This window comes from Bos grunniens, chromosome 10 (genome assembly GCF_055505025.1).
Source record: "Bos grunniens cultivar Pamir isolate PY7600 chromosome 10, Bosgru_T2T1.0, whole genome shotgun sequence".
NCBI classification, from domain to species: Eukaryota; Metazoa; Chordata; class Mammalia; order Artiodactyla; family Bovidae; genus Bos; species Bos grunniens.
Genome location: NC_141174.1, coordinates 40,931,988 through 41,004,076, shown reverse-complemented (window position 1 = coordinate 41,004,076; position 72,089 = coordinate 40,931,988). Strand labels below are relative to the sequence as shown.

The 72,089-nt window shown below is 40.5% G+C and overlaps 3 long non-coding RNA genes across 4 annotated transcripts; 1 reads left to right on the top strand and 2 right to left on the bottom strand.

Moving 5' to 3' along the window:
- Window positions 1-12,530: 12,530 nt before the first annotated feature.
- LOC147364391 (uncharacterized) lies at window positions 12,531-15,255 on the bottom strand. 2 transcript variants are annotated; one of them, XR_015133652.1, is made up of 4 exons: window positions 15,118-15,255; window positions 14,609-14,713; window positions 13,469-13,549; window positions 12,531-13,037 (listed from the first exon to the last, which is right to left on the bottom strand). It is a non-coding gene; the product is annotated as an uncharacterized LOC147364391 (long non-coding RNA). The 2 variants fall into 2 exon arrangements; XR_015133651.1 differs by having other exon boundaries at window positions 12,534-13,037; window positions 13,469-13,552.
- Window positions 15,256-19,420: 4,165 nt separating this feature from the next.
- On the top strand, window positions 19,421-30,014 carry LOC147364390 (uncharacterized). The gene is made up of 4 exons (XR_015133554.1): window positions 19,421-19,559; window positions 27,729-27,875; window positions 28,605-28,706; window positions 29,889-30,014. It is a non-coding gene; the product is annotated as an uncharacterized LOC147364390 (long non-coding RNA).
- A 37,947-nt stretch (window positions 30,015-67,961) lies between these two features.
- On the bottom strand, window positions 67,962-70,585 carry LOC147364389 (uncharacterized). Its single transcript, XR_015133650.1, has 4 exons — window positions 70,339-70,585; window positions 69,986-70,032; window positions 68,363-68,500; window positions 67,962-68,094 (listed from the first exon to the last, which is right to left on the bottom strand). It is a non-coding gene; the product is annotated as an uncharacterized LOC147364389 (long non-coding RNA).
- Between the last annotated feature and the right edge of the window lie 1,504 nt (window positions 70,586-72,089).

Sequence of the window (72,089 nt, the reverse complement as noted above, 5' to 3'; positions counted from 1 at the left end):
TATTTTTTGGGGCTCCAAAATCGCTGCAGATGGTGACTGCAGCCATGAAATTAAAAGATGCTTACTCTTTGGAAGGAAAGTTATGACCAGCCTAGATAGCATATTCAAAAGCAGAGACATTACTTTGCCAACAAAGGTCCGTCTAGTCAAGGCTATGGTTTTTCCTGTGGTCATGTATGGATGTGAGAGTTGGACTGTGAAGAAGGCTGAGCGCCGAAGAATTGATGCTTTTGAGCTGTGGTGTTGGAGAAGACTCTTGAGAGTCCCTTGGACTGCAAGGAGATCCAACCAGTCCATTCTGAAAGAGATCAGCCCTGGGATTTCTTTGGAAGGAATGATGCTAAAGCTGAAACTCCAGAACTTTGGCCACCTCATGCGAAGAGTTGACTCATTGGAAAAGACTCTGATGCTGGGAGGGATTGGGGGCAAGAGGAGAAGGGGATGACAGAGGATGAGATGGCTGGATGGCATCACTGACTCAATGGACGTGAGTCTGAGTAAACTCTGGGAGTTGGTGATGGGCAGGGAGGCCTGGTGTGCTGCGATTCATGGGGTCGCAAAGAGTCAGACACGACTGAGCGACTGATCTGATCTGAATCTCTTCTTTGGTGAGGTGTCTATTAAGGTCTTTTGGCCCATTTTTTTTTTTTTTAATTCAGAATGTTTGTTTTCTTATTGTTGAATTTTAAAGGCTTTTTGTATATTTTGGATAACAGTCCTTTCACAGATATATGTTTTTCCAAATATTTTCCAGCAGTCTGTGGCTTTTTTTTTTTTTCTCAGTTTCTTCACAGTGCCTTTTGCAGAGCCAACATTTTTAATTTTAATGAAGTCCAGCTATTGATTTTTTTTCATGGATTGTCCCTTTGATGCCATATCTAAAATGTCATTACCATAATCATGGTTATCTAAGCTTTTCTCCTATCTTATTAATCTTCTAGGAGTTTTGTAGTTTTGCATTTTACATTTAGGTCTATGATACTTTTGAACTAGTTTTGTGAAGAGTTCATTTTATCTATATCTAGATTGATTTTTTTTGCAATTACTCCAACACCACTTGTTAAAAACACTCTTTGCTCCATTGTGTTGCCTTTGCTCCTTTGTCAAAGATCGGTTAATTGATTATATGTATGTAAGTCTATTTCTGGGTTCTCTATTCAGTTCCATTCATCAATGTTTTCACCAATACCACCGTGTCTTGATTATTATAGCTTTATAGTAAATCTCAGCATCAAGTAGTGTCAGCCCTCCAACTTTGTTCTCTCTTGAATATTGTCTTGGTTATTCAAGGTCTGTTGCCTTTCCACAAAAACTTTAGAATCATTTTGTCAATATTCACAAAATAATTTTCTCGGATTTTTGTTGGGATTGCACTGAATCTCTTGATCAAGTTGGAAAGAACTGATATCACGACAACGTTTTCTTCTTATCCATAAAGATGAAATATCTCTCCATTTATTTAGTTCTCCTTTGATTTTGTCAGGGTTTTATAGATTCTCTTATAGATCTATTAATCTTCCACATATCATATTAGGTTTATAGCTAAGTATTTAATTTGGGATGCCAATGTAAATGGTATTGAATTTTGAATTTCAAACTTCACTTGTTTATTTGTGGAATTAAAAATGTTTATAACCAGTTCATTATTACTGTTGCTCAGTTCAACTATGCCCTTACTAATTTTCTGCCTGCTGGATTTATCCATTTCTGGTAGAGGGGTGTTGAAGTCTTCAACTATGGTAGTAGATTTATCCATTTCTCCTTGCACATTTAGTGGTTTTTGCCTCATATAGTTTGATACTCTTTTATTAGGTACATACATGTTTAGGATTGTTATGTCTTCTTGGAGAATTGACCCCTTTATGATTATGTGATGTCCTGCTTTATCTTTGATAACTTTTTTTTGCTTTGATGTTTGCTCTGTCTGAAATGAATGAAGTAGCTACTCCCACATTCTTTTGATTAGCCATTAGCATGGTATATTTTTTTCCATCCATTTATTTTCAATCTATATATGTCTTTATATTTAAAGTGGGTTTCCTGTAGATAACATACAGTTGGGTCTTTCTTTTTTGATACACTGTACAAAAAAGATCTTCATGACCCAGATAATCATGATGGTATGATAACTCACCTAAAGTCAGACATCCTGGAATGCAAAGTCAAATGGGCCTTAGGAAGCATCACTATGAACAAAGGTGGTGGGGGTGATGAAATTCCAGTTGAGCTATTTCAAATCCTAAGAGATGATGCTGTGAAAGTGCTGCACTCAATATGCCAGCAAATTTGGAAAACTCAGCAGTGGCCACAGGACTGGAAAAGGTCAGTTTTCATGCCAATCCCAAAGAAAGGCAATGCCAAGGAATGCTCCAACTACTCACAATTGCACTCATCTCACACGCTAGTAAAGTAATGCTCAAAATTCTCCAAGCCAGGCTTCAGCAATACATGGACCGTGAACTTCCTAATGTTCAAGCTGGTTTTAGAAAAGGCAGAGGAACCAGAGATCAAATTGCCAACATCTGCTGGATCATGGAAAAAGCAAGAGAGTTCCAGAAAAACATCTATTTCTGCTTTATTGACTATGCCAAGGCCTTTGCCTGTGTGGATCACAATAAACTGTGGAAAATTATGAAAGAGATGGGAATACCAGACCACCTTACCTGTCTCCTGAGAAACCTATATACAGGTCAGGAAGCAACAGTTAGAACTGCACATGGAACAACAGACTGGTTCCAAATAGGAGAAGGAGTTCATCAAGGCTGTATATTGTCACCCTGTTTATTTAACTTCTATGCAGAGTACATCATGAGAAATGCTGGGCTGGAGGAAGCACAAACTGGAATCAATATTGCCGGGAGAAATACCAATAACCTCAGATATGCAGATGATACCACCCTTATGGCAGAAAGTGAAGAGGCACTAAAAAGCCTCTTGTTGAAAGTGAAAGTGGAGAGTGAAAAAGTTGGCTTAAAGCTCAATATTCAGAAAACGAAGATCATGGCATCCAGTCCCATCACTTCATGGGAAATAGATGGGGAAATAGTGGAAACAGTAAGAGACTTTATTTTGGGGGGCTCCAAAATCACTGCAGATGGTGATTGTAGCCATGAAATTCAAAGACGCTTACTCCTTGGAAGGAAAGTTATGACTAACCTGGACAGCATATTAAAAAGCAGAGATATTACTATGTCAACAAAAGTCCGTCTAGTCAAGGCTATGGTTTTTCCAGTGGTCATGTATGGATGTGAGAGTTGGACTATAAAGAAAGCTGAGCAATGAAGAATTGATGCTTTTGAACTGTGGTGTTGGAGAAGACTCTTGAGAGTCCCTTGGATGGCAAGGAGATCCAACCAGTCCATCCTAAAGGAGATCAGTTCTGGGTGTTCATTGGAAGGACTGATATTGAAGCTGAAACTCCAATACTTTGGCCACCTGATGTGAAGAACTGACTCATTTGAAAAGACCCTGATGCTGGGAAAGATTGAGGGCAGGAGGAGAAGGGGATGACAGAGGAGGAGATGGTTGGATGGCATCACTGACTCAATGGACAAGAGTTTGGGTAAAACTCTGGGAGTTGGTGATGAACAGGGAAGCCTGGCATGCTGTGGTCCATGGGGTCGCAAAGAGCTGGACATGACTGAGCAACTGAAGTGAACTGAACTCATGACAATATCTGTCTTTTAACTGGTGCATTTCAATGGCACCCCACTCCAGTACTCTTGCCTGGCAAATCCCATGGATGGAGGAGCCTGGTAGGCTGCAGTCCATGGGGTCGCTAGGAGTCGGACACGACTGAGCGACTTCACTTTCACTTTTCACTTTCATGCATTGGAGAAGGTAATGGCAACCCACTCCAGTATTCTTGCCTGGAGAATCCCAGGGACGGTGGAGCCTGGTGGGCTGCCGTCTCTGGGGTCTCACGGAGTTGGACTCGACTGAAGCGACTTGGCAGCAGACCATTAACATTCACGATGATTATTGATATAGTTGGATTATGGCTACCATATTTGTTAGTGTTTGCTACTTGTTGCCATTGTTCTTTATTGCTATTTTTTCCATTATTTTTCTGCCATTTGTGGCTTTAATTGTGGCTTGTTTTAATTTAATGTTATATGATTCCGCTTTCTCTCTTAGTGTAGACTTTTTTTTAAGTAATTTTCCTAGAATTTGCAATATCCTTTTACAGCTAGTCCAAGTCCACTTTCAAATAATACTATACCTCTTCACATGTGGTATACTTTATAATAACCAAATAATCCTAATTCCTTCCATTTCTTGTATCACTGCTGTCATTCATTTCACCTGTGTATAAGCATACATAATGATGTACATATATATCAACTGCTGCTGCTGCTAAGTCGCTTCAGTCGTGTCCGACTCTGTGTGACCTCATAGATGGCAGCCCAACAGGCTCCCCCGTCCCTGGGATTCTCCAGGCAAGAACACTGGAGTGGGTTGCCATTTCCTTCTCCAATGCATGAAAGTGAAAAGTGAAAGTCAAGCCGCTCAGTCGTGTCCGACTCTTAGCGACCCTATGGACTGTACCCCACCAGGCTCCTCCATCCATGGGATTTTCCAGGCAAGAGTACTGGAGTGGGGTGCCATTGCCTTCTCAGATATATCAACTACATTGTTGCTATTGTTATTTTAACCAACTCTTATGTATTATATTAATTAAGAATAAGAAAAATAAATGTTTCTATTTTACCTTCACTTATTCGTTCTTGGTACTTCTCCTTTCTTTATGTAGATCCAAGTTTCTGACTTATACAATATTTTCCCCTTCTCTATAAATGTTAAACGTCTTTTAACATTTCTTTCAAGACCAGTCTACTGATAGAATTTTCTTCAAGTTTTGTTTGTTTGAGAAATTCCTTATTTCTCCTTCACTTGTAAGGAATAATTTAATAGGGTACAAAATTCTGTGTTAGTGGGTTTTTTTCTCTAACACCTTAAATATTTTACTTCTCTATCTTCCTGCTTGCGTGTTTTCTGAGGAAAAGTCATTTTCCGTAGTTTGAAAATGATATGCTAATGTGTAATTTGGAGGGGGGTATTTTTTCTGCTTGGTGTTCTTTGAGCTTTCCGATGTCTGGTGGTTCGTGTCTGACATTATTGGTGGATATTCTTAGTCATTATTGTTTCAAATATTGTCCCTTTCTCTGTTTCTTCTTCTTGTGTTCCCATTAAATATGTAGTTTTCCCACAATCCTTGGGTGTTCTGTCATAATTTTTTTTTCAGTCCTTGTTCTCTTTGCTTTTCAGTTTTGGAGGTTTCTGTTGCTATACCCTCACAAGCAGCGATTCTTTCCTCAGCTGTTTCTTGTCTACTAACAAGCTCATCAAAGGCATTCTTCATTTGTGCTATACTGTTTTTGATCTCTCTAGCATTCCTTTTTGATTCTTTCTAAGATTTCCACCTCTCCACTTATATTGCTCATCTGTTTTTGCATGCTGTCTACTTTAGCCATTTACAGCCCTTAGCATATTAATCACACTTGTTTTAAATTCACAGTCTGACAATTCTAGTATCCATGCCATGTCTGGTTCTGATGTTTCCTCTGTCTCTTCAAATTGTGTATACGACTTTTTAGTATGCCTTGTAATTTCGTAGCCAGACATGATGAACCCATAAAAGAACCTGCCGTACACAGACCTTCAATATTGTGCTGGTCAGTGGGAGAATAGTGGAGAAAAGTTTTATTGTCTATGATTAGGTCTAATTCTTTGTGTGAGCCTTTGGACTATGAACTTCATAAGCACTACTCAGTTGCTTTTTTTAAATTCTCCTCCTTAGGTGGGAAAGGATGGTTAGAGTGGACCACGGTTGATTATTTCACTTCACTCACATGGTAGACTAGCTGACTAGAGATAGGTGCTTTCATTCCCTCAGGTCAGTTAAGCTCCCAAAGCACCCCAGCAGGTTAGGCTCTAGTTAACAAGTGTCTCCTGAGGGCAGATCTCCCTAAGATCAGTGTGCTCTAGCGTATTTCAAAATCCTTCCTTTTCCTCTTGCCCTTCCTAAAACAGGAGGGAGTGTTTCTGCAATATTTATTGCGACAAACCGCTTGGGCTCCTGGACATAAAACCCACAAGAGACTGGGTCTCTTTGGAGCTTTGAATTCTCAGAGTTGTTCATGCTGGGTCTCCAGCCATCAGTCAATTACTGATACAGTTCAGGCTTTCCCACCCAGGCCTGGTTCCTGTGGCGGTTTCTGCTCCTGAGTCTCTGCTCTGGTAAACGTGGACTCCTAGTATTTGCCTGTCTGTCAGTCCAGTCTTGGGGATGATGGTTTGCTCTGTGTCCTCCTCTCTGTTACAGATTCAGGAAGAGTTGTTAAATTTTCAGGCTGTCTAGGCTCTTATTTATTGTTAGAATGGATTGGTGACTTCTAAACTCCTTACATGTGGAACTGGATACTAGAAATTCCTGGAGATATTTTTTTAGATGCTTTGCATCCTTCCAGCAAGTCATTGTAGGCCCTGATAAAGTACTGGCTCCAGTGTAAGATAATGACACCAGATATATGAGCATAGTGACCACATGGATATTCAGAGACATCTCAAATATACAGTATTCCTTCCTATTATTTTCAGACATGAACTTGTACTTGTAGACCCATATGATTTGAATTTTAATTTGGAAACAAGATCTTCATCAGGTTTTGTGACTTACAGGGTTATTTATCCTGCCTTTGCAGAGTTACTGATTCAGAGAAATGAGATGATCACATGTGAAACAAAGGACAATATGAAACATTAAGTAATACCCTGAATTATTCCCCCAAAGGATTTGAGATGATGAATAAGGCCATTTTTTATTGTTTATTCGTGAGTAGTGTATTATGAGTGTTGACATGGCTTAGAAAAATGAACGATCAGGACAGAGTAGAGACCATGGAACTGGAGGCTGTGCTTGAGTGGAGGTGAGAAGAAGGCTGGTTTTGGCTTTCGGAATTGCTGGGACAATGGTAGTTGCTGATGAAGAAGCTGGAGGTTTGAAAAGAAGGGCTTCTTATCTCTTCCCAGAAGTGCTGGCACCTGGGAGCAGAGAGGCTTGGAGTCAGTAGGTTCCTACATGTGGTCTGTTACAAGTTCAAGGTGGCTCAAGCAATAAAGAATCCGCCTGCAATGCAGGAGACTTCCCTGAGTTGGGAAGATTCCCTGGAGAAGGGAGTGGCAACCCACCCCAGTATTCTTGCCTGGGAAATCCCATGGACAGAGGAGCCTGGCGAGCTACAGTCCATAAGGTCACAAAGAGTCAGACACGACTGAGTGACTAACACTTCAAGGGTTCCTTGAGTGGGCAATTCACTAAAGAAAGGAGGCCATCCAATTCCACCTCCATTTAGTCTCACAAAGGTCTCTTCCTACATGGTTAGCACCCTTTTGACTTTCAGCTCTTATTCTGGAGAATACATTCAAGGGCTCCATCCCGCTCAGTTGTCCTTCATCTCTTTTATAGACTGGTTTTGTGAGGTGCCAGGGCAGTTTTGTTAGTCACTAACCTTTCTTTAGGGAGAAAGTCACTTTATGGGAGTGGAGTCACTCTCAAGTAATAATTGGCTACTTAGATGAGTGTGAAGAAAGGAGCAGTCAGTAACAAAATGGAATATCTGCAGTAATAGTAGACAAACACATTTTCTACCTCTTAGCAGGCTGTTTCCAAACAAAATAGGGAAATAGGTGGCATATGTTCTAGGAGGTCTCATCTCTGGGCTTTCCCCTGACTAAAGGACTTCCTTCCCCCTGCCACTTAAGTACCGCTTGCCTTTTTGTCTCTGGAACAGAAGAAGTATTTTTAGTAGAAAATTCATATGTATTGGTGAATTATCATCACAACTTCAAGAGTAAGTTTCTTAGGGTACCTTGTGTTTTAATAGAAATCAAAATCTTACAGAAGGAAGGGAAGTATGAGACTACCGTCTTCATTGTGTTGGCCTGGCCATGATTTCAGGCAAGGAAAGAGTCAAGGTCAGAAGTCCTAATTAGATTCGGTACCTGGCATAAGCACAGAGAGGAGGAAGGGGTTCCTCCTTTCAGTACATGGATTTCTTGGTCATGCTTACTTGGGCAGCCCTGCCAGTGAACATATATTTCTCCTTTTTAATCCCCTCCTCAGTAACTAGGCTCTTGGCAGAGGACACTGCTGCTCCCAGCATTTGGATAATAGAATAAACCTAATGGAAGCAGAATGGCCTCCCTCTGAGTATGAGTGCGGTCTGGAATCACGCTTGTGCCCATTGTTCACTGCTGTTCATAGCCATGGGGAGAAGGCTTTGTCAAATGTCAGACTGATGGGAGACTTGAAGTGACACAAGAACCCCCAACCTATCTCTACTTGATCCTCTTTGAGGAACCCTAAAAATGACTCTGACTGCTTGCGTGTTCAGATAAACCAGTTTAAAAAATACTACATTGAGGGGAGGGTGACTCCTCTCCACATCTTGTCTGCATCAGAATGCCCTAGTTGTGATATGTATTTTTGTTTTGTGTATTTGTTCCCTGTCCTCATAGCTGTTAAGTCTTTCAGAGAAGGAGCAGAGTAGACTCTGTCTTATTCATAATGCCTAAACATCTTGTCTGTACATAAAAGGAGCATTAGTAACTGAAGGACAGATGGATGAATTGATAGAGCATCTTGTTTAATCAGGCTTCCCTGATAGCTCAGTTGGTAAAGAATTCGTCTGCAATGCAGGAGACCCTGGTTTGGTCCCTGGGTTGGGAAGATCCCCTGGAGAAGGGAAAGGCTACCCACTTCCCTATTCTGGCTTGAAGAACTCCATGGACTGTAGAGTCCATGGGGTTGCAAAGAGTCGGACATGACTGAGAGACTTTCACTTTCCCTTGTTTTAGAGCCATTATATTTTCATGAAAGAGCAATATTTTAAAAATGCAATTCTTCTACAAAATAACACAATTTCTGAAAAAGTTATGGATGGAACTTTTGAAGTTTGTGAAAGAAAGTTCTGGGTAGGATTACGTAAGATTTGCTTGCCTTATGAAATACTGCGGATTTTCTTGTTTCTGAGAAAAGAATTACTCCCCACATTATCTTTAGACAGCCTACTGATATTAACATCTTTGACTCAAAGTGACGGTGCTGTCTCTGAGAACATTTCTGTGGGTTGGTTTCTTGGGTGGAACTAAGTGGTATTGACAATAATGTGGGATCCTGTTTTGAAAGATACACTGTGAGGGAGAAAGAACAGAGGGATGGAGAGGGCTCTCAAGTAGCCCACAAGTCATTCAAATGCCTCAGCAGTCATGGACCACAATTCCTGTGGACCCCACTCTCCACTACACATACATAAGTACACAGATAGGCCTGGTCCCTCATCTCTACTTGCTACTTATTGGAGCATGACAGAAAAGAATGATGCAATGACAGAAAAGTGAAAAAAAAAAAAGAACAAAAGAAAGATTATAATGTATGGAATTTGAGGTGCCAATGTAATGACCCCTTAAGGGACACTTACTGAATTAAGAAAGAGAATAGAGGGTCACAGCTAGCTGAGACTTGACCAGGAAAGGTGGGATGCAAGGCAACAGATGAAAAGGTGATGTAGGAGAGAGAGGAGTGGCAGAGGGGGCTGGACATGGGTGCAGCTGAGCACGAAGCAGAGCACACCTGGGAAATGCGGGGGTGAAGGGGGCCGTCCAGACAGCGGAGAGGCAGAACTGACGATGCTACTATGATAGACGGGGACCACTAAAAAGTGTAGAGGGACATCCCTGTCCCCCAGTAATGAAAGTGCACGTCTCTTCAGCACAGAGCAACGCTATGAAGTGAGGACACTGAGTTGAGAATTCCAAGACAAAGACAAATCTCATGGAGCACGTCCTAAGTAGCCATTCAAACGGCAAAAAGACTATAGATAGCACAAAGCAAGGAATTACCCAAAGTACGTTTTTAAAATAATTTTACAAATTTTACCCCATAAATACATTTTTCCATTCCATTATAAACAAAAATCCCCATTATAATCTTTTTTGTTCTCCTTTTTTCCAATTTAGAATAGTAAACGTATCTTTAAGGGTTAGAAAAAACAGTAAGAATTTGGGCTTCGGGAATTATGGAGCTCTAAAAAATTGTTTCTATCTCTGCCACTTTTTAGTGGTATGACTTCGGGCAAATTAATGTCTATCTCTAAGCTCTAGTTTTCTTATCTATGAAATGGGAACAACAAAAGCCCCCCATGATTGTGAAGAATAAAGTGGAAATGTACTCAGTGCATCACAGAGGGTTTGATCTTCAGGAAGGACTCAAGCTCAATCAGTGGTAGCTTTCACTACCCACAATCAGTGCACTGCCAGGAGCAGGTTGATGCTGGGGAACGTACTTGTCAGAGACTGAGGAAGGAGGCTGAAAGACGATGTAGCTTCCTATTAACTTTGTCACTGATTGTTGGATAACTTTGGACCAAATGCTATTCTTTAATGAACTGGGGCGCAAAACATATTATGATTAATGGCTGTCACAACTGGTGGCCAGACGTTTACATAATTCCCTCTGTTTTAGAGCAAACATATTAGATGAAAGGGGTTGAATGATAGAATTAGGCAAATAAGAACAGTATTTTGGGAATGTATTTTGATTAGGCTAATATTAAAAATTAGCATCCTTAAACCAGTAATCTAAATGAGTCAGTTTTTGGACACAGTGACTGGTGGAGGGAGCCCAGCATAGGAGTGCATGTTTCCAGCAAAACCTCCATCAATTAAATCTTCCCCTTAGAACAGAAAGTTAAATCTGTCCTTAATAGTCTCTAGGATAAAAGGGCAAATCGTTTCTTTTAATTGAGAAAGGATAAAATGTGTTTGTTCTACACATGCACTTATGTTCTATTTTAGCATCATAATAATTTTTGCAGCTGTCAGAATTTCACACAACCTAATAGGAAAATAAATCTGAGTCCAGATGGGCTCAATACTTTTCAGAGGAGTCCAGTAAAGAAAAACTCCACAGTGACTGACTGACCTCATTCAAGTCAGAACTCCTAAGCCCAAACCCTGGAGTGAATGGGAAAGGGGTTGATTAGTTAGAAAAAATTAATGGGATTTTTTTTTTTTTAAATCATCCTGAATTGAGGTGATTAAAAAAAAATCAAACAGATAAAGGGTATTGCTGTAAAAGAGCAAAGTTTGCATAATTGAGTATCTTGATTATGTGGGGGAAGATGGGAAAAAAAACCTTGCCTCTTCTGGTCTCAAATGACTAAATCCTGAAAAGGCCAAGAGACAGAGTCACCAAAGTCAGAAGTGAAGCTGGAAGCTTGGCTAAGCTGCCCACAGATGGAGCGCATGGTCCCTGAAGGGTTTTTATTAGTTGCGAGGGTGAAAGATTCTATTAATTACATTTATTTTTAGAATTTATAGTTAAGTCAGGAAGCTGAATTCATTCATTTGACATATATATATATATATTTCCATTTATCTTTTCCCTTTATTTTTTAATCGAAGGATCATTGATTCACAATGTTGCTTGTTTCAGGTGTACAGAAAAGTGACTCAGTTACATATATATATTTAAATCTATTCTTTTTCAGGTTCTTTTCCATTTTAGGTTATCACAAGATACTGAATACAGTTCCCCAGGCTATACAGTAGGCCCTCATTGTTTATCTGTTTTGTATATAGCAGTGTGTATATGTTAATCCCAAACTTCTGATTCATCCCTACCCCATGCCCCATTTCTATTTTGTTTACACAAGCATATATGTAATATTTGTTTCTCTTGGAGGGAGTTTAAGCAACATAGCTAAGAGATATACAAATGAGCATGAATTCAATCCTGATGGCAAGTATATATATAATATTTGTGGACACTTGTTGGCACTACATGTGCCCTCCATGAGCTGCTAACCAGGAGCCACAAAGGTGATCAGATAGAGAAGCTGTGGTAGAGTCATGGCTCCTCCAAACACGTCTACATCTTAATCCTCAGAAGCTACGTGGATACATTATGTTGCATGGCAAGGGGGAGGTTAAGATCTACATATGGAAGTTAGGTGGCTGATCAGGTGCCCTTAAAATAGGCATATTATCCTAGATTGTCTGTGTGGGCTTAATGTACTCACAGTGGTTCCTAAAAGATAGAATAGGTAGGCAGAAGAGCCAATGTCAGAGTGATGCCAAATGAGAAAGGCTCAACAGGCCACTGCTGGCTTTGAAGATAAAAGGGAGCTTGAACCCAAGAAAACAAGTGTCCTCTGGAACAGGGAAAAGGCAAAAAACCAGATTCTTCCATAGATCTTCTAGAAGGAATATAGCACTTTCGACACTGTGATTTCAGCCCAGTGAGATCCATGCTGGACTTCTGAACTCCAGAACCACAAAATAATAGATCTGTGTTATTTTGAGCCACTTAGCTTGTAGCAGTATGTTATGGAAGCCATGGGAAACTAATACAGACAGCAAGGCAGTGGGATAGGAAGGCACCCAGAGTCACAGCAATAGAGGAACAGAAAATATCCTAGGAAAAGTCAATGCTTCTTTTGAAAAGGAAAGTTCACTGGCAACTTCCATTTGAATTTCATAAGAAATTCTTTATTTGTAGTCATCAGTCCTAAGGTGGCAGATTCTAGAGCTGATAGCTTATATAACCTTTCTTTTTTAAAAGGAGGCTAGGGTCATTTTCTTGACCCTGATTTAAGGGGTAAGATTATGCATAGGAAACAATGTGAAGTGTAGAAGAACAAATGTTCCCCTATGTAACCCTGTCAGAATGTCTCCAAACTTGCTCACCTTTCTGCTCTTTCCAAACCAGTGCTTTCATACCTACAGGGTTCATGGGGGTTAGACTGGACCAAGAGTTGTGCTACAGACCACTGTTTCCATGATCGCTGTGCCCCGCAGAGTCCTCCCTACTTCCCCATTGTCCAGAACCACCCGCTGGGCAGATTCTCCACATCCAGACAGGAAATTCCCCATGCCGGTCTTCCGGGTGAAGTGCTGCCAATACTGACCGTGGGAATGCCATTTCTTCCCGGCCTTTTCAATATTCTTATTCCACTCCTGCTATCACTGCCAGTCTGTAGAAAATTACAGGATAAATGTTGGTGAAGGACTGAATTTACAGAACTTGCTTTTTGTTGCTTGCTGTTGCAGGGGAGGTGGGAGGAGGGATTCTGCTTTTTGTATACAATTTGTGTGCATTTTATTGGAGGTTATTGGGTTAGAGTCATCCCAATCATTCACTATCCTGGCATTGCTATGCATGTGCTGTCGGGGCTTAGCATTCAACGATTTTCTTTGTTCAGATTTGGATTGCTGTCTCTGCTTGCAAATTATTTTTCGCAACAACGCCTCTCCTCCCCTCTCCTCCCCTCCCCTTCCTTCCCCTCCTCTTCTCTCTCTCTCTCTCATACACACACACACACACACACACACACACACAGATGCACACGCACACATATGAGAGCAAACACAGTATTCCATTGCCAAATTCAGGACCCATTAATACCTTTCTCAAGTTCAAGGCCTGGAAAGTTCAGGGATAAGTCATCTTCTCTGTGGTTCCTGATCATCACCCAGCCACTGTGTTCTGCTAAACAAAGCAAAGCAAATTTGCTAGAGGTGGAGCCCAGGTCTGTGTTTTAATAGAGCATGATTTCTCCAATTTAGTTCTATTGACACTTTGGACTGAGTAATTATTTGTTATGCAGGGGGCTGTCTTGAGCAGTATAGGATGTTTAGTAGCATCCCTAGCCTCTACCCTCTAGGTGCCAATAGCAACACCTCCACAAGTCATGGCAATAAAAAATGTCTTCAGACATCCCCTAAGAGGCAAAAATCACTCCAGGGTGAGAACCATGTACAGTAGAGAGATCAGCACACCCAACTTCAAGCAACTTGTTAAGACAGCCTCATAAATAGTGAACAGGCTCAGCTGTTCACCCAGCTGTGTGGACCACCTGTGGCCAATTACTTTGACAAGATTATTGAGTTACAGGCTTGGGCGTGTGGCCTCAGCTCCGGGCAACTGTATGCGCTCTGTGGGTTGGCGCCAGTGGTGGCATTGGGTTACACACAGTCCCCATTCGCTCTGCTCTTCAGCTGCTGCAAGGCAGCTTAGTGACTTGCTAACTGATGGTGATGACAGTTCAAACCAATCACATGATCCCAACGCAGTTGAATGTGTAAGGTACAAATAATCATAGTCACTTTTTTGTGCAAACTATTATTGTTGGTGGTGAAGTTATCGTTCATATTTACAAAAGAAAAAAGTTCCCAAACTTGGGGAATGACATAGATTTCATTAACGTTTCCCTTAGCAACTATAGATCTGCATTTTCCCTGACTGCTACGTGTCCCAACAGCACATTCAATAGAACACGTTCAAATCCAAGTTCGTCATCATTCACCTCCCACACAACATTTTTAAAATCTTTCCAATGTTTATCGTTCTTTCTGTTACCTCACCTTGCAACAGCACACACAGAAGATACCTAATTCACTTATCTTATCTTCCAACATGCAATTACCAAATTGCTTTTCCTAAATAAAGATTGGATTAAGAACTCTATTAAAAAACATAAAATGGCTTCATTAACTGTTAATTTCAAGTTTTGTAGCCCAACATTTAGGGTTGTCCGGCATTCACCTTCATAGCCTGTATTTTTTTCCTCTTTCTTTGTCTTTCCTTCCACTTATTTGTCCAATGTTATTGCCCAACCAAACGTTTCTCAAAATGTGGTCCATGGTCAACCTGAAAAATAATCAACAAAGATACTTTTTAAAATGCAGATTTCTAGGCCTAGTCTCAGAATTTCTAGGGATAGGAACTGATTACCTCAAAAAACTCAAATATCTTAAAACCCAGATAAGAATTTCTCTTTTTAAAATACTTAGTGCTTTGCTTCTGGTATGTATTCTAAATTGGAAAATAAGAAAGAGGAGGGGAAGGAGATGAGGATAGAGGGTGGGTATAATTTTTATGCCAGGGATTGTGTTAAACACTTTACAGTGATTATTTCATTAAATATTTTCAATATTATTATTCAGTTTATAGGTGCAAAAACTGCAGCTTGGAAAGGTTTATTTACTTGCCCATTATTACACTTACTACGTAGGGGAGATTTTCACTCCGAAGTTCATGGAATCAATACTGACCTTGCTCAGACTTCATTCTGTTCTTTACACACGTGTCTTATGTCTTTTACTGAGTAAACTTTTGTGAATAAGGCCTTGAAAAAATGGCTCAGTGGAAAGAGCATGGACTTAGAGTCAAACCAGTTATCTGCCTGAATCCTGGCCTGGGTATTTTGGGGTTTCTTCTAGCTGGCCTTAAAGTACAGCCATCTGCCTCTTGTTCAGAACATGGCCAGACAATGAAGGAGGGGTGGACCTGCGAGGTGCACAGAGCAAGCCTCTGCTGTCTTTTAAGGAAGACACCTGGGAGCTTCTATATATCTTCTCTGACCACACTTTCTTGTAGGAGTCACACATGTGAAAAAAATAGGCCAGATGGCCTGAGATGTTTTTTAGAGCTCTTCTCAAGACCTTGAGAAGAAACCAAATAGGCTAGATCTTTCCAGTTCCAGTCAGGCTGCATCCATATGTGAGAGTTGAACCATTCCCAAATAATTCCCAACTAAAATTTTATTTTCACTAATCATCTGTTGTCTGTCTTGCTGGAGATGAAATGCAGGCAGGGCACCATTTCATTGTCACCAGATGGTGTCATCATGTAGATGGACAGTTCCTGCTCAGGGCCACTGGAAGGGGACAGGGGAAACATTTCTGCAACAGGTCCTTCAGTGGAGCAAAATCTGAAATTAATTCAAGCATTTGTTACTTATACCCATTTTGGTTCCAAAACAGATTTGAGTAAGCTTTCATTAAAAGACGCAAGTACAATAGATCTGTTAGAACCAAGAGAAAGGAACAAGCGCCATAGAGTGAAGGGTGATTGTATCTATTCATTACAAACATTTTAAATAATACCTACATTTATGGATGCATATCATGCATGTGGTTAAGTGCCCTGTTAAGTACTTGTGTCATTTCATTTAATTCTCACAACTCTGTGATGATAGCTCCTATTATTATTTGTAGTTTATGGTAAAAAACTGAGTAAAAAAATGTTTAGTGATCCACTCATAGTCATATACGAATATATACACATAGCATCCCTGAGTCAGGATTTGAACAGTCTAATCCAGGACATGGGTTAGGCAGAGAAGTCTATCAGGCAGCGTTTGAATCTCTGTTCTTCCACTTACTAGCCCATAACCTTGGCAAGTCACTTCACTTTGTTAAGCTTCAGTCTGTTCATCTGTAAAATGGGGACAGTGATATTTGCCTGTTGGGTTAGTGGTGAAGACTTAGAGACAATGTGTAAAGATGTATAGTAATGTGACTGGCACAATAAGTGTGAGAGCCACTCAGGCTACCTTACGCTCTACCTGTGAACTTTTGTTATCTCATTTGCATAACACTCTAATAATGTTCCAGTAATCTTATAATAAAAAATTGAATAGTGCTTCCTTGGTGGCTCAGACAGTAAAGAATCCGCCTTCAATGCAGGAGACTCAGGTTCTATCTCTGGGTGGGGAAGACCCCCTGGAGAAGGGAATGGCTACCCACTCTAATATTCTTGCCTGGAGAATTCCACGGACAGAGCTGCCTAATGGGTTACAATCCATGGGGTCACAAAGAATCGGATACGACAGAGTGACTAAAATTTTCACTTCACTTTTTTCAAGCAAATATTTAGGTTACTAGCTATGTAATATTTATGAATTTATCCTTCTTTTCAGATATCATTTGCAAAGGACTTCATGTTTCTCCCCATTTCATCCTGGCAACATAATGCTAAGATTGTATCCTTGCAGGAAAGACAAAACTTTACAAACTAAGAGGAATATTCCAGGGGTTCAAACTGGACAAAAGAGAGGCACTGATAGGGTGTGAAATAATAACATGGAGCCGACTGAGTGACTGTCAATTTTCCTTACTGAGTATGCAAATCCTCAATAAAGCTCATCAAATACAAAAGTAGGATTTAGCTGGTATGGCCCATCGCCTCTTCACTGTGTGCTTTTGAAATGAGCTCTTCTTTTTGTTAAACAAATAAATGACAGACTCCCTGAGTGTCCTCAGGACCGTAAGAAAGAGTGACATTGTCATTCAGGGCTGCTGACACGGAGAAAGAATGGGGCACCAAAGCCAGCCAGCTAGTGATTGTGTGGTGGGCTGGTCTTGTTACAGAAATCCTTGAGCAGATGTCACCACTGGCTTGAAAACACTGGTATCTTATTGTGCTACAGAAAGACACAATGATGGGTAACATGTCCCTGCTTAATTATCTGAAAAGCCTTAAATCCAAGCATTTTGTTTACATATATGTATGTGCCTATACACATGTGCGTGTGTTTACATCAAATAGACAAAACTCAGTGGGCAAAATATACTCTACTCCTTCCAGATTAAATTCTGTTTCTGTAAACCTCAGTTGTGAGCTGTCCACTTGGTGCTGTTCTGAGAGTTGCTGAACGGGCCAAGGGTCACGCAGGAGCAGATGGGCTTAGGATACAGAGCACCCTTCCCCTTACTTGTTAGGAACTAGATCTTAATTAGACCAGTACAGGCAGGCTCCACGCTCAAATGGCTAGTTAATCTAATAGAGTACTTTCTCTTAGGAAAAAAAAAAAAAGTAAAAATAATTTGCAATAAAACCCTTAATTTGGTGCTTCCACCAAAGGGACATTGCAATATCACTGGGAACCTCCTTGAGCCTTGTGGGAACCTGCTCAGTTCAGAGTGTTAAATGGGCATTTCACCTCCCTTTTTTCATCTCCTGCTACTCTCATCTACTTTTTTGCCCTCTTTCATACTTCTCTTTCTTCATTTCATCTTTCCTTCTCTTTCTTCCTTCTCATCTTTATCCTTCCTTCCTGTCTATATTCCATTTTTCTTTCTCCTTTTCCTGACTTTTGAAAGATTCTCTTTTTTGTACCATGCATCCAGGGGAAGCAGTTAAGAAGTTGGGGAAGTAACCTAAGTGCTATGATCTGATTGCTTGTGTGCCGCCACGCCAAAATCCGTATGTTAAAAACCTAATGCCCAAAGTGATGGTGTTAGGAGGTGGCACCTTTGGGAAGGTGACAAGATCACGAGAGTAGACCCCTCATGAATGGGATTAGGGTTCTTACAAAAGAGACTCCAGAAAGTTAACCCATGCCTATTCCCTGATGCGAAGATACAAAGAATAAGACGTCTGCAACCCTGAACAGGGCCCTCACCCAACTATGCTGGCACCCTGACCTTGAACTTCCGGCCTTCAAAACTATGAGAAATAAACTTACGTTGTTTATAAGCTGTCCTGTTTGTAATATTTTTTACTAGTACCCTGAATAGACTAGGACATCAAGCCAATTTGAGATCCAGGCCATTCTAACAATTTACTGGGTTTGCATTAAAAAAAAAGTAGACTCTCTTCAAGTTAATTCCATTACTTAGGCACATCATGCCATATCCCTCAAGGTCAGCATTCTTCATGACAAAATAAAAACACAATTTGGTATGATTTTATTACGTCCGGTGACACACTTGAATGACTGGGAGAAAACCAAACATCTTTCTTTAAAAGCTTCCCATTTCCTAGAATTAATACAAATTTCTTACAGCTGGTGGGTGGGACCCCTTGGTTTTACAGTTGCTATAATTCAAAACATCTAAAGTTAAGTGTATTTGTTAGCAGAGGTAGACTTAACAGCGAGCCAAAGGCAGAAAAATCATGTCAAAAATTATGTTTGACTGAAGGCCCAGATGGAACTTGCTCCGTTGTCACGTGATCTCAATTCACAAGAAAACAAAACTTATAGAAAGAACATGGTGTTTTCACTAGCTGCAATCACTCTGAAAATCTCCCCAAGTCTCCTGGATATCATCGGCCTCTGCTTCAGGCCTGACATGGCTCTGTTAGGCCGAGGTAGTCCCCTGGGACTGCCTACAGCTGAGTGAGTGATATTTCCCCCACCATGGCAGTTTACTAGAAAGGGCTGCTTAGCCACTGTCAGGGTGTGGAGAGTATTTTGGGAGAACGCAAAGGTTTTTTTCTCTTTTCTTTAAGGGTTGAATAGTCTTCTGAAATAGCATTGGCTACTCTGAAAGCTGCACCATTTCATCTGTCAGGGGAAAGTCTTCAAGAATAGGTGACTGCCTGCTGGCTTGAACTGAAAGCTGGACCTGGGCATTTGAAGGCTCCTCACCCGTTCCCCTGTTTTTGGAGTGTGTGCTTGTTTACCTTCCCAGCTCCTTGCTGCCAGAACTTCCCAAGGATACAACCTTGGGTTAATAATGTGGTGATGAGACTATCTGGACTGTGGACGTGACTGAACTCAGGCAAATCTTCCTAATAGATTTGTAAACTCCTGAGGAAGCTTGAGAAATAACATCATCTTAAAAATAATATTTTGACCCCAGACCATACCATGTTTCTGGCTACCCAAATTGACAAGCTTTACCCAAATTACCATACACAGTCACATACTGTTTGCAACTGACTCCATTTTTAGCAATGTCAAAGGGAAGAAGGAATTCTCAGGACGGTGAGTACATTTGATATGCCTAATACTGTTCTCAGAAGGTCAACTCCATGCATGTCCTTCCCACAGGCCAGCATTCCCCAGCACTCTTCATACAGCTCCCTCCCGCATGAAAAACCCCTAGGCTCTGCCAAGTTCCCCACCAGTGCCTCAGCCCTCTTCTCCTTCAGGTGTAGAAGGAAATCTAGATGGTCGGCATTTTGACTGGCTTTGGTCTCCGTGATGCCCGCTTCCATCCAAGATAAGGGCCTGCTAATTTGCCAGTCTCAGCAATGGAGCTCGAAAGGGGAAAGAGGGTGACAACTGTGGTTGCCATCTGTGTGTGTGAGTGTCTTTCAGACTTGTGTCAGAGTGTATGTTCCCAGCCACAGGCTTTGTGGAATTACTTTTGCATAAAGCCACAAGATATGGAAATTCTAGGCTTGGGAAAGTTATGGAGCCTGAGCATCAGCTTATACTGGAAACCTTTTATATGCCAACTGAAAGTTTCACTTTTTTCTTTCATTGTTTGCAGTTTTACCATGAAATAATACACACAAAAGAATGTGAATACAAATATGATAATGAACATAACATATGTATATATACATTCTGTGTGTCTATATATGTATATACTACAGAGCAAAAAGAAAAATAAAACCCATGTACATAGCACATAGCTTAAGAAATAAAAGTTTTTTAAAAAGTTCTATATTAATATGTCCCTAGTTGAATTCTTCCTGCTTCTATCTACTGTTTATAATTCTCTTTCATTTTGGGCTTCGTTACATATGTAACTATCCCTAAACAAGCATTGTTACGTTTATGGTTTCAGAATTTGCATGAATAGGATATGTAATGTGGTTGTCTGCTACTGCTACTGCTAAGTCACTTCAGTCGTGTCCGACTCTGTGTGACCCCATAGACGGCAGCCCACCAGGCTCCCCCGTCCCTGGGATTCTCCAGGCAAGAACACTGGAGTGGGTTGCCATTTCCTTCTCCAATGCATGAAAATGAAAAGTGAAAGTGAAGTCGCTCAGTCGTGTCCGACCCTCAGCAACCCCATGGACTGAAGCCTTCCAGGCTCCTCTGTCCATGGGATTTTCCAGGCAAGAGTACTGGAGTGGGGTGCCATTGCCTTCTCCGAATGTGGTTGTCTACAACTTGCTTTTTCCACTCAATCTGATTTTTGAGATTCATCCGTGTTAATCTATGTAGTGTATATTATGAATGTAGTTGAATGCAGTATGAATGAATGAATGAATGTGGTTCAAGACACTGTAGGGGATTTTATGTTATGCCTGCCTCCCAGTGTATTACCTATTTTGCTTCACTATGGGCATTGTGCTCTTTCTGGTTCATTTGCTAATGAGAGCAGTGCTTCTGGGAACATTCTCTTGCCTGACTCCTGGTGTACACATGCAAACTTTTCTCTAGGGCACAAAATATGCGCAAAAGAGCAGGACCATGGGGTAGGTTCACCATTAGTTTGCTCCCTAATGCCAAATTGCTTTGGTGTTTTACAAATGTACATCCCCACCAGCCAAATATGAAAGCTAGGGTGTCTTAGCTCCTCAGCAACATTCAGCGTTATCAGACTTTAGAAAATGTACCACTCTGATGTGTATGAAATAGTACATCCTTAGGATTTTAATTTATGCCTCTCTGAATACTAACAAGCCTGAGTACCTTTTCAAATGTTTATCTGCCATTCATACCTCCTATTTTGAATTCATGTCTTTTGGCTATTTTTCTTCTGTTTTTTTTTCTTTTTTTTTCTTTTTAGTTTTGTTGATATATAATACTTTGTAAAAAACCTATACTCCAGATATTTCAATTTTACATGTGATAAATGCCCTTTTACTTTCTTTATGAAGCCCGTTGATGAACAGGAGTTCTAAATTTTAACTGTCAAAATTTACCAATATTTTATTATAGCTACATCTTTAATCTTGTTTAAGGAGTCATGTCTGACATCAAGATCATAAAGATATTCTATTTTGTCTCCTAAATAGACTATCTTCAAGTTTTGTTTTCACACTATACATGTAACTGGTTTATATACATGGAATAGGAATGAATCCATTTTCTTTCTTCACATGTATAACCAAGTACCTCGCCATGTTACTATTTATTGCATAGTCTATATACTAGCCCCCTATCATGTATCAGGTTTCCATGAATGTGGGTTCTATATTATATTCATGGGTCTGTCTGCTACACATTACAAGATCATATTCTTAACTGTGAAAGCTTTGCAGTAAGTCTTGATTTTTGCAGTCTCCTTGTCTTGTTATTCTTCCTGAAGAGTACAGTAACCATTCTAACCTTTTGTTCTTCTACATAAATTTTAGAATCAACTTGTCAGGTTTCACTTAGAATCGTATAGGAATTTATGTTAGGATTTTATTGAGTTTATAAATCAATTTGGAGAGAATTGATGTATTTACAATATTCAGTGTTTAGATCCTTCAACATTCTTCCTTCATTCTTCAGCCCTTCCTTCCATCCTCCTTCCCTTCCTCCCTCCCTTCTTGCTCCATCCCTCTTTCCCAGCCTTCCTCCCCCTTGCCCATCATTGGCAAAATTCTAATTAATTTGATGTGAATCTTTTAGTCAGTGTTTTTGTAACATATGCTTTTGTGTGTATTTTAATTTCTGTAAATGCTTTTCTGTAATATCATTTATTACTCTTCTCAGTCCTGTTTTTCAGATACATTTAAGTGCTTGTATGTCTATCTAGATGGTTCTTGCTAATGGCTGCATAGAATGCCAACATGTGAAGCTGCTTTATTTCATTTATTCATTCCCCCAGTTAACTTCAACTCACCCTGCCGTGCTCACATACACACAAATAATAGTTCCACGAAGAACCTGGTTCAGTTGCATGGAGGTAAATTTCTTTGGGGGTTATTCACTTAGAGAAGGGCTTTGTCATAGGTGATGAATATGGATAGAGCACTACATTTTGACAGCTTTCTCTCAGAATGGTTTCAGTGTGTAGTTTCCACTCCCTGTATTCCTGTTGCATTATCCAACTTTCTAATCTTGTAGGTATAAGAGAATATAACTTTATTTAACATTTATTTTCTTGATTACTAATGACTTTAGAATCTCTTGACATGATTTTTTCCCTTTTGGATTTCCTTTGCTGTCGTTTTCCTGTGATGTGATGAGATGAATATTTTTCCATTAGGACTGCTGGATAAGGCATTCTTATATATTCTAGGTATTAATCCCTTATCTATTTTAGGCCATACCGTCTTTTAAATTTTATACCCATTAACTTTTTCTACAATATTTTTTGCTGAAGAGAAGTTCTTTATTTTTAAAATTTAATCCCTTGGATGGCAAGGATATGAAAGCAGTCAATCTTAAGGGAGATCAACCCCGAATATTCACTGGAAGGACTGATATTGAAGCTGAAGCTCCAATACTTTGGCCACCTTATGTGAAGAGCCGACTCATTGGAAAAGACCCTGATGCTGTGAAAGATTGAGGGCAGAAGGAGAAGAGGGTGTCAGAGGATGAGATGTCTGGATATAATAAATATGAACCTGGGCAAACTCCAGGAGATGGTGAGGGATAGCGAGGCCTGGTGTGCTGTAGTCCATGGGGTTGCAAAGAGTTGGACAAGACTGGGCGACTGAACAAAAACAACAATAGAAATATAATTGACATAAAACATTGTATTAGTTTAAGATATACAAGAAAATGATTTAACATACGTATATATTGTGAAATAATGACAAGTTTAGTTAACATTCATCACCTCATATAATTACAATTTTTATTCTTATAATGAGAACTTTTAAGATCTACTCTCCTGTAGTTGTTCAGTTGCCAAGTCCTATCTGACTGTGAACCCATGGACTTCGGCACGTCAGGCTCTTCTATCCTCCATTATCTCTGGAATTGCTCAAATTCATGTCCGTTGAGTCACGGATGCTATTTAACCATCTCATCCTCTGACCCCCCTTCCTTTCCTTTTGCTTTCAATCTTTCCCAGCATCATAGTCTTTTACAACGAGTCAGCATGTCACATCAGGTGGCCAAAGTATCGGAGCTTCAGCTTCAGCATCAGTCCTTCCAATGAATATTCAGGCTGATTTCCTTTAGGATGGACTGGTTGGATCTCCTTGCAACCCAAGGGACTCTCAAGAGTCTTCTCCAGCACCACAATTCAAAAACATCAATTCTCTGATGCTCAGCCTTTCTTAAGGTCCAACTCTCATATCTGTACACATGACTACTGGAAAAACCATAGCTTTGACTTTATGGACCTTTGTTGGCAAAATGATGTCTCTGCTTTTTAATACACTGTCTGGGCTTGGCATAGCTTTCCATCCAAGAAACAAGCATCTTTTAATTTCATGGCTGTAGTCACCAGCCACAGTGATTTTGGAGCCCAAGAAAATAGAATTTACTTTCCTAGCAACTTCCAAATATGCACTACAGTATTGTCAACTGTAATCAACTTCCAAATATGCACTACAGTATTGTCAACTGTAATCATGCTGTACATGTTACCCCAGAGCCTATTAATTTTATAACTGTAAGTTTGTACCCTTTGACCAACTTCACCCTTTTCCCCTCATCTCTGGCAACCACCAATCTATTCTCTGTTTCTATGAGTTCAGGTTTCTCAAATTCCACATTATAAGTGAGATCACACAGTATTTTTCTTTCTTTTTGACTTATTTCACTTAACATAATGTCCTCAAGATCCATCTATGTTGTTGCAAATGGCAAGATTTTTTTTTTAATACCTGAATAGTATTACCTGAAAGAACAGTATATTTTCTTTACCCATTTATCTATCAATGGATAATTAACTTGTTTACATGTTTTGGCTATTGTGAATAATGCTACAGTGAACACAGGGGTAGAGATACCTCTTTGAGATAATGCTTTTGCTTGTTTCAAATATATGTATTCAGAAGCAGAATTGCTGGATCATATGACAGTTCTATTTTTTATTTTTTGAGGATCTCCATATTGTTTTCCATTGTGGCTGCACCAAGTCACATTTCTGCCAACGGTGTACTAGTTTCCTTTTCTCCACATTCTCACCAACACTTGTTATTTGCTGTGTTTTTGATGATAACTGTCCTAAGGTGTGAAATGATATCTTTTGTTTTAACCTCCATTTACCTGATTAGTGAGTTAGCACCTTTTTATGTACCTGTTGGCCATTTGTATTCCTTTTTGGAAAAATGTCTATTTAGTTCCTCTGCCTAGTTCTAATTGATCTTTTTTTTTTTTTATTGTGTGAATTCTTTGTATATTTTAGATGTGAACCCTGTTAAAAATTAAAAAGAAAAAATTGGAGACCAACCTTGAAAATTTCCTGAGTAGACAAAACCAGTTTAATCATATTGGCAAAGCTTAATTTAGCTCACTTTGCAAGACTAAGTTGATCTGGGTCATTTCTTGCTTATGCTTCTGGAGATCAGAAGCAATACTTACACTGTTTACCAAGGCTGATATGAGGTAATCACTAACCAATTTCCTATCACTGAAGAAAATTCTAATGAAATGACCAGTCACTGTAAAGAATAAAGATCTCTGCTTTCTCACTATATAACTGTTCTGTAACAATATCCCTTGCACCTCAGTGATCCTGGTTTGCAGACTGTTTTGGTGTGTGCACAATAAACTTTTACTAATTATTACTTCAGTGATAAATTGGTTTGACTTCTTTCATTTCTGAACTTCTGACATCTCACCAGATACAGAACTTGGAAATATTTGTTCCTATTACATAGACTGTCTTTTAATTTTGCGGCTGGTTTCCTTTGCTGTACAGAAGTTTTTAGGTCGAGGTAGTCACACTTGTTTATCTTTGCTTTTGTTGCCTTTGTATTTGATATCAAGTCCAAACAAGCTTCACAGGAGCTTAACTTCCTGTGTTTTCTTTCAGGAGTTTTATGGTTTCAGGTCTTAAGCTCAGGTTTTTAATTCATTTTGAGTTGATTTTTGTGTATGATGTAAGATAGTGGTTAAGTTTCATTCTTATACATGTAGAATGATTTTCCCAACAACGCTTATTAAATAGACTATCCTTTCTCCATTGTATATTCTTGGCTCCTTTGTTCAGAAACTAACTGACCATATAGATATGTGGGTTTATTCTATTACATTGGTCTAAGTGTCTATTTTATAAGACTATCGTACTATTTTGATTATTTTACTTTTGTAATATAGCTTGAAATCAGGAAGTGTGACCTCTGGTTCTTCATTCTCAGGATTTCTGTATCTATTTGAGATCATCTGTGGTGTGTTCCATACGTATTTTAGGATTATTTGTTCTTTTGCTGTGAAAAATGACATTGAAAATTTGGTAGGGATTTTACTGAATCTGTAGATCACATTGGAGAGTATGGATATTTAATTCTTCTAACCCATCAACATGAAATATCTTTCCATTTATTTGTGTCTTCTGCAGTTACTTTCAGAAGTTCTTCATTTTGATGCAATCAGTTTCCCACCTCCCCCCCTTATGATTTAACTTTCTGAAATATTCCCCAAGAGTCCTTTTCCTGCTTCTAAGTGTGGTAGACAGAATATGGCCCCCAAAGACATCTGAATCCTAATCCTTGGAATGTATGAATACATAACCTTACGTGGAAAAAGAAACTCTACAGGTATGATTAAGTTAAAGATCTTGAGATGGGAAGATTTCTTTCATTATCTGGGTGGGCCCAGTGTAATCACAAGGGTCCTTATAAGGAAAGAGGGAAACAAGAGAGTGAGAATTAAAGAAATAGATATAATGGCAGAAGCAGAGGTCAGAAGAAATAGACGTATTTTAAAATTTTTTATTTTATATTGGTGTATAGTTGATTAAAAATAATGTGCTAGTTTCAGGTATACAGCAAAGTTATAAACAAACATGTACCTATTACTTTTCCAATTCTTTTCCCATTTAAGTTATTATATAATTTTTTTTTTACCAAAATAGTATCAGATTTATTGGGCAACAAAATGCAAAAAGTTGTGAGTTCTCTGTGCTATACAGTAGTCCTTGGTTATCCATTTAAAATATATCAGTGTGTACATGTCAATCCCAAACTCCCTAACTATCCCCACTAACCTTTCCCCCATAGTAACCATAAGTTTGTTCTCTAAGTTTGTGAGTTTGGAATTCTCTTTTGTAAATAAGTTCATCTGTATCATTTTTTTTAATATTCCCCACATAAATGATACATGATTCTTGTCTTTCTCTGACTTACTTCACTTAATATGATAGTCTCTAGGTCCATCCATATTGCTGCAAATGGCATTATTTCATTCTTTTTAATGGCTGAATATATGAGTTGGACACGACTGAGCGACTTCACTTTCAATTTTCACTTTGATCCATTGGAGAAGGAAATGGCAACCCACTCCAGTGTTCTTGCCTGGAGAATCCCAGGGACTGGGGAGCCTGGTAGGCTGCCCTCTATGGGGTCGCACAGAGTCGGACATGACTGAAGCAACTTGGCAGTAGCAGCAGCATATTCCATTTTATACATGTGCCACACCTTCTCTGCCTGTTCATCTGCTGATGGACATATAGGTTGTTCCCATGTCTTGGCTATTGTAAATAATGCTGCAGTGAACACTGGTGTACACGTATCCTTTCAAACCATGGTTGTTGTTTTTTTTTTTTTTCTGGATATATGCCCAGGAGTGGGTTTGCTGGATCATATGGTAACTGAGTTTTTAGTTTTATGAGAAACTTCCATACTATTCTCCATAGTGATTGTACCAATTTTCATTACCTCCAACAGTGTAAGAGGGTTCCCTTTTCTCCACACCCTCTCCAGAATTTGTTTGTAGACATTTTGATGATGGCCAATTATGACTGCTATCTTATTGTAGTTTTGATCTGCATTTCTTTAATAATTAGCACTGTTGAGCATCTTTTCATGTGCCTTTTGGCCATCTGTATGTCTTCTTTGGAGAAACATCTGTTTAGGTTTTCTGCCCATTTTTTTTTTGACTGGGTTGTTTATTTTTTTGATATTGAACTGTATGAGCTGTTTATAAATTTTGGAGATTAATTCCTTGTCATTTGCATGGTTTGCAACTATTTTTTCCCATTCTGTGGGTTGTCTTTTCATTTTGTTTATGGCTTCTTTTGCTGTGCAAAAGCTTTTGAGTTTAATTAGGTCCCATTTGTTTTTGTTTTTATTTCTATTACTCTAGGAGATGAATCAAAAAAGATATTGCTGTGATTTATGTCAAAGAGTGTTCTTGTCCTTCCTGATTTGAAGATGCTATGATGCTGGCTTTGATGACTGAAGAAGAGACCACAAGCCAAGGAATGCAGATGGCCTGTAGAAGCAGAGAAAGGTAAGAAAAGGGGTTCTTTTCTAGAGGACCCAGAAGAAACACAACTTATAGACACCTTATCTTTAAAACTTCTGACAATAAATTTCTGTTGTTTAAGCCACTAAGTTTATGGTAATTTTTTAACACCAATAGAAAACCAATATTCTAAGTTACAAAGTTATTTTCCTGTGTCTCTTTTTAAGAATTTTAAAATGTAATTCTTAGAGTTAGATTTTTAATTCATCCATATAGTTCACTTTTGTAAACAGTGTTATAGAGATGTCTATATTTTTTTTCCTAAAGTAAGTCAATTTTCCCAACACCATCTACTAAGTTATACATTCTCTCCCCATTTATTTATGGTTTCACTTTGTCATATATGTAAAGTTCTCTTATATACTGAGCTCTCTATTCTGTGTAGTTGGTCCACTTTTCTTTCTATTTATTTAGATCTTCCTTAACGTTGTTTAATGAAGTTTTCTAATTTTCTCTATGAATACTTACCCACACTTTCTAAGATTTATTCTTAGGTATTTTATGGTTTTTTAATTGCTACTATAAATTTTATATTTCAAAAGATTTATTGTCTATTTGTTTCTGGTAGAAAAAAAATGTGACTGATTTTTATATATTAATCCCATTTCGGCCATTTTGCTAATCACAGTTATCAACAATATTTTTCTGTAGATCCATTTGATTTCCTATGCAGAAAATCAATCATTTAGATGTTTTGATATCTTCTTGCTATAGACTGAATTGTTGCCTCAAGTTATTGCCTCCCTCACCTCCAAATTCTTATGTTGAAGTCCTAACTCTCAATGTGATGGCATTTGAAGAAGGGGCCTTTGGGAGGTAAGTAATTTACATTAGGTTATGAGGATGCGGTCCTCATGATGGGTTTAGTAACCTTATAAGAACACATCAGGAGCTTACTTTCACACTTGCTTGCTCTCTCTCTCTCCCTCTCCCTTTCCTGCCATACGAGGACACAGCAAGAAGCTAGCTGTTTGCAAGCCAGGAAGCAAGATCATAACAGGAACCAAATTGGCTAGAACCTTGGTCTGTTGTTTAAACCCCCAGTTTATCATATGTTGTTATAGCAACCCAAGCAGGTAGGCACACTTCCTTTCCATATATTAGTATCTTCTTTTATCTTGCCTTACTGCTCCAGCTAGATCTCTAATACATTGTTGAATCAAAGTAATAATAGTAGTATCCTCACTATATTCCTAAGATTAAATGGAATGATTCTAATTTTTGACCATTATCACAATGCTTATTGTAGATTTGTGGCAGACACACTTTATCAAGTTAAAGAAAATTTCTTCAAATTTTTTTTTTTGCTAAGGTTGTTGAATTTCATCAATTGCTTTATTTGCATCTATTAAGATGACTACATGATTTTTCTTCTTTAAATATTAATTTTGAAAAATGTATCAGTAGATTTATAATGTTGCAACCTTTTATTTCTTAGATAAATATTTTTTTCATACTTATTTCTCTATGTATTATTTTTTGTTTGTTTTGATGGACTTCATTTTATAAATTTTGGTTTAGGTAGGTCACTGAATCTATGTTTATGAGTCAGATTAAACTGCAATTTTAGTTTCTCATATTCTTGTAGTTCTGACATCTAAGCTTTACTCATCTTGCAAAGTGAGTTTGAGGAGCTTTACTTCTTTCTCTGTTCTCTAGATTGAATAAGATGGAGGTTATCTGCTTCCTAAAGCTTTGGTATAACTCACTTGTAAAATTATCTTGACCTGTTATTAGAAGGTTTGATACTACTAATTCAATTTCTTTAAGGATTAGAGGAATATGGTGGCTTACATGATAAAAAATCTACCTGCAAAGCAGGAGACCCAGTTTGATCCATGGGTTGGGAAGATCCCCTGGAGAAAGGAATGGCTACCCACCCAGTATTCTTGCCTGGAGAATTCCATGGACAGAGGAGCCTGGTGGGCTACAGTCCATGGGGTTGCAAAGAGTTGGATATGACAGAACGACTAACACTTTCATTTTCTTTCTTTGTAGGAATATTTTAACTTTCTGTTTCTTCCTAAGCTTGGTAAGTTATAATTCTCTTCTAGAAATGTATCTCTTTTGTCTAACTTTTTGAACTTATTGGCATTAACAATATTGTCTTATTAAATTTTAACCTATGCTGTATCTGCAATTATATCCCCCTTTCATCTCTAGCATTTCTTGTGTGTTCTTGCTCTACTTTTCTTGATCAATTTCCCCATAGGTTTGGTTATTTTATTAATCTTTTTCCAAGAACAGTCTTTCAGATTTGTTGATTCTCTGTACTAGCTCTTTGTTTTCCATTTCATTTATCATCCTTCATATGTTACTAGATATTTTATGATGATTTTAAAAATGCCCAACATTTTTTGAGATATTGTCATTGGCCAGGTAGCACATCAAAATGCTCACATACATATTTTAAATATTATCATATTTTGTCCTCAGAATAGCTTTACGAGGAAGATAATATCATTTCTATTTTATAAGTTAGGCTGCTAAGTCGCTTCAGTGGTGTCCGACTCTGTGCGACCGTATAGGCAGCAGCCCATTAGGCTCCCCCATCCCTGGGATTCTCCAGGCAATAACACTAGAGTGGGTTGCCATTAGGAAACCCTGTTAAAGTTTTAAATTCACTAAGCCACAAAACTGGGATTCAAATTCAAGCCACTGTACTATACTTTTCCTCTACATTCTTTGAAATAGAATTCAAGAATAAAGATAGTATTTAGCTCTAGGGAATAAGCAATGTTGGGATTTTGGTGTGGTATGAAGAAATAGCATGTTTTTGTTGAGTTTAGAGTTGAATGTCAGTTCATGGCCACTACCTTCAGTAGTACTTCCATGCTAAAGTATGTAAAGTATTTTAAAGTCAAGTATTTCATTCATGGTGGAATGAAAGGGCCTAATTACCATCTGTGTCCTAGCCAGGTTTTTCACTTTGGGACATATTTGAGCCAAAAAATAATTGTTGGACATATAATAGAGTGCTTCTTGCAAATTATCAAATTGTCTTGTAATGAATGATAATATTTTTTCAAATGTCATTTTCAAATCACTTCCTTGAATGAGTTTTCAAAGCATGCTCCAGTACTGTATCTAATTTCCACACTTTTTACTTCAGCAGCTGTAAGTAGAGAAGACCATTATTATTCCCATCCTACAGATACAAGTATGAGAAGTTAAATAACTTGTTCAAGGTCACGTACCTAGTAAGAGGCAGAATGATTCTCAAATGCAGACTTTTGGATTCCCAGCTTGTTCATTGCTTTTTTATTCAAACATTCCTCATATATTTATTTCAGAACCACTATATTTAAGGTACAGTTTGGGAGCACTGCAGTGTAATAGAAAGTTGTATATGTCATATATATAAGACATTCATAAAAAATAATTGTGATAAAATGTTATAAGAGAGATCTAAGTAAAGGGTTATGAGAAATTCAGAGGAGGGAGAAAATTTATTTCTGAGTGGAAGGAAGAGGAGGATTCTGATATTTTTCTACTAACCTTCAAATCAATCTTAAGAATGAATCATCAAAAATCCAGAGGAATTTTTTTCAAAGTTTGCAATGTAATTACATTACATGGGATTCCCAGGTGGCTCAGTGGTAAAGAATCCACCTGCCAATGCAAGAGATGCAGGTTCAATCCCTGGGTGGGGAAGAGTCCCTGAGAAGGAAATGGCATCCCATTCCAGTTGTCTTGCCTGGAGAATCCCATGAACAGAGGAGCCTGGAGGGCCGTAGTCCACGGGGTCATAAAGAGTTGGACACGACTGAGTGACTGAACATGCATGCACATTACATTACATTACATAGAATAAACAGACCAGACACTTAGAAAATTCTGGACAGAAAGAGCAAAGTGAATAGCTCAGTATACCATAATGTTTCCCTCAGCTGGATTTAAGGAACTTTCCAGATTTCTATAAGTCCATGGTAAGACCACCATTCTCATAATCAGATGCTCCACTTCTCCCCTATTATAACCAAGAAAAAGGCTGTAAATGGAATCAAGGACCTGCCTTCTCCAAGGCGATCATCAGGACTAATGCCAGTACGCCTCACTTATCTCTATCTCTTCCAGACGTCCAGGAACCCAGGTCAGCAAAGAACACACAGGAACATCTCCACATATACAGATCTACGTCCCCTAATCATCTAAATCCTTTCACTCAGCTTTCTATCACTTATGTTCTTTCTTTGGCATCGTCTTCCACAACCGTGGTCTCTCCCAGGAACATTCATCTCTTTATCTTATGATCTATCTAAAAAAGTCAAAGAAAGTAGTTGAGGCCCTCTCAAGTGGTACCTGCTTTTTCTCACCCAGTCCCCACACTGTGGACCCAAGATAACTGGTGTCCTCCTTATTTGCCATTGTTTTCTCAGATATTTTTTCTCTTCTATCTTCTTCCAGAACCCCAAAGTAGACAAAGCTACTTTCCACTCTTCCTCCCTGAAATCATTCTCTAATCTTTCAGTTTTACAACTCATTGAAGCTTTTAGCACTTGGCCCAGTGTTTCTGGCATCATCTTCAGCAGTTATGTAGATGGTCCATCCCGCAAACTGTCCTCTCATAATCTTGACCTCTTTACTTGGAATGATGTCTTCAGCCCATCCCCCTTGGCTACTGACTCTCAGAGCTAAACTCTGAACCCTATCATTTCCTTTTACATATCTCAATTTCAAGTACTTTATTCTGTAACAGTTACACCTAACTTATCAACATATTTATCCCAGTACTCATAAATCAACATTTCTTTGACCCCGTTAGGAACTTCAGTTCATTGCCCTTGCCTGTTTCTTTTTATTGTACCTCTCATCCTTTCTGTTCTCTTTAACTAAACCAAGTTCCATGCTTCATCACCCCCTTGCATACAACCGAAACACCCTTTCTTTCTTTCTCTCTCTCTCTCTAAGAGTCACCTAGCAAAAGCACAGCCTTGGTTAAATAAAGCTCTCTGCCTCGTCTTTTCCTGCGTTTGAGCAGTGTGGCCAGGGGAGAAAAAAATCTATTACTACACTGCATGAACTCGCTCTAAATTTATAACCACAAAACTCAAGTGGACCCTCAGCACTGCTCAGCCAGTCTTCATCTCTCTAGTCAATTTCCTTTCCCACTCTTGGAGGAGATTATTTCACACCATCTGTCTCTTTGAAACTGTTCTCCTCTTTTCACTCATAACTGATGATCTCGCTTCCTATTTCACAGAGAAATAAGAACAATCAGAAGAGAGAAATGCATTTTCCAACACCAGATTTGTCAATTGCACTTTATCTGTACCCTTACCTTCTGTCTCCTCTCCTAGTAAATGGGATAAATTTCCCTAGTTTCTATCAAATGCTTGTGTACTAGATCTCATCTACTGTAACCTACTCAAGAACTCTGGTCTTCTCCCCTGAAACTTCAGTTTTTCCTGTTTCTATCGGTAAGCAGACATGGTGAGATATCTTTTGTTAGGAAAGAACTCATTCATCCTCCAGGGAATGGGGAAATGATCTGATTGATGAATAGAGAAGCTCAACTCAGCTTCTTCTCTCTTTCTCCTTGGGCTTCTACCTGCCTAAAGAAAATCCACCTATTATTCATTTCCTTAAAATTATGTATTACAAGAGCAGACCCCAATGGGGAAACTCTACAATTGTTCAGGGCTGCCAGGTACTGGGCAGGTAAGTCTACCTAATTCTCTGTAAAATATTGGCTCTGTAAAAAATCAGTCCATATGGCTGATGGACTTAATCCATCTACCTTAACAGTTTTCTCAGTAAGTAATATTCTGATCTTCGACTGCCTGTTTCCTATGTGTCATAGATTCAGAATTTGGGCAGATATGAAAGGGATGTTTTCTATTGGTTCTCTCAAACCCCAGCATCTCCCATCTTAAAAAATATGGGTAAGTTTTTGTCTTTATCCATCTCTTACCTCCTTGTTAGAAATGTCCTCCATTAAAGCCAAACAGCCCAAGAAATCTGCTGTAACTCACTGTCCACTCATCCTTACCACCGCTTACGTCTTCAGACTTTCCTCTCCAGCATGCCATGGAAACTGTTATGTTAAGACCACTAGCAACTTACATTTTTCCAAATCCAATGGTCGGTTCTCAGCAGTGAATTGATTATTCTACCTCATTTGCCACAGCTGATTATTCTTTCTTTAAATGCTTTTTCCCTGACTCTTGGCTTCACGAATACCAGACTTTGTTCTTGGAAATCATAGTAGTCTTAATTTTAATTTGAAACAATTCTAAATATTTATTATTTGGAGGGTATATAAAAACTACATATATATTCAAAAACATGATCAGATAAGTAGTTACTGACTTGGAAAAGCGTGTTATTACAAGAAAGGTGAAAAACCAAGGTTATGAAATAGTAGGTATGTTTTTATCACATTTTTATTGTCTATAGAATAATACATATTAAATAGCACAGACATATAAATCAATCTATTGGGCTTCCCGAGTGGTTCAGATGGTAAAGAATCTGCCCGCAATGCTGAAGACCCAGGTTCGACTCTCAGGTCGGGAACATCCCCTGGAGAATGAAATGGCAACCCACTCCAGTATTCTTGCCTGAAGAATCCCATGGACAGAGGAGCCTGGTGAACTGCAGTTTGTGGGGTTGCAAAGAGTCGGATACGAATGAATGATTAACACATAGAGAAGTAGGGATCTCAAAACATGGTATTGTTTTCTTCCTTCTTTCCTACTGGACTCAGGTTGGGGGAAGGAGAAGAAGTAGGAGTTCTGGGTGAGATTTTCCAAGTTCAGAAATAAAAACACAGATCAGAAAGAAAAAGACTGATCAGGTTGATTATATAATAATTTCTTTATGTTCATATAGATAAAATTTTCATATAAATGTATATGAAGCTGGGAAACACTTTCAGTAAATATGACATGATTATATAAATACATCATTCAAACTGAGAAGAAAATCTCTGAGCCACAACTAAGTAACACATGTCATAGCCAATTTTTTTAAGGAGAAATATAACTGGCAAAAATCATAAAAGATTATTTAAGCTTTATAGAAATCAAATGCCAGTTAGAATTGAAATGAAGTAATCTCTCCATTAAAACACATTAGTAGAATATAGGTATAATTCCATATATACATGTGTGTGTGTGTGTGTATATATATATATATATGTGTATATATATATATATATATATATATGTATCTGTATAAATACAGGCATGTATATATACATGTGTGACCTCTTTCTCTCTCGCTGCTCTGCTAGGTTATAAAAGTTCCATGAGGGATAAAACTATTTTGTGTAATTGACTGTATTTATCCCAAGCACTCAGCTCAATGATTTTAACTATGAATTTAATATCTGTTGGCTGTATAAATGCCAATGAAATCGTGGTGAAAAAGGTGTACCTTTTCTATAATTGTGTCTTTCTAGTTTACAAAGCCATTTAAGAATTATTAGTATTTTATATCTTTTTAAGTTTTCCAGTTTCTGAAGTGGAAATCAGGTATGTAGATTGATGCAGTCTTTTAAAAAAATTAATTATTCTGGTAATTTTCTGGTGGAGTCTTTAGGGTTTTCTATGTAGAGGATCATGTCATCTGCAAATAGTGAGAGTTTTACTTCTTCTTTTCCAATTTGGATTCCTTTTATTTCTTTTTCTGCTCTGATTGCTGTGGCCAAAACTTCCAAAACTATGTTGAATAGTAATGGTGAAAGTGGGTACCCTTGTCTTGTTCCTGACTTTAGAGGAAATGCTTTCAATTTTTCACCATTGAGGATAATGTTTGCTGTGGGTTTGTCATATATAGCTTTTATTATGTTGAGGTATGTTCCTTCTATTCCTGCTTTCTGGAAAGTTCTTATCATAAATGGATGTTGAATTTTGTCAAAGGCTTTCTCTGCATCTATTGAGATAATCATATGGTTTTTATTTTTCAGTTTGTTAATGTGGTGTATTACATTGATTGATTTGTGGATATTGAAGAATCCTTGCATCCCTGGGATAAAGCCCACTTGGTCATGGTGTATGATCTTTTTAATGTGTTGTTGGATTCTGATTGCTAGAATTTTGTTAAGGATTTTTGCATCTATGTTCATCAGTGATATTGGCCTGTAGTTTTCTTTTTTTGTGGGATCTTTGTCAGGTTTTGGTATTAGGGTGATGGTGGCCTCATAGAATGAGTTTGGAAGTTTACCTTCCTCTGCAATTTTCTGGAAGTGTTTGAGCAGGATAGGTGTTAGCTCTTCTCTAAATTTTTGGTAGAATTCAGCTGTGAAGCCGTCTGGACCAGGGCTTTTGTTTGCTGGAATATTTTTGATTACAGTTTCAATTTCCGTGCTTGTGATGGGTCTGTTAAGATTTTCTATTTCTTCCTGGTCCAGTTTTGGAAAGTTGCACTTTTCTAAGAATTTGTCCATTTCTTCCATGTTGTCCATTTTATTGGCATATAATTGTTGATAGTAGTCTTTTATGATCCTTTGTATTTCTGTGTTGTCTGTTGTGATCTCTCCATTTTCATTTCTAATTTTATTGATTTGATTTTTCTCCCTTTGTTTCTTGATGAGTCTGGCTAATGGTTTGTCAATTTTATTTATCCTTTCAAAGAACCAGCTTTTGGCTTTGTTGATTTTTGCTATGGTCTCTTTTGTTTCTTTTGCATTTATTTCTGCCCTAATTTTTAAGATTTCTTTCCTTCTACTAACCCTGGGGTTCTTCATTTCTTCCTTTTCTAGTTGCTTTAGGTGTAGGGTTAGGTTATTTATTTGACTTTTTTCTTGTTTCTTGAGGTATGCCTGTATTGCTATGAACTTTCTCCTTTTTTAAAGTGTCCCACAGGTTTTGGGTTGTTGTGTTTTCATTTTCATTCGTTTCTATGCAAATTTTGATTTCTTTTTTGATTTCTTCTGTGATTTGTTGGTTATTCAGCAGCGTGTTGTTCAGCCTCCATATGTTGGAATTTTTAATAGTTTTTCTCCTGTAATTGAGATCTAATCTTACTGCATTGTGGTCAGAAAAGATGCTTGGAATGATTTCTATTTTTTTGAATTTACCAAGGCTAGATTTATGGCCCAGGATGTGATCTATCCCGGAGAAGGTTCCATGTATGCTTGAGAAAAAGGTGAAATTCATTGTTTTGGGACTAGAACTAATCAATGATTATAGTAAAGTTGCAGGATATAAAATCAACACACAGAAATCCCTTGCATTCCTATACACTAATAATGAGAAAACAGAAAGAGAAATTAAGGAAACAATTCCATTCACCATTGCAACAGAAAGGATAAAATACTTAGGAATATATCTACCTAAAGAAACTAAAGACCTATATATAGAAAACTATAAAACACTGGTGAAAGAAATCAAAGAGGACACTAATAGATGGAGAAATATACCATGTTCATGGATTGGAAGAATCAATATAGTGAAAATGAGTATACTACCCAAAGCAATTTATAGATTCAATGCAATCCCTATCAAGCTACCAACAGTATTCTTCACAGAGCTAGAACAAATAATTTCACAATTTGTATGGAAATACAAAAAACCTCGAATAGCCAAAGCTATCTTGAGAAAGAAGAATGGAACTGGAGGAATCAACCTACCTGACTTCAGGCTCTACTAGAAAGCCACAGTTATCAAGACAGTATGGTACTGGCACAAAGACAGAAATATTGATCAATGGAACAAAATAGAAAGCCCAGAGATTAATCCACACACATATGGACACCTTATCTTTGACAAAGGAGGCAAGAATATACAATGGATTAAAGACAATCTCTTTAACAAGTGGTGCTGGGAAAATTGGTCAACCACCTGTAAAAGAATGAAACTAGAACATTTTCTAACACCATACACAAAAATAAACTCAAAATGGATTAAAGATCTAAACGTAAGACCAAAAACTATAAAACTCCTAGAGGAGAACATAGGCAAAACACTCTCCGACATACATCACAGCAGGATCCTCTATGAGCCACCTCCCAGAATATTGGAAATAAAAGCAAAAATAAACAAATGGAACCTAATTAACCTTAAAAGCTTCTGCACATCAAAGGAAACTATTAGCAAGGTGAAAAGACAGCCTTCAGAATGGGAGAAAATAATAGCAAATGAAGCAACGGACAAACAACTAATCTCAAAAATATACAAGCAACTCCTCCAGCTCAACTCCAGAAAAATAAATGACCCAATCAAAAAATGGGCCAAAGAACTAAATAGACATTTCTCCAAAGAAGACATACAGATGGCTAACAAACACATGAAAAGATGCTCAACATCACTCATTATCAGAGAAATGCAAATCAAAACCACTATGAGGTACCATTTCACGCCAGTCAGAATGGCTGTGATCCAAAAGTCTACAAGCAATACATGCTGGAGAGGGTGTGGAGAAAAGGGAACCCTCTTACACTGTTGGTGGGAATGCAAACTAGACAGCCACTATGGAGAACAGTGTGGAGATTCCTTAAAAAACTGGAAATAGAACTGCCTTATGATCCAGCAATCCCACTGCTGGGCATACACACTGAGGAAACCAGAAGGGAAAGAGACACGTGTATCCCAATGTTCATTGCAGCACTGTTTATAATAGCCAGGACATGGAAGCAACCTAGATGCCCATCAGCAGATGAATAGATAAGAAAGCTGTGGTACATATACACAATGGAGTATTACTCAGCCATTAAAAAGAATACATTTGAATCAGTTCTAATGAGATGGATGAAACTGGAACCTATTATACAGAGTGAAGTAAGCCAGAAAGAAAAACACCAATACAGTATACTAACGCATATATATGGAATTTAGAAAGATGGTAACAATAACCCTGTGTACGAGACAGCAAAAGAGACACTGATGTATAGAACAGTCTTATGGAATCTGTGGGAGAGGGAGAGGGTGGGAAGATTTGGGAGAATGGCATTGAAACATGTATAATATCATGTATGAAATGAGTCACCAGTCCAGGTTCGATGCACGATACTGGATGCTTGGGGCTGGTGCACTGGGACGACCCAGAGGGAGGGTATGGGGAGGGAGGAGGGAGGAGGGTTCAAGATGGGGAACACAGGTATACCTGTGGCAGATTCATTTTGATATTTGGCAAAACTAATACAATATTGTAAAGTTTAAAAATAAAATAAAATTAAAAAAAATAAAAATAAAAATAAAAAAATTAATTATTCTGAATCTAGTTTTTTTAAATATGTTTTTTCTGTTCTTTGTTTAGCAATGTAATCTACTTATTTACCTCATGTTTTGGTGCAACTTACAAGAAAAGTAACATGCCAGAGAAAATTGCACTATAAATGTAAATCAAATAAAAATTCCATTTCAGGTCTCTGGTGAAGATGCCTCTAACATGAATTACAGGGCAAAATATAGCCTAAACAACCACTGGCTTGTTATACAGACTATAAAATGCACTTAAAATAAAAAAAAAACTGCAAAAGGTCAAGGTCTTTCTCTTTGTCTTTTTCCAGTCATATTGGGTAAATAACAGGGCATTAGAAAGAAAAACTATTAAGATTATGCTCTTTACTCTGGGATTGAAAGCTATGAAATATTGACAACACACATAACTCTAAAGTGCTAGTCTTTCATATCAGCATTGATATTTGAGTGATTTTGGTAGAAAAAATATATAGATATATTGCAGTTCATTTGAGAATTGAAAGACAACACAGATTTTAGAGGGAAAGCTGCAAAATGGGCCTCTGGTATTATGACCTGAGGGGCCCCACCCAAGCCAAAAATTGAAACGCATGCCTTTGGGGAAATAAGCCTCCAACTTTGAAATCCTGTAAGAAAGCAAATCTGGAGAAAGACTCCCAAAATGTGGCTTCTTGGACAATTTCTGCTGCCATAAACTTTCCACCGCCCTCCCTCTTCCTACTTCACACTAAGGAAGAGAGGTGCTTCTTCGTTGCCGACAGCAGTCAAGAATACTGGCCTTAATAGAATATTGCTCAGCCATAAACGGGAATGAAACTGGGGCCTTTATAGTGATGTGGATGAACCTAGTCTGTCATATGGAGTGAAGTAAGTTAGAAAGAGAAAAACAAATATGGTATATTAACACATATACATGGAATCTAGAAAGATGGCATTGATGAATCTATTTGCAGGGGAGCAACAGAGACACACATATAGAGAATGGACTTGTGGGCATGGGAAGAAGGGGAGGGTGGGACAAACTGAGAGAGTAGCATTGACATGTACACGTACTACCATGTATAAAACAGATAGCTAGTGGGAAGCTACTGTATAGCGCAGGGAACTCAGCTTGGTGCTTGGTGATGACCTAGAGGGGTGGGATGGGGTGGTGGGAGAGAGGCTCAAGAGGGAGGGGATGTATGTATACTTATGACTGATTCATACTGTCGTACAGCAGAAACTAACACAACATTGTAAAGCAATTATACTCCAATTAAAAATAAAAAGAATACTGGCCTTTCTACATATTGTCTTTGAAAAGCAGACTTGTTGTTATTCAATTACTAAGTCATGTATGACTCTTTATAACCTCATGGACCATAGCATGCCAGGCTCCTCTGTCCTCCACTATCTCCTGGAGTTTGCTCAAATTTATGTTCATTGAGTCAGTGATGCTATCTAACCAGCTCATCCTCTGCTGCCCCCTTCTCCTTTTGCCTTCAGTCTTTCCCAGCTTCAGGGTCTTTTCCAATAAGTCGTCTCTTCTCATCTGGTGGTCAAAGTATTGGAGCATCAGCTTCAGCAGCAGTCCTTCCAATGAATATTCAGGCTGACTTCCTTTAGGATAGACTGGTTGAACTCAGTACAGTCCAAGGGACTCTCAAGAGTCTTCTCCAACACCACAGTTCAAAAGCATCAATTCTTCAGCGCTCAGCCTTCTTTATGGTCCAACTCGCACACCTGTACATGACTACTGGAAAAACCATAGCTTTGACTATACAAACCTTTGTTGGCAAGGTGATGTCTCTGCTTTTTAATATGCTCTCCAGGTTTTCATAGCTTTTCTTATATACTGAGAACCCCATGGACAGTATGAAAAGCAAACTAGTATAAGGCAAAAAGAAAACTACTGAACTGGGCTTTAAGAACATGCATGCATGCTAAGTTGATTCAGTCATGTCTGACTCTTTGTGACCCCATGGATTGTAGCCCATCAGACTCTTCTGTCCATGAGATTCTCCAGGAAAAAATACGGGAGTGGGTTGCCATGCCCTCCTCCAGGGGATTTTCCCAACCCAGGGATGGAATGCATGTCTCTTACGTCTCCTGCATTGGTATGTGTGTTCTTTACCATTAGCACCACCTGGGATTTAGGAAAATAGTGTTCAAACCCCAAATCTGTCATATATTAATTCATACCAGCCATTAAACTATTCTAAACCTTAGATTATTATTGAATTATTCAGCCTCAGGTTACTCACCTATGTAACAAAACTAATAATATCAGTTCCATCTGACCCCCATGGTGGTGATGTCAGTTCTGGTAGTATGCACATTGCTCTTCTTTCTGCACCTTTCTTCACCCTTATCCACTGGATTTTAGATTTGACCTCAAAGGCAAGTTCTTCTCATCAAACTAACAATCCATCATTTACCCTTTAGTTAAAAATAACATTGTTGTTGTTCAGTCACTCAGTCATGTCTGACTCTTTGCAACCCCATGGCCTGCAGCATGCCAGACATCCCTGTCCTTCACCATCTCCCAGAGCTTGCTCAAACTCATATCCGTTGAAGCCATCCAGCCATCTCATCCTCTGTCATCCCCTTCTTCTCCTCCTTCAGTCTTTCCCAGAATCAGGGTCTTTTCTAATGAGTCAGCCCTGCGCATCGGGAGACCAAAATATTGGAGCTTCAGCTTCAGCGTCAGTCCTTTCAATGTATATTCAGGATTGATTTCCCTTAGGATTGACTGGTTTGATCTCCTTGCTGTCCAAGAGACTCCCAAGAGTCTTTTCCAACATCACAGTTCAAAAGCATCATTTCTCCTGTGCTCAGCCTTCTTTATGGTCCAACTCTCACATCCATATATGACTACTGGAAAAACCATAGCTTTGACTAGATGGACCTTTGTCGGCAAAGAAACATCTCTGCTTTTTAATATGCTGTCTAGGTTTGACATACCCTTTCTTCCAAGGAGCAAGTGTCTTTTAAATTCATGGCTGCAGTCACCATCTACAGTGATTTTGGAGCCCAAGAAAATAAAAAGTCTCTCACTGTTTCCATTGTTTCCCTCCATTTGACATGAAGTGATGGGACCGGATGCCATAATATTTGTTTTTGAATGTAAAGTTTTAACCTAGCCTTTTCATTCTCCTCTTTCACTTTCATCAAGAGGCTCTTTAGTTCTTCTTCCCTTTCTTCCATAAGGGTGGTGTCATCTGCATATCTGGGGTTATTGATATTTCTCCTGGCAATCTTGATTCCTGCTTGTGCTTCATCCAGCCCAGCATTTTGTGTGGATCACAGCCTTGTCTAACTCAATGAAACTATAAGCCATGCTGTATAGGGCCACTCAAGATGATGGGTCATGGTGGAGAGTTCTGACAAAATGTGGTTCACTGGAGAAGTGAATGGCAAACCACTGCAACATTCTTGCCTTGAGAACTCCATGAACAGTATGAAAAAATAACATAGACATGTGCTTTCTCCTTAAAAGTATGTTGAGATTGTGGCATGGAAGGATTGAAAGTGATTGAAATTTTAATTCATAGGAAAGATAGAAATAATTTTGAAATATAGGGTATTATCCAAAGTAAGACTTAAGACCCTCTCTGGTTGATTTTCTCTTGTTTCCTTCATGCATGTACTCATGATTCTCTAACTGATGCCTGCAAGGCTGGCCCTCTCCTCAGCTTTGAACTTCAACTCCTCTGGCCATCTTGTAGGCTCCTCTATAGTCCTGAGGAGCTCATGAGTTCCTGCAAGCATTTCTCCCAAACCCATGTCAGTCCATGGACATATCACTCAGTCTAGCCTCTGCACAAGTCAGAAGACTCAGTTATTGTGTATTCCAGTCTCTCTCAACACTCATATTTCATGATCGACCAATTCTGTTAATTCTTTCTGACTTGTCTCTCTAAACAGCCCCTTTACTTTCTTCTCTTTACTACTACTTCCCTACTTCAGATTCTCATCATCCTATGCCCAATCTATTGAATTAGCCACCTACCCAGATTTCTCCTCTTACTATTCATTTTCCATCCTGCAGTTGCACTGCTCTTTCTTAAAAAAAAAAAACAACAGTCACCTGCTTTAAAGTATTCAGAGACTTGCCACTATCTAGAAAGTCCAAACTTCTTAATATGGCCTTCAAACTCTCAGACCTCCTAGTTCAGCTTCCTCCTGGCCACTCTGCCCTCCTCTCCTTTATCCCACACTTTGCCTTCTTGGCTGACTTCTGTCTTCCTGGAATGCCTGTACACGGTCCAACCCTAGACCTTGCTCATGCTGTTCCCTGGATCTGTTCCTTCCCTGATGGAAATGCCATCTCTTTTGAAAAAACCCAGCTGGACGCTCTACCCCCCAACCCCAAGTTTTATCTCTTAAACTTTGGTTCCCCTTCCTTTTGGTACCCATAGCATACCTATACCTTTATTCTTGAATTTACAGCCTACCACACCTAGACAGCATATTAAAAAGCAGAGACATTACTTTGCCAACAAAGGTCCGTCTAGTCAAGGCTATGGTTTTTCCAGTGGTCATGTATGGATGTGAGAGTTGGACTATAAAGAAAGCTGAGCACTGAAGAATTGATGCTTTTGAACTGTGGTGTTGGAGAAGACTCTTGAGAGTCCCTTGGACTGCAAGGAGATCCAACCAGTCCATCCTAAAGGAGATAGGTCCTGGGTGTTCATTGGAAGGACCGATGTTGAAGCTGAAACTCCAATACTTTGGCCACCTGATGCGAAGAGCTGACTCATTTGAAAAGACCCTGATGCTGGGAAAGATTGAGGGCAGGAGGAGAAGGGGACGACAGAGGATGAGATGGTTGGATGGCATCCCCGACTCAATGGACATGGGTTTGGGTGGACTCCGGGAGTTGGTGATGGACAGTGGAGGCCTGGTGTGCTGTGGTTCATGGGGTCACAAAGAGTCAGACACGACTGAACGACTGAACTGAACACATTTTTCCCCCTCTCTATCTCTATACAAGACTCTGCTCCTAAATGGCATGGGTTGCTTCTTATTCAGCTCCATATATCTAGTGATTGGCCAGAGTGCTTGGATTCTATTAAGTATTCAACCCATGTGTGAATGACAAATAAGGAGACAATGCATAAAGAGGTCCTGGGCAGCCAAGCCAGCATGGGAGTTCCGGATGACATAGACACAGCACTGGGTGGAGAGACGGAAAGGAGAAATTAAGAAAATACTGATGGCAAACGTGCCTTGAAATTTGTGTAAGAAGTCAAGCACAGATTCCGAGAGAAAAATGTTAAAACAACCCTCTCCCTTTCGTGACTCACCATGCAAAGTTAATCCCACAGCAGGTCTTCTCAGCAAGGCACCCTCAGTGTTTGCCTCTCTAACAGATAATGATCCCAGGAAGCTACAAACAGGATTCCTGGGGAGACTTGGCCCTCTCCCTGCCTGGGAGCTTGCCCTAGGATGAACCACCTGATTGCCAGGTAAAAATAGAAGACTCTCAGCTTCTGTGTTTTCTCACTCTTTTCACAGATCTCCCAGGGCCTATTTCTTTTCATCTTTGCACAGCTTGACACCTCCATTTGGCAAACCACTGCTAGGCACGGGTGTCAAGCCCCACTGGAGTCACACCTTAGTTGCAGAGGTTTGAATGAGTTTCTTTGCACTCCCTGTCTCTCGGGCAAATATTCTAATTCCCTTTGATTGATGGAGAAAGCAGGGAGATTATGGAGGGGCCTGATCAAGGAGATAGAGGACCAGCTATAAATTCTCATCTAAATATGCTGCGTATGCCAGCACTTAGCATATGCCAGGTGAGAGTTGAAGGTGGGTACATTTCTGCTCATAGCTTTTAAGATCTGCTTCTCTCTTTTGGGTGGGGGGGCCCTAGATTCTGTGCAAGGAGAGTTGGTAAGACCCTCTCAAACAGGAATCACTTAAAAGGGCATAGAGCATTTTCTTCTTTTGTCATTATACACAGCAGAATAAAAAGTCTTGGCTTCAGTGCTCCCGTCAGGAAAAAATTGCTTCCAGCTTGTAGACGAGGCCCCTTGAGTGGCCTGGGAAAGGCAGCCCATGCAACTCTGAGCATCCTCCCACACGCGGTTTGCTCAAGGCCCCTTCCTGCCTCGCTAACACACCACTGGCTGACAGCAGCCATTAATACAGCTTCTGGGCACCATCCCAGAGTGCTGCACAGGAAAGCTCATCGCTCTCTCTGTGATGTTAGGTTTCAGAGTTTCAGAAAACATCACCATCTCTTCTACTTTTCATTGTGCATTGCCTATTGTTCACAGATGCCCCAATCCAAAGAGGCCAAAGAAATATTGATATTGGCCACCAAAGTCTCCTAGAGAAAAGGAAAACCACATGGACAGCCTTTAGACTATTCAGGTTAAACTCACGAGCAGCCTCTATCCTCTCTCTCGTTTTCCCCCGTCTCTCTTCTGGGTCAGACAATTGAGTGTTAGCACTGCCTTCACTGAGATTATTTGTTCTTTTCTATAGGGTTCCAAGCTCAACCTTCCACTGCGGCCAAATTCGAGCTCTTAGCAACCACTGGGGCCTTGTTAAACTGGTGTACGGTTCCTTGGATTACTTCCCAGGACCTTTGAACACACTGCTCTCCCTGGGCTCCCTCAATCTCTCAAGTCCCTCTTCAGTACTTTCTCTCTTCTCCTCTCTCTTGGCCACACTTAAACACCAGCTGCTGACTTCCTGGCCACCCACTGCAGCTCATTTTCCTGCATTTATCTCATCCTTTTCCCTGATCCTTTCTTTTAAACCTCTCTCCCACTTCAGGGGCTCACTACCCAAGTGTATTTGCTTGCTATTTCCTCATTTATTGTTCTCTTGTCTCAGTCACCGATGACACATTATATCTATTATCACTTCTAAAACCTTTATAGTCAATCTACCCAGAGAATCAGAGTATATCTGCAATGAATATAGAATTGGAAAGGATGGCAATTTTCATTCTAATCTTTTATTTTTTTAAAGATTTATATGGTACTGTTTGATCCTTTTCTGAGATGGCTTAGGATAACGTGGGACTAGGAGGCTTATTTAGACTAGAAGCCTGGGAATTATAATACAGAAAAAATCTGTTTTACATTATATACAGATATCATTTAATTGATTATTAAGTGTTACATAGGAATAAAACATAGATTTCCTTATAATGTTCATACTCCTTAAGAAAATTGGATAAACCCCATAATGGAATAGTGTTCTGATTATATTTTGCATGTATTTTTTTACCATACTGTTTAATTACCTTTTTTTTTTCACTCAAGTTTTATGTTTGCAGGTTCACTGATTCATTGTCTTTCCATCCCTTGTTTTCTTCTTGGCAAATGTGAAGGCTGAAAGAACATTATGAGTGCATTATATGACTTATATAACATCTCCTATGGTTTTTTGACAGGATAGACACTCAGGATGGAGGAATACTTTAAAAATTCCACAAGTTTTCTTTCCGTATAAATGTATAATGACAGAATAGCAGTAGAGAGACTCAGATACAAAGAGAACTGTGTACCCAGAGTGCGTTTAAGACATTTTCTTAGAGCTTAATATAGAATATCACCTGCCTTTCAATGAATTGTTTACAAGAAAGTTTCCTCTTGAAGTAAATCCTAAAACTGGTATTATGAGGATAAAGAAAAAAAACAAGCATGGTTTGAAAGTGTGGGTCCTGGAAACATTAAAGGGATAGACAACTTGTGTGATGATTTAAAGCATATGTTTTTTCATGAGAAAACTAATACATGCTTATTGCCAAAAATGTTGAGGTGAAAGAAAGAGGGTGTCTTTGTGCATAAATCTTTACCCAAAATTTCAAAGTATTTTTCTCAGGATAGGTTTCTAAATGTGTACGAATTGAGCCCAAGTGCTGGAACATCTCTGAGACTCTTGACATATTTTGACAAATTGCTTTTCTTGGGGGTGGTATCAGTTTACACTCCCACCAGGAGTGTATGACTGTGTCTCACCTTACCTTTGCCAGAATGGAATAAAATCTTTGTTAATTGGATAAGAAACAGCATTCTTTCTTGGCTGTACTTTGTATTACTTTATTTCTAGAAAAGTTGAAGCTTTTTAATTTCTATCAGCTCGTTAAAGAATAAGATTTAAAAAAAAAAGAAAATCATGTGCAAATTTAGACTCTTATTAGCCTCTCTGATTGTTTTGTGTTAATAATAGTTTCAGTGGGTAATACAAAGTTCCTCCAAATAGAAATGGAAACTGTTAAACAAGCCCATGCTGATGGAAGTAGAGGCATTAGGAGTATGCACCCTGACACACTGCCCTGTTTGGAAGGGGACTGAAAGAGTGGATGCAGTCTCTCCAAATGTCTTAGGTTAGAGTCTTCAGAGTAGGTCCCAGAGGGTTCATGTGAAAGCGATTTATTAGGAAGTATTTCCAATAAAAGACAGAAAGGCAACAGTAAAGTGGGCCAACCAGATGTGAGACATCAAGCAAGTCAAATGGCAGGTAACGTGGTGTAGCTGGGCTTGCTCTGGAGTCGTGCCTCACAGCAACCCTACCAGGTGCCTGAAGAGCTGAAGTATTTCTTTATTCCTCCCTTCCTTAGTCGTTGTTTATGATGCTCAGGGAAAGAACATGGACTTTTCCAGGCACTGCTGACTCTCTACCTTCCACAAAAGGCAATGTGGATACCAGCAGCCTGAGGGCAGCCCTCCAGCAAAGAGATGCAGCAAAGAGATGCCGGTTACCGGAAGTGAAAACACTCTGGAAGACGGTGGTGCAGGACATGGTCGAGGGATATGAGGGTATCAGGGAGGAGCATCTGCAGGCATCCTGGGACTAAACACTCTTATAGATAATAACTCACTTGACTGCCTTAGGTAAAGTCAATTATGGTTTGTTAAATCTGAAAGGACCTATGTTCTCCTGCCAATGGTGAGTCATAAAAGGTGGAGAAGAAGCCATAAAATAAAATCTTGTTCATGTTCATGTGTGCTGAGAATGAGAGGGTAGTAGCTTGAAAATGTAAAAGGAAACGAACGGAAGAAGAGTCTAAGAGGATGGAGGGGAAATTGGAAAGAAAAGGAAAAGTGATGGTTAAAAAAAGAAATGGGACAAACCAATATTGTAAACCAATCATCAATCAATTACAAATAAATAAACATTAAAAAAAAAAAAAAAGAAAAGAAATGGGGTTTGAAGGCTGCTGATTAGGAGATGAATGAGGAGGCTAGGACGCCAGAAGCAAACCTGGGATGGACATAAGGCTATATCCCAGTGTCCATGTCAGGACTTGGAGTTCCTTGGTAATATTTTCTGTTTGACTTTAGAAATTAAATAATGTATATAGTTGGAACTTAGAAATTATATATTGACTTAGAAATTAAATATTGGATATATTTGGAACACTCACAAAAAGATCTGAATATTTTGTGTACTAAGATGCCAATATTTCATTAGGTTTATACAAAGCATAGATCCCCTAACATGATAAATAACTGGATATAATAATAGAGAGGGAAGTGTCTGGGATTGGCCACTGATCTCCATTTCATCTTCCTTCTGTTCGAATAGGTTGGACATCTAAAAATCAAATGAACCCTAAGGGACAAAACAAAACAAATTTATGTGACTCAAAAACATCTACTGAAACTTTTCAAGCCCCAGATGAATTAGTATCCTCCAATGAGATGCACTTGTGTGACTTAGAAAACAGAAGTAAGAAGCACAGGATCAGTTTCAGGTTGCTGCCATAGGTTAGCAAGATTGTAGCTTATCTGTGGCAATTTCTGGAATTTATCCTTCAGTTCCTGGGTGTGGAGTAATGTGGTGGTAGCAGCAACTCTCTTTCTTTGACTCCCTGATACATGGATAGCATTTTTGGGTGTCCTTTCAAGGTTTTAAGGTGGTGTGGAAGGGGCTGCCTTTCCTGATGGCTCAGTTGGTAAAGAATCCACCCACAATGCAGGAGACCCGGGTCTGATCCCTGGGTCAGGAAGAACCCCTGGAGAAGGAAGTGGCAACCCACTCCAGTATTCTTGCCTGGGAAGTCCAATGGACAGAGGAGCCTGGTGGGCTACAGTCCATGGGGTTGCAAAGAATCGGACAGGACTTAGAGACTAAACCACCACTGGACACTGCTGTGGAAGGGATGGCAACCAGCATGATCCAACACCAGCCTCAGTCCTGCATGTTTTCAAAAATCATTCCCAAAGGCTCAGCCTAGAATCTGCTGCTGCATCCCTCATGGAGCCTGTAAGCATCCGGTTACCTAAAGCAAATATCCCCTGCTTAAAATACCTGGAGGGGTTTGCTTTTTACACTGAGCACTGACTGACCTAGGAGTGCACACAACACACTACCCCAGGAGCAGTGGTTCTCTTCCTCTTTCCCTTTCTTTCCTTTCCTCTTTCCTCTCTGCCACATCACGTCACATCCCTTCTCTTTCTAAACACTTCAGTTCAAAAGTCATTAGGTGGGTGGACTATAAGCACCCACATGGTAAGAGGGGTCCTGGTGTAGCATCGTAGCCCATGTAGGGTGAAGAGGTTATCCAACAGGTGGGTTGTGGTCTGGTGTAGACCCCCAAAATCACAGCAAGATAGGCAGATGCTGTACAGAGGTATTCTTACTGCAGGCAAGAATCCCTTAGAAGAAATGGAGTAGCCATCATAGTCAACAAGAGTCCAAAATGCAGTACTTGGATGCAAGCTCATAAATGACAGAATGATCTCTGTTCGTTTCCAAGGCAAACCATTTAGTATCACAATAATTGATGTCTATGTCCCGACCAGTAATGCTGAAGAAGCTGAACGGTTCTATGAAGACCTACAAGACCTTCTAGAACTAACACCCCCAAAAGATGTCCTTTTCATTATAGGGGACTGGAAGCAAAAGTAGGAAGTCAAGAAACACCTGGAGTAACAGGCAAATTTGGTCTTGGAGTACAGAATGAAGCAGGGCAAGGCTAATAGAGTTTTGCCAAGAGAACGCACTGGTCGTAGCAAACACCCTCTTCCAAAAACACAAGAGAAGACTCTACACATGGACATCACCAGGGGGTCAACACCAAAATCAGATTGATTATATTCTTTGCAGCCAAAGATGAAGCCCTATACAGTCAGCAAAAACAAGACTGGGAGCTGACTGTGGCTCAGATCATGAACTCCTTATTGTCAAATTCAGACTTAAATTGAAGAAAGTAGGGAAAACCACTAGACCATTCAAGTATGACCTAAATCAAATCCCTAATGATTATACAGTAGAAGTGAGAAATAGATTTAAGGGACTAGATCTGATAGACAGAGTGCCTGATGAACTATGGACGGAGGTTCGTGACATTGTTCAGGAGACAGGGAGCAAGACTATCTCCAAGAAAAAGAAATGCAAAAAGGCAAAATGGCTATCTGAGGAGGCCTTACAAATAGCTGTGACAAGAAGAGAAGTGAAAACAAAGGAGAAAAGGGAAGATATAAGCATCTGAATGCAGAGTTCCAAAGAATAGCAAGGAGAGATAAGAAAGCCTTCTTCAGTGCAAAGAAATAGAGGAAAACAATAGAATGGGAAAGACTAGAGATCTCTTCAAGAAAATTAGAGATATCAAGGGAACATTTCATGCAAAGATGTGCTCAATAAAGGACAGAAATGGTATGGACCTAAAAGATGCATAAGATATTGAGAAGAGGTGGCAAGAATACACAGAAGAACTGTACCAAAAATATCTTCACAACCCAGATAATCACAAAGATGTGATCACTCACCTAGAGCCAGACATCCTGGAATGTGAAGTTAAATGGGCTTCAAATGGGAAGCATCACTACGAACAAAGCTAATGGAGGTGATGGAATTCCAGTGGAGCTATTTCAAATCCTAAGAGATGATGCTGTGAAAGTGCTGCACTTAATATGCCAGCAAATCTGGAAAAACTCAGCAGTGACCACAGGACTGGAAAAGGTCAGTTTTCATTCCAATCCCAAAGTAAGGCAATACCAAAGAATGCTCAAACTACCGCACAACTGCACTCATCTCACATGCTAGTAAAGTAATGCTCAAAATTCTCCAAGCCAGGCTTCAACAATACATGAACTGTGAACTCCAAGATGTTCAAGCTGGTTTTAGAAAAGGCATAAAAAGCAGAGGTCAAATTGCCAACATCTGCTGGATCATCAAAAAAGCAAGAGAGTTCCAGAAAAATGTCTATTTCTGCTTCGTTGACTATGCTTAAGCCTTTGATTGTGTGGATCACAATAAACTGTGGAAAATTCTGAAAGAGGAGGGAATACCAGACCACCTGACCTGCCTCTTGAGAAATCTGTATGCAGGTCAGGAAGCAATAGTTAGAACTGACGTGGAACAACAGACTGGTTCCAAATAGAAAAAGGAGTATGTCAAAGCTGTATATTGTCACCCTGCTTATTTAACTTATATGCAGAGTACATCATGAGAAGTGCTGGGCTGGATGAAGCACAAGCTGGAATCAAGATTGTGGGGAGAAATATCAATAACCTCAGATATGCAGATGACACCACCCTTATGGCAGAAATTGAAGAGGCACTACTGCTACTGCTACTGCTAAGTCGATTCAGTCGTGTCCGACTCTGTGAGACCCCATAGACGGCAGCCCACCAGGCTCCACCGTCCCTTGGATGCTCCAGGCAAGAACACTGGAGTGGGTTGCCATTTCCTTCTCCAATGCAGGAAAGTGAAAAGTGAAAGGGAAGTCACTCAGTCGTGTCTGACTCTTTGCGACCCCATGGAATGCAGCCCACCAGGCTCCTCTATCCATGGGATTTTCCAGGCAAGAGTGCTGGAGTGGGGTGCCATTGCCTTCTCCGGAAGAGGCACTAAAAAGCCTCTTGATGAAAGTGAAAGAGGAGAGTGAAAATGTTGGCTTAAAGCTCAACATCCAGAAAACAAAGATCATGGCGTCTGGTCCCATCAATTCATGGCAAATGCGGAAACAGTGGAAACAGTGGCAGACTTAATTTTTCTGGGCTCCAAAATCACTGCAGATGGTGATTGCAGCCATGAAATTAAAAGATGCTTACTCCTTGAAAGAAAAATTATGACCAACCTAGACAGCGTATTAAAAAGCAAGACATTACTTTGCCAACAAAGGTCTGTCTAGTCAAGGCTATGGTTTTTCCAGTAGTCATGTATGGATGTGAGAGTTGGACTATAAAGAAAGCTGAGGGCAGAGGAATTGATGTTTTTGAATTATGGTGTTGGAGAAGACTCTTGAGAGTCCCTTGGACTGCAAGAAGTTCCAACCAGTCAATCATAAAGGAAATCAGCCCTGAATTTTCACTGGAAGGACTGATTTTGAAGCTGAAACTCCAATATTTTGGCCACCTGATGCAAAGAACTGACTCATTTGAAAAGACCCTGATGCTGGGAGAGATTGAAGGTGGAAGGAGAAGGAGATGACAGAAAATGAGATGATTGGATGGGATCACTGACTTGATGGACATGAGTTTGAGTTAACTCCAGGAGTTGGTGATGGATAGGGAGGCCTGGCGTGCTGCAGTTCATGGGGTCGCAGAGTCGGACACGACTGAGCTACTGAACTGTACTGTACTGTACAGAGGTATCAGAGGCTCAGTGAGGTGAGGAAGTTATGCGTGTGGATGTGTGTGGTGTAGGATGTCAGAACCTGAGAAGAATGAGGATGCTGTCCCTGTGTGTACATAGGAAGAGCCAGTGCTGGTGGTGGGACAGAGTGAGAAGAGCCTCGGCAGAGCGGCAGCATCAGCGGTGGCCTGATGTGGGATTGTTGGAGCCTGAGACAGCTGAGGAGGACATCCATGTGAGGGAGGGGCATGTGAGGGAGACACAGACCAGCATGTGGTGTCAGAGTCTGAATGGGATAAAGAGCAGAGGGCGATTAATCTAGTAGCAACAGGGTGTTGGATACAGACAGGAGGTTTGAGCAAATAGCTAAGTATTTAAAAAATAATAGGAACAAGGTTTCTCATTGGCAGGGAAGGTAGTTATAAATATGAAAAGAGAAAAAAAAATAGCGTGAACCGTATGGTGTTAGATTTAAATTGGAGATATTGATGTGAAATCAGAGTTCTTGATATATAATTGGGTGTAAATGTGTGACATGCATATATTCTCTAGCTCTGCTCACAAAGAGAATCTGGGAGCAGTGACAACCCAGTAGCAATAAACATATCAAACGTCTAGATCTTGGAAACTAAATGTCATTCTCCATTCAAAAGGACCTCTGAAGAAGCCCCGGCAATGGGGCAGAGAAATTATAAGTAATCCCAGAACACCACATTGTGCCAGAAAGTAATGATATACCCGATGAATGATGGGACATGTCAAAGGACACAGAATGTAGCCTGAGGGGTTCCTATTGAACAAAACTGGGACAGTTCGAGCATCAAAATAAATCATGATTGTAATTGAATATAAGCCACTGAATGTGAGGTGTCTGTGAGTCCATACGGATATCAATAAGCAAATGAATATGTTGAAAGTGAGAAGGCAATGGCACCCCACTCCAGTACTCTTGCCTGGAAAATCCTATGGACGGAGGAGCCTGGTAGGCTGCAGTCCATGGGGTCGCTAAGAGTCGGACATAACTGAGCAACTTCACTTTCACCTTTCACTTTCATGCATTGAAGAAGGAAATGGCAACCCACTCCAGTGTTCTTGCCTGGAGAATCCCAGGGACGGGGGAGCCTGGTGGGCTGTCGTCTATGGGGTCACACAGAGTCGGACACGACTGAAGTGACTTAGCAGCAGCAGCAGCAGACTCTAAAAGCTCAAAGTACCTTCCTACAAAATACTTATTAAACACGAAGGAAATAAGGTAAATCTGCAGTGAGCAGACAGACAACTGATCAGCTGATTATTACTTGACAATCAGTAATGTGATGTTGAATCACATTTCCACCTAATTGAAATCACATGCCACCTAATAGGATGCAGTGAAAAGAACACAACATCACTTTGGTGTCGTTCCCACCAAAACCAAAGATGCGTAATCAGAATCTAATTGTGCAAAGTCATCGACAACCCCAAATTGAGGACCAATCTACAAAATAGCTTTTCTGTAATTTTTAAATGATCAGGATCTGAAAGATTCAACAGTCTTCAAATTGAAGAACACTAAAGAGACATGGTAACTAAATGCAACTTGTGATTTCAGACTGGTTTATTTTGCTATAAATGATATTATTGTGACAACAGGTGATACTGCAATGGATCTGAAAATAAGATGGTACTGGTGTGTCAATGTTACAATCCTGGTTTTGGTGGTTGTATTGAGTCATGTGGGGCTTTCCAGGTGGCTCAGGGGTAAAGAATCCACCTCCAATGAAGGAGATGCCAGAGACATGGGTTTGATCCTTGGGTTGGGAAGATCCCCTGGAGGAGGAAATGGCAACCCACTCCAGTATTCTTGCCTGGAGAATCTCATGGACAGAGGAGCCTGCAGGGTTCTCTGAGCCTGTGGGGACACAACTGAGCACGCAGGAACACATACACATTGGATCCTATAGTAGAAGGTCCTCGTTTGTAAGGATTGTATACTGAAGCATTCAAGAGTGATGGAGCATCATATTAACAAGTTACTCTTCAACGGTTCAGGGAAAAAAAAACCATTCTTGTACTGTTCTTGCAATTTTTCTGAACATTTGAGGTTGTTTTACACACACACACACACATACACATACACAGAGACTCCAGTTGTTTAGAGTATTATTATCTAGTCTCTCAAAGAAGGAAAGGTACCAAGGAGGCTCAGGGACAGAGATAAAAAAAAGAATTTCTTCATCCTAGGGAAGTGGCCAGAAGCCAACATGGAGGCCTCTTTTCAGGGGGTCTCATTAGGGGTCTCTGAAAGGAGAAGACAGCATGAAACTGGATAGTAGGTGGAGCCAGGGCTTACTGCTGATTAGACTCATGGAGTCTAAATCTGGTGAGTGTTTTGATTACTAAACTGAGGTCCTGTCATCATCACTCTTCACATCCCATTTCTTCTGAGAACAGCTCCCCCTCCCCATTCTGGTCACCTTGGGCAGTGCCACATGAAATGCAGACCCCGCAGAGTCCACTTTCAATCTTGACTTATAGCAAGCAATGCCAATCTAACACAGGCTGAGAAGGAGCCTCCGAATTCCTACTTGACTCCTCCTGTCTTTGTTCATGACCTTCACTGCAAAATTTTTTGTCTTGTCATAGCTCACATTCTACCTCTTTCCTGTGACTCTGGACCTCTTTTCACCCTTCCTGTCTGCAGCCTTGGTCTCTGTCCTCACAGTTCGTCTGTTCCTGGTTCTTCTAGGAACAAACCTGATTATCAGTCAGGTGCCAGGCAGAGACCAGCCTTTCTCTGGGGCTGTCTCCTCCTGCCAAGGGGAACCAGAGCAAGTGTCCCTGCTAGAAGGGGTCCAAGAGACATTTTAGCCCAATTTCATCATTTAACAGATGAGGAGACTGAGTTCTAGAGAGGCTACCTAATGTGCCAGTGGTGACAGAGCCAGGAACAAAGCCCACATTTGCAGTCTTTAGGGTCAGTGTACAGGCAACAGGCTATATAGGGATGGAGATGGTGGTGGCATAACTGAAAAACTGTAAGTGGAGAAATAGAAAAGGGCATCTTATGGGAGGCAGAGAATTCAAGTCCAAAGCTTATATATTTGATCTGGAAAGGAATAAGGAGGAGTCACGAGATAGAGGGATGATGTGTTTGAAACGGATTATTGATACTAAATAACATAGCATTTAACATAGCATTTCTCAACAGTGGTGCCGTTGACATCTGGAACTGGATAACTCTCTGTTGTGGGGCTGCCGGTGCACTGTGGGATGTTTAGCAGCATTTCTGGCCTCTGTCCACTAGATGCAATTGCACCTCCCCGATCCTGACTATCACAACTGTCTCCATCCTTGCCAGATATCTGCTGGGATAAAAGATAGTCCCTGGTTGAGAAGCACTGGTTTAATGCATGAACTGGAACCAAGATACATTGGAGAAGGGAGGCCAGCAGGAGGTTACGAGAGCTTCAGCTCACTGAGGCGGTGCAACCAATGGTGTAAGATGTCAGACTCCGAGGCAGATTGCCTGTTTTAAATCAAGACTAAACCGCTTACTAGCTTTGTGGCTGCCCCTGGGTTCTCCAACATGAGAATGATATTCATACCTATCTTTTAGGGTTGTCATGAAAATATATCTAAAAAAGACTGATAGCAGGGCTGGCAAAAATGTAGACATTTGATATGTGAACAGAAATGGAGGGAGAATTAATAAGCCTGGACTGAGCATGTGGCCAAGGAGCCCTGTAGTAATGTTAGAGTTGATGCACCGTCACCCCCAGGGTATTGCACCAGTTTCTGAGACCAAAATGTCTAAACTTTTCTAAGAGGTCTATTGACTAATGAACAGCAGGTCCACGACATAGTAAAGAATTCTACCCTGAGAGCTCATTCATAAGTCCCATTTGTTTATAAGTCCAACAAAGTGGTGGTGGTGGTTTTGTCACTAAGTCGTGTCCGACTCTTGCTACCCCATGGACTATAGCCCGCCAGGCTCCTCTGTCCATGAGATTCTCCAGGCAAGAATACTGGAGTGGGTTGCCATTTCCTTCTCCAGGGGATCTTCCCGACCCAGGAATTGAATCCGGGTCTCCTGCGTTGCAGGCAGATTTTTTCCCAACTGAGCCCAACAAAGTGTAGATACCCAACTAACACAATTGGCTATATAGTACTGCACTGTAATAGGTTTATTGTACCTTTTATACAAATAATACATAAAAGCAAACACAAAAATAAAAACATTTTTAATCTTACAGTACAATACCTTGAAAAGGACAGTGGGTGCTGTGTGTGTTCGCTTAGTCACTCAGTCGTGTTTGACTCTTTGTGACCCAATGGACTGTAGCCCACCAGGCTCCTCTGTCCATGGGATTCTCCAGGCAAGAATACTGGAGAGGGTAGCTGTTCCCTTCTCCTGGGGATCTCCCCGACCCAGGGATGGACCCCAGGTCTCCTGCCTTGGCGTGGATTCTTTAGTACAGTACAACAGCTGGCATACAGGGGCTTGCACCCACATTCACATCTTTGAAAGTTCACAAGTTGAAGATTCGTATGTAGGGGACTTACTGTATTTTCTCTAATAGGGCTTGAAGACTGATTGGTAAATTCAACTTGTGAGCATTTTAGAATTTCTACTGAATAGCTGAGACAGATCAACTTTTAGTAAACTTCATGTTATATGGAAACAGATGAATCAAAAGAAAGAAGTCAGATGCCTTATCCTTGTTTCAAACACAGAAACAGGTATGGATATACCTATTTATTTCGAGTGAGAAGAGAAATCACAACCAATGCCTGGAGCCCTGGCAATTCAGGACCCATTCTTCTATGATCTCTTCAGGCAATTTGCCCAAAACACTTAAACAGAAATGGTTCCTCTTGCCACCTGCTTTCTACTCGCCACCTGGATACTCTGCAACTCCCTGCATTCCCGGGGCCTTGAAGCTCCAGCTTTACTAACCCTGTACTAAATCTACCACTAATTACAGTATGCAAATCCCAGATGCCTGTGCAATAATAATGTTATGATAGCACTCTGAGCCCTTGTTCTGGGTCTTCTGGAAATATTCTGTGGGAACGAAAAAAATCCCCTGGTGATAACCACAGCGTGGCTGAGCTCCAATGGTCTGTAACATCCAACTGGTGCACGTGAAAACACTTCAGCGACGGATATTTGAAAGGGTTTTACTTGGCTGCTGTTTGCTTTCCACACTTGTATTATTTCCTCTGCCAGAGGTATGCACTTATTTTATTTTCCCAGCCCGAAGATTTATGATTCTCCCACCAAGAGGCCTCTTTCCCTCTTGCAGCATTCTTTTAAATAATAATAGTAATAATCCCCTACATTTATAATGCTCTATATTTCCAGTGCAGTTTCATATACTCTAACCCACTTGTAGTATTATTTTTGCCTCAGAAATGGCTATCAGCCCTATATAGAATTTCTAATTTCACTCTAAAACACTGCAATCCTTTCATTTTGTTCTTTTAACAATGTTATGTGTTGTTCAATTCACAAGGTTCAATCTTAATTAAACCAAGTTCAGGATCCAAGCGGAAATGACTAGCAGTGAGGGGCAGATTACTAACACCCTATGGCACATTCACTCTAAATTTAGATGCTACTCTTAGAGTCTTCCAAATCGAATCACAACCTTATAATTAATATTTCCTGTCCTTCCTCCCTGCATGAGATTGTCAGTCCCAGTGATATTTCACAGTATTTGCAAGTATTTATTCTTTGCAGAGTGCATGTTACCAAATGTGAACTGAGAATAGCAAAACCACACTTTTCATTTTTCCTGAAGAGACAATTAAAAACTAAAATCCAGATGACTGCCACATAATTAGATGTAAATATATGTATTCTTCCCCCAGAGTACCTAGTTTAAAAAATCTTATTTTTAAAGTTAAAGTATGTTGGTGTGTGTGAATCCAAGTTCTACTATAGCAATACATGCAGAAACACATGCGTATGTATAGAATGAAGAAGTTTTAAGGCATCATTCAAATGTATAGAAGACACAAGGTAATGTCCATTTTATTTGGCAGCAATATATCAATAGACACAGAGACTTAATATCACATTAAAATCTAAAAGCTAACAATCTGTAGCTTTTCCAAGTTTTCTCCAATGACATTTACAGACAGAAGAAAGAAAACTAAATTTCAAAATAATGGGGGTTCAATGTCAGGTACTAGGGATTCCATATACTGCTGTGACAAACGTCTAGTGGATGCGGGGGCAGAGGGAGGAGAGGGGAAATAAAGGAGGGGGAGAGAAGAAGACATCAACTGTCTAGGCTGAAAATGGGCAGTGCTGCTTAAGGCTGGTGTGCATGTCCTCATGTGTAACCCTAATAGAGCTGTCTTTTATAGCTGACTTCAATGGGATAATTAAGCGTTCAGATGCGCTCATCCAATTTCGCCATTTGAAGGTATATTTGATCATTGGTTTTACTAATAAGGTTCCTAATTATAACCTAGAGAAGAATTTGGCTAGCTGTGGAGTTTTTCCTGTGGAAACCACGTTTTGGATGGACTAACAACAGCTGAAACTGTGATGACTCTAGAGCTCCTGCAAAAGCCAAAAGCTGACTCAATCCATTTGTAGTTAAATTATCTAATTCCTGGTCAATAGCAGGTGACACGAAGCAATCGTTACACTAACTACATACCCGAACATCATTCTTGGAGAGGTTTATGGTCATTTGAGATGAGATAGCCATCTCTGTGACTGGCGTGTCTCCAACTGTCTATGCATCAAAGACCTATGCATGTCTATCCTGGTTATTGGCTATCAGAACATGGTTTTGCCTTACAGAATTATGAACATCTGTAGCCCTCTTGTATTAGGGCAGCACACATCACCTGCTGGTTAATAGCTTGCCAAAGAGATTCTTGATGTCCCCAGAGACCAGCAGTGCTCTCATCATCAAGAGGCTTGTTGGAAATACAGTTGTGAGCCCCATCTCAGACCTCCTGCTCCAAAATGTGCATTTTAGCAAGATGCCCAGGTGATTCAGATCCACTTTAACATTTGAGAACCATTGCTTTACACAGTCTTTCACAACTTCTTTTGGTTGTTATCTTTTAAATTCATATCAGGGCAAAGCCTCTGAACTGATCCTCCTGTCACCACTCTTACCCCATTTCATTAATGTCTTCATGCAGCGGCCAAGTAAAGCACAACTCGGATGCTACAGAACGTGCACTTCCAATCTCCCAAAGCCTTCCTGTGGCTCTCAGAATTAAGCTTTGAAACTCAGCCCTTTCTGGTCTATTCCCCATAGACTTTCCAGTTGCACTTCTAAACATTTCCACGGGATGTTAGAGTGACTTGAGCAGGGATAGCAGTGGCTACTCTAAATTAGAAGGTCTGAGAAGTCTTCTGGAGGAGGCGATGTTGGAAATGAGACCCAAATGACAAAAACTCACTATGCCCAGAACCTGCTTCCTTGTTTTTGCACAATTCATTTCCTGCATCTGATTATGTTATGCTGCTTGCTGCCTCAATTTTCTATTCATTCTCCAGATTCAATTCCAATGCCATTCCTTCCTAGAGAATCTTTTCTGAGCAGCCCCGGTTCACATGTGTGTTAGTTCTGTTGCTTTGAACTTATGTTCCCCGTATGTCTTAGTCTGACATACATTTTAATCTATTGGCACTGTGAGATTTTGAGTTGCTGGAAGCAGGCACTGACACAGAGTTTGGGTCACCGGATGTTTATTCAGGGTCTCCATTTGTGGGTGGAAGATGGAGGAAGCAAGACTGGTCTGTGGACACAATTCAAGAAGCCTGGAGTTATGTAATAGAGGAAATAAGGACTGAAGTCATGTAAATTTGGAGCCAAGCAAAATTTCATGCAAGCTGAAAGCTTGGGGAAGCAGAGAAGTGTCTCAGTCTACAGAGAGAAGAGTACGGGTTCACTTAGGGTCAGACAAGCAGCCTCAGTTCTTGATCTTCACCTTTCATCCCTGGGAGCAGTTGCTGCCAATGGAATTGCCTGGTTGCCTTAGCCTATTTTGAATGGAGTTCTGTTTGGTGAAATGCAAGGATTCCTGGCTAAGATATTAGATGACATGAATATACTTCCACAAGAAAGTCGATCTAGAGTGAATTTTTAAGCCTCTTTCATTCACAGATGGCCTCCCAGGTTTATCTACAAGTGATCCAGATGTGGAATGCCTCCAGAAGACAAGGGTCAAGGTACTGTCAGCCTGGAAATTCACTTGGGTCTGTTTCTTTTTATATTTATTATTTTATTATAATATAAAGCTACCAGGGGATTGTGAAGCTCTAAGCCTCCTTGGTGGCTCAGTGGTAAGGAACCGCCTGCCAATGCAGGAGATGTGGGTTCAGTCCCTGGATTGGGAAGACTCCTGGAGGAAGAAATGATAACTCACTCCAGGATTCTTGCCTGAAAAATCCCATGGACAGCGGAGCCCAGCAGGCTACAGTCCATGGGGTCACAAAAAGTTGGAGACACAACTGAGCACACAGTCACATGTTCAAAAGCTTTCACGTACACTCGCATATGGGAACATCCTGATTCATTTCAAACGGTTTGGAGAGAGAATCAAGATTATAAGGCTGGAGGGTAACAAGAGAATGGTAGTCCTGTGGTCTTCTTCAAATCATGTTACAAGGCTTATGAGTGCTTGCTGTGTATTGTATAAAAGAGAGATTTCTGTGCCAGGAGATCTGGCCAAGCCTGATGTCATTGACCAACAAGCATGACCAATGCTGCAGCCAAAAAAAAAAAAAAAGATGATGAAAATGAGACTGCTGGGGTTAGCTGGGATTTTCCCAGCAAAAGGCAAGATGAATCCACCTAGAACATGGATCAGGGAAATTAGGCTATTCTTTGGCGTATCTACTCAACTTCTACTGTTTTTAGAGACTTTTTTTGTTGTTGACGTTTTTGTTTACTGATATAACTCTGTTCACCTTGCCTTCACATATGTGGGTGTTTGGTGTTTACTGATGAGCATTTAAGATGATGTTTATATATTCTGGTTTTGTGTCCAGGGATTTAAAATATGGGGATTTCATTATGCCACTCTTAATGACTAGATATTTATTGACTAGATTAATCAACACATTGTATATTCTTAGGCACAAACGTCTCTATTGTCAATGATTTAGTAGTTTCATGGGAGACATTGGAGTCATTCATTAGGGGACATCATTACCTTCTGGAACACAGAAATGATTCTAAACAATTATCCCTGGAAAATCGCACTAAATTAGAGCATATATATAAAAAGACTTAAGACAAAGCACAAATAGTTCATTTCTATGTAATTCCTAAAATCGTAGCAGCATGCATGGAGGGTGATGATATTGTCAATTCAAAGCCCTCACCTCTGACAGTAATGGAACATGTCAATAAATGTGTACTTTAGGAGGTGAAAAGAAAACAGGAACCATTAGGACCATCATTATGGGCATCAGCAAAAGAGAGATCCAGCTGGACTTTAATAACAGATTTCAACTCATATCCCATTTAATTTCCATCTGAATTCATTATACATCAAATAGAGTCTCCTCTGCATCTCATAAAATTCTCAAATCTTTCCCTTGGAGAGCCAGAGCGAATATCATTTCTGACCAATTGACTGACAGATATCCACCCCAGGCTGACCATAGTTCATTAAAAACAATATGTGTGTTTTTCTTTATGTCATCACTTTATTGAACCCCACATGTTCATTGCTAGATTTAAGGCTAAAAGGTTAAATTGCTGATATTGCAAAAGTTACTTAACTTTCCTGAAAGTTATTCTTCATGACCTCAGGTCTGGCTCTTTGAGGTAAACCTCAGGCCTGGGCATTTTTAGCACATTCCGCTTCTGAGAAGCAGGCTGCTAAAACTGTTGCTCGCAAAACATCACACCCAGAGTGCTTACCGCCACCCTCTGCTTCAGCTGTTGCCAATAGGCAGGTTTTAATGTGTCAGCTCACAAAGCTCTCAGGAAGCTGCTGGCACTTCTCATCTTTGTCCCTGTGAAATTAGTGGATGTGCTCGGCATCGTCTGCCCTTTGTGGTGTGGGCTGTGAACTTCACATAAGCTAGCATGATACGTGTGGGCAAAGCGTCTGAGCAATAGGGGGAACTAAAACTGTACGTTTATGTACCACAGCTGGGCCATCCCCAGGGGCTCCCATTCTCCTGATTCCATCCTAGATCAGGGCCTTGAATCTTTTCCCCTCTGCCTCTTCCTTTAGACTCAGGTTGACACCTGGGCACGGTGACACAGAATCCAAGATGAAGGTGATGATTTCTGCTCAAAGACACACTAAACATTTTTAGAAACCTCATTATGTAAATATATTATCCTAATATACTGATTCTTCTCATTCAACAGAACCCTTAGACGATAGCCCACGACAAGCTCAGAATATTAATAAAAATTCTTTTATCTGTCTACACATTAACAAGCATTTTGGAGTTCCTACTATGTGACTGATGTGCAAATATCTAGCTAAGGCCATTTCAGAGATTTAGGTCCAAGACAAATTATATTCTGGTTTCTTCCAGTATTTTTATTTAAACAGTATTTGGGTAAAATTAACTTCAATCTTGAAATGTAAAAAGAGTAGCATAAAGACAACCTATAGACTCAAGGCAAATGTGAAGATGGGGAGGACAGACTCACATTACTTAAAACATGTTGCTTGGAATTCCCTGGTGGTCCTGTGCAGGGAATCTGCCTGCCAGTGCAGGGGACATGGGTTTGATCTCTGATCCGGGAAAATTCCACATGCCCCAAGGCAACGAGGCCCATGCGCTACAATTATGGAAGCCCGAGCTCTAGAGCCCATGCTCTGCAACAAGAGGAGCCTGTACACTGTAAAGAAGAGTAGCCCTAGCTCACTGCAACTAGAGAAAGCAACATGTGCAGCAACCAAGACCCGACACAGCCAAAACAAGTTTTAAAAGCTAAACAGATAAAAACATAAACAAACAAAAAATATGTTCCTTTAGGTTTTTAAGGCAACAAAGGAAGGGAGGTTCTAAGAGGGCCAATAAAACTCCAGTGTTTGGCATCAGCTGTGGAGCCTTCCAGATGGCATGGTGGTAAAGAACCGCCTGCTGATTCAGGAGACGCAAGAGACGCAGGTTTGATCCCTGGGCTGGGAAGATTCCCCTAGAATAGGAAGTGGCAAGTATTCTTGCCGGGAAAATTCCATGGACAGAGGAGCCTGGTGGGCTACAGTCCATGGGGTCACAAAGAGTCAAGCATGACTGAGCGACTGAGCATGCACACACATGGAGCTTTCACCTCTTCCCTCACCTGCACCCTCTCTAAGTCACTGCCAGGTGCCCAGCAAACTCCCCCAAAGAAGGGGCAGACCAAGGAAGGTCAGCATATAATGTACGTGGAATCTGAGGTCGGCCTTGAAAGCAAGTGCAGTTCACCTGAGTGGAAACAGAGAGGTCATTCTTGACCAGAGGGGTCACAACACACGGGGTTCACAGGGTTACCAGGGTCTGAGTGGTGACTAGGGGTCAGGTGGGCACAGGAGGCAAGGGAGGCTGGGCTGGTGAGGCTGCCGCCATCTTGCTCCTCAGCCTTTGGGTCCCTATTTCCTCACTGCTGGACCAGTGATTTCCTCCCTGGAGACTCCACCTTGATTCTGTTCTTTTCCAGCACTGATGGAGGCTGACCGTGTGTCCACAGCCATGCTCTCTTTCTCTACCAGGAGGTGCACACTCCAATTTGTGCTACCATTACAGACCTGGCCCAGTCACACCTGCAGGACTGCTGACATTGCTCTTCACCCACAAATGAGATGCAGACTAATTGGTGCCCTTGGAGGGACACGTGAAATCAGAGTCTCCCAAATGACAGCTTACTTTCTGCCCAGCTCCTGGCCCTTCTAGGACTTGAAGTCCTGCTGTTTCCAGGCCCTAGGAGTTGGGGCTTTATGGCTCTGCCTCAGTATTTTAAAAAAAATGTTTGTATTTATTTGGCTACACTGGGTCTCAGTTGCGGCTGCAGAATCCTTGATCCGTGGGGACTCACGTGGCCTCTCATTTGTGGCATGTGGGATCAGTTCCCTGACCAGGGATCAAACCTTGGCCCCCTGCGTTGGGAGCATGGAGTCTTAGCCACTGGACCACCAGAAAGTCCCAGTTCTGCCTTATTCTTGATGACTTTCTCCTATGTGGAATGGGAAGTTTTACCCCTGACCCCAACCCAGTTATGGCATTTTACTCCCCAGAAAGAGATTTTCATGATGATTATCTGGTTCCCTAGTACCCTGCAGTTGGAAACCAATTATGGCTAGAATCATGACTAAGATTGATGTTGATTTAAGCACTGTTTAAAAGAGCTTAGCACTGTGCTTACCTATTTTTTCTGGTCCAGGAGTCAGCCTCCATAGCCCCATCATTTCCCACTATTCATTCTGCCCTGGTGGCTTGTTATCTTGCTTCTTAGAGAAACACCATGCATTGTACTTAAATACAACTTAGTATGTTATCAAGACATGCTGCATACATAGAAACAACACTGGTGGACAGTCTCCATAACCCCTGATGTTAAGGTCAGATGTTTTACGTAATAACAGTAACAATGCTTCTCCTGCTGCTGCTAAGTCGCTTCAGTCGTGTCTGACTCTGTGCGACCCCATAGATGGCAGCCCACCAGGCTCCCCCATCCCTGGGATTCTCCAGGCAAGAACACTGGAGTGGGTTGCCATTTCCTCCTCCAATGCATGAAAGTAAAAAGTCAAAGTGAAGTCGCTCAGTTGTGTCCGACTCCTAGCGACCCCATGGACTGCAGCCCACCAGGCTTCTCAGTCCATGGGATTTTCCAGGCAAGAGTACTGGAGTGGGGTGCCATTGCCTTCTCCAAACAGTATCAATGCTGCTGCTGCTGCTGCTGCTGCTAAGTCACTTCAGTCATGACCGACTCTGTGCGACCCCAGAGACGGCCTCCTACCACGCTCCTCTGTCCCTGGGGTTCTCCAGGCAAGAACACTGGAGTGGGTTGCCATTTCCTTCTCCAATGCATGAAAGTGAAAGGTGAAAGTGAAGTCGCTCAGTCGTGTCCGACTCTTAGCGACCTCATGGACTGCAGCGTACCAGGCTCCTCCGTCCATGGGATTTTCCAGGCAAGAGTACTAGAGTGGGGTGCCATTGCCTTCTCCAAACAGTAACAATAGCAACAGTTAATGCCACTATAATACAATACGTTAGATTTGCAGTCCCCAAACTGTTGGCAACCAGGAACCAGTTTCATGGATGATAAAATTTCTTTGATGGGGCAGCAGGGTGATTAAGGTGGTAACTCGAGGATGGGGAGTGATGGGAACAGAGGCTTCGATGACTCGCCCAGCCTGCCGCTCACCTCCTGCTGTACAGCCCATTTCCTAGCCGAGGACCAGTACTGGTTTGCGGCCCAGGGGTTGGGGACCTTTGCTTCAGATACATACTCATTTGGTCCTCACAATAACTCCTTGGTGAGTACTACTGTCATCTCCATTTTATAAAAAGGGAAGCCACGTCATAAAGAGGATAATTAATCAGCTCAAGTTTGCACAGCTGGTGAGCAGTTATGACCGAGATTGAATCCCAGATATCCTGACCCTTGTGCCTGAATTCTTCACCATCACACCATGCTACCTGTCTGAAGCAGGAGGCCATTTTAGGTTCACAATATGACCAGTGGTCAACTTTGGGATAATTGTGCAACTGCTAACATAAAATATTTCTGTTAAAAGAGAATTACTGTTTATGAAAGCTAATTTAGACTCGCACTGTGCCAACACACAAGCACACAATCTGACACAGGTAAGTACTTACCTCTGAGTGAACAAGCAAGCAATTCAGGTAAGAGTTTTGGAGTAAAAATCAAACATAAAATATGCAAAGGGATTATCACAGTACCTGGTGCATTGTAAACATTTGATAACATGTCATTTGGTAATTGTTATTACTATTGTTATTGCACATATCAATATTATGAACTGATGTGCAGTCTTTCCAGACTACTCTCATATTTATCATGCTGCTGCTGCTGCTGAGTTGCTTCAGTCATGTCCGACTCTGTGCGACCCCATAGACGGCAGCCCACCAGGCTCCTCTGTATCTGGGATTCTCCAGGCAAGAATAGCTTGCTCTAAGAAGAAACAGGAGAAGTGTAAAATGCTATCTCTCCCACTATGCTTCCCTGCCTTTGGGTATTCTCTCTAAAAGGCTTTACTTGACAATTTTTCTGTAAGTAAAATGGATGCTAAATTTTTGTCTTTCAACATTACAGTAATGTTGGGAGGTAAAATAATTGGCAAAGTAAAGCCCTTGAAATGGACTATGTTAATGAAACACTTGAAGAGTTCCTAAAAAGAATCAAATTATACTTTATACTATTACTTCTATGCACTCCTTAGAAATATATCATCTTGAAGTAGCTTTTATTAACAAGAAATAGCATGTTCAATAAAGGACATGGAATTATCTTCAAGTATATAAGAATGAGCAGAGAAGGCAATGGCACCCCACTCCAGTACTCTTGCCTGGAAACTCCCATGGACGGAGGAGCCTGGTGGGCTACAGTCCATGGGGTTGCTACGAGTTGGACACGACTGAGCGACTTCACTTTCACTTTTCACTTTCATGCATTGGAGAAGGAAATGGCAACCCACTCCAGTGTTCTTGCCTGGAGAATCCCAGGGACAGAGGAGCCTGGTGGGCTGCCTTCTCTGGGGTCGCACAGAGTTGGACACAACTGAAGTGACTGAGCAGCAGCAGCAGCAGCATGTAAGAATGAGAGCTTCTCCATCTCTCCCTCTCTCCTCTATTTATCCACCCAGGGTTATACTGCACAGAGTGGCACACTTGGAAGATCCCGGTGCCTGCTCTACAGTCACTGTTTTGAAATTCTTATGAACCAGTGTCCGTGCATTTTTTACTATGCACTAGAAATCTGTACTGCAGATGACAATGCCTGTCGTTAGTCTGCAATGGGACTTCCTTACAAGGTAGAGTTGATTCACTTGAGCAGCTCTCAGGGTCTAGTAACTCCCCACAAGGAGCTTAAGCTCAACTTAGAACCAAGGACAATTAACAGCATATTTCCAATAGATATTATTTCCTTTACTATTACCACAGTAGAGAGATATCTGGCCAAGTGACTTAGTATAAAACTAAGTGAGGCTCATTTTGTAGGGGGAAAGAAGTGATTAGTGTCAGAAATAACCTGCCCCAATCAGGGGATTATGCTGAAGTCACCTTCATTCTGGGATCTTGGGTATGAAGAAGCATCTCTCATGCTCAGCTGAAGCCTCTAAGACAGAAGTTGATTGCCATGGAACTGTACCTCTCCTTGTCTCTTGTCCTGGGCAGGGCTGCATACCCCCTTCAGCTGACTTTCATCTCAAACATAAAGCTTCTCTTGTCTCAGAGTCAGTCATTTCCTAAAACAACTTTATTATGATATAATTCATACACTGTACAATTGAATGTCTACAGTGCAGCGTTTTTTGTTTTTTAGTGTTTTACGGGGTTATGCAGTCATCACCATCATCACTTTTTCAACACCCTGAAAAAAAAAATCCATACCCATTAGCAGTCTTTCTCCAGTCCTCCTCCACCCCTCATTCAGCCCCTGGCAACCACTGATCTACTTTCTGTTTCTATGGACTTGTCTGTAATAGACAATTCATGTAAATGGAATCCTACAATATTTGTCCTTTCGGGTCTGGCTTATTTAACTTAGCATAATATTTTTAAGGGTCACCCATTTCATAGCATGCGTCAGGACTTCATTTCTTTTTATGGCTAAATAACATTCTATTGTATGGACATACCTCATTTATTTATCCATTCGTCAGTTGATAGACACTTGGGTTGTGTTCATTTGGGGGCTATTGTGAATAACACCACTATGAACATTCAAGCCCAAGGTTTTGTATGACTCTATGTTTTCATTTCTCTTGGATGTATACCTAGGAGCGGAGTTGCCAGGTTACGTGATAAAGCCAGTCATTTTTCTACATATCTACAAAAAGAAGATCCTGCTCTCAGTAATACTAAGACCAAACTAGTTATTGAATATGAAAATCCCTAAGGCTCCAAATTATATGGTAGTGAAATCTTTTATATTTGGGTTCAAACCTGGGAGTCAGATTTGCTGAAACACCTATGGCGTAAATGGCTCTATAATTGAGTAAACAAGACCCAGAAAAGGTTAACATCCCTCTGCCCTCTAGCACAGAGTAGATAATCCAGGATTTTTGCTCTGCCTCTGCCAAAAATTGCATTTGGCATCTCTTCAGCATCACACTGTCTCCTGAGGCACTTTGGGAGGTCTGGCCTGGGAGATATTTGTAGAAAAATACGCCGAATTTTAACCCTGTCTTTCTGTATCGTGCTAAGGATAGATTTGAAAGGTCCTGTGATCTTGGTGTATTTCTCACCGCCCTCATTCATGTGTTGAAATTACCACAAGGTGGCGATATTAGAAGGTAGGCCTTGAGGAGGTGATTAGGTCATGAAGAGGGAGCCCTCATGAATTGAGTTGGTGTTCCTATAGAAGATGCTCCGGAAAGCTGGGCTGGCCCTTCCTTCACCATGTGGGTATACAAGGAGGTCTGTGACCTAGAACAGGGTCCTCAGCCTTCAGCTCCTGACTTAGATTTTCGGCCCCCAGAATTGTGAGAAATAAATGCCTTTTTTTTTTTAATGAGTCACCCAGTCAATGGTATTTCGTTATAGCAGCCTGAGCAGACTCAGAAGAGGGATCAGTTTGAGGGAAGAAGTTATAAAAAATAATGTGAATACTGTCACGGCAGTGTTGTCAGCCTTTGAAGTACACGTGAATCACTCACATCTGATTCCGATTCAGTAGGTCTAAGAGAGAGGTGTCCAGGCTGCGTTCTAACAGGCTCCTCCGTGCTGCTAGTGCTGCCTGCCTATTGACTCACACACTGAGTAACAAGGCTCTATGGGACCCCACGGTGGCTGCAGGACATGCACAGTGGCCCCCTAGACTCTGAGCATCTCATGGAGCCCAATTTGCTGCCCCAAATTTGACTGCTGTATGCTTTTCTAGGTGAAAGCAGGTTGTCAGGACCGAGTGAAGTGAAAGTTGCTCAATCATGTCCAACTTTTTGAGACCCTATGGACTGTAGCTCTCCAGGCTCCTCTGTCCATGGAATTCTCCAGGCAAGGATACTGAAGTGGGTTGCCATTCCCTTCCCCAGAGGATTTTCTGGGGATCAAACCTGGGTCTCCTGCATTGCAGGCAGATCCTTTGCCATCTGAACCACTAGGGAAGCCCCTTTAGGGCCAGGTATCCCACACTAATAACCTGATGGGCGAGGTTGAAGACACTAGCGCCGGAAGCCTGGTTCTCTTCACACAGAATCAGAAATCACATCGGGTCTTTCAATTTAGTGAAGCTCAACAGGTTTGATAAAGTAGCAACTTACCTGGAAGGCTGGAATCTTCATGGTGCAGAGAAAGGTCAGGATCAGACCTGAAATGAAGAATAATTGAAAATGAAATTCAAAGTTGTACTGTATTCACCTAAAAAACATTAAAAGGGGAAATAAATTAAAAGCCACAGGGAAATATAAACAAACTAAAAACACTAAACTGCTACTTCCCCAACCGGCCTCTCTATCTGCCAGACACAGCCCAATGTCTAAAGATTTTTGTTTTCACATGTCTCACAGCTTTGTCTTTCCCATAGAGATTTTCTTTTCCTCTCTTTCCTTCCTACTGGATCGGGTTTTAATTGGGTACATACTGCCTCTCAGACTTTAAACTACATGTGGATCACCTGGGATCTTGTTTCATACAGTCTGACGCAAGTAGATCAGGAGCTGCCCAGGAACCTGCATTTCTAATGAATCTGCTGCTGCTGCTGCTAAGTCGCTTCAGCTGTCTCCGACTCTGTGCGACCCCATAGACAGCAGCCCACCAGGCTCCGCTGTCCCTGGGATTTCTCCAGGCCGGAACACTGAATCTAGGTGATGCCAATGTGAGGATCAAGGGCTTAGATTAGCTTAGTCTCTCTGCTTCTTTATTTCCCCTCTTATTTCTCCTCCTCCTTAAAATTAATAGGTAGTAAATGCTGACTGAATAGACTAAGTGATCCTTTATGATTCTTAGTTTTATAGTGTATAATAGGGATGACAATGAAGGTTATTTTTCCAAGGTCAGGCTGAAAATTAAGTTTAATAGTAATATATGGAAGCCCTAGCACAGTGCCTGACGCACGGTAGATGCAAAAAATAGTTTAGTTTATTCCATCTTCCTAGGTTCCATATGGAGCTCTAGGCAGGCAACTTTTGTAAGTGCAAGGGGTAAACAAGGATTAATAATTGGTATCAACAGATACCAATTGTAGATACAAACGAGGCATTTCCTCATTAAAAAATGCTCTGCTTATTGAAATGGAGGATGAGATAGTTGGATGGCATCACTGATTCAATGCACATGAGTTTGAGCAAACTCCGGGAGATAGTGAAGGACAGGGAAGCCTGGTGTGCTGCATGCAGTCCATGGGGTTGCAGAGTCAGACATGACTGAGTGACTGAACACTGACAACATTGAAACAGAAGTGAACTATATACAATTAATTGCTGTGAAAAAGTGTATTCATACTGACTTAGAAACTATCAATATATGAATTGCAGGGTGACATTCTTTTGAGTACAGGCCACCTAAAGTAAGATCAAGATTTCAGAGAAACCCAAAGGCAAGGGCCTCACCCTTATTCCCCATCAAAGACTACACTATCAAAGACTAAGGTAAGACTAGCCAGGGACTTTGCTCGTGGTTCACTGGCTAGGACTCTGAGCTCCCAATGCAGGGAGCTTGGGTTCGACCCCTGGTGAGGAAACTAGATTCCACCTGCCACAATTGAGAGTTTGTATGCTGCAATTAAGACCTGGTGCAACCAAATATTAAAAAAAAAAAAAAAAAAAGGAATAGCAAGATATCCCCACCCAGAGGCTTCTAGCCTCTGCCTGAAGGTGAATCCTTCAATCATTAGAATGTCTGAGCCCTGGATGACTTGGCTTTCTCTGTGGTGGGTTGGACCGATGACAGATGAGTGCCTGGTTCTCTGGTGCAGGGGTGGGGGTGGTCTGCAGGCCTGAAGAATTTTCCTTTCCAAAGGAGGAGACGTTCTGACCCCTGCCTTATGCTTAAGGCAGAAAACGGAGAGACCCTGATGACACCCGATCATGAATCTAATTTCATCAGGGACACTGAGGATCAAGATTCTTATACTAACCAGTAGAACACAGAAAGTCAAGCTAGCGCATGACTTCCAAACAAAGAGGGACTTTTCACCAGAAAGTCGCAGACATTACACATTCTCATTCCTCACTGTGCTCTGCCGTCCATCTTCTGGGAAAAAGGCATACAGATCTTGGCGCAACTTGCTTAGAACAATAGGCAATTGTCATAATCTATTAATTCCATCTGCTTCTGACGGGAAGGACAGATAGTTACATGGTGAAGTCAGAGGGCCTCAGACACAGATGGGGATTTTCCTGAGGGTCTCCCACTAGTACTGATGTA